This window comes from Leptinotarsa decemlineata, unplaced genomic scaffold, assembly GCF_025532065.1.
Source record: "Leptinotarsa decemlineata unplaced genomic scaffold, Ldec_3_MD MMD2_tig00005002_RagTag_RagTag, whole genome shotgun sequence".
In the NCBI taxonomy this organism is placed as follows: Eukaryota; Metazoa; Arthropoda; class Insecta; order Coleoptera; family Chrysomelidae; genus Leptinotarsa; species Leptinotarsa decemlineata.
Window position 1 is genome coordinate 1,736,249 of NW_027412614.1, and position 72,089 is coordinate 1,808,337.

The 72,089-nt window shown below is 36.3% G+C and overlaps 3 protein-coding genes and 1 long non-coding RNA gene across 7 annotated transcripts; 1 reads left to right on the plus strand and 3 right to left on the minus strand.

Annotated features, from left to right (window-relative positions):
• Positions 1-668: 668 nt before the first annotated feature.
• Positions 669-33,198, plus strand: LOC141484230 (uncharacterized). 2 transcript variants are annotated; one of them, XR_012466536.1, is made up of 5 exons: positions 669-791; positions 5,348-5,545; positions 17,133-17,315; positions 22,891-23,090; positions 32,927-33,198. It is a non-coding gene; the product is annotated as an uncharacterized lncRNA (long non-coding RNA). The 2 variants fall into 2 exon arrangements; XR_012466537.1 differs by lacking the exon at positions 669-791 and adding an exon at positions 818-1,572.
• LOC111502940 (uncharacterized) lies at positions 20,223-21,933 on the minus strand. Its single transcript, XM_074179262.1, is given in 2 exon segments — positions 20,223-20,976; positions 20,978-21,933. Coding segments are annotated over 2 exon segments (1,710 nt in total).
• Positions 33,199-45,887: 12,689 nt separating the features above from the next.
• LOC141484231 (uncharacterized) lies at positions 45,888-48,663 on the minus strand. Of its 3 annotated transcripts, XM_074179315.1 has the most exons (3): positions 48,151-48,663; positions 47,969-48,070; positions 45,888-47,893 (listed from the first exon to the last, which is right to left on the minus strand). In XM_074179315.1, the coding sequence occupies exon 3, from the start codon at positions 47,865-47,867 to the stop codon at positions 45,972-45,974; it is 1,896 nt and encodes a 631-aa protein (XP_074035416.1). In that variant the 5' UTR covers positions 47,868-47,893; positions 47,969-48,070; positions 48,151-48,663; the 3' UTR covers positions 45,888-45,971. The 3 variants fall into 3 exon arrangements, with proteins under 3 accessions (XP_074035416.1, XP_074035415.1, XP_074035414.1); XM_074179314.1 differs by having other exon boundaries at positions 47,969-48,663; XM_074179313.1 differs by having other exon boundaries at positions 45,888-47,911; positions 47,969-48,663.
• A 15,338-nt stretch (positions 48,664-64,001) lies between these two features.
• Positions 64,002-67,115, minus strand: LOC141484183 (uncharacterized). Its single transcript, XM_074179276.1, has one exon. The coding sequence runs from the start codon at positions 67,113-67,115 to the stop codon at positions 64,002-64,004; it is 3,114 nt and encodes a 1,037-aa protein (XP_074035377.1).
• Between the last annotated feature and the right edge of the window lie 4,974 nt (positions 67,116-72,089).

Sequence of the window (72,089 nt, forward strand, 5' to 3'; positions counted from 1 at the left end):
TTTTGTTCTTTCCTTTAGTGTCCATGTATGTTCCCACGAGTAGCAAGGGAAGGGTTGGTCACCTCTAGCAGAGCCCCGCATTACCAGAGGAAGGCTAGTTACAATGAGGTTTCGCCCGGTTCCTCAAGGGGATCGTTCGTAACCGCATATAACCCTGCGGCCATTCAGCTGTCGACACGATTCCTTACATCTTAGCTTGGGTAGGCTGGTCCGCGGTGGCATGTTTTGCAGGGCTTTTGGGGGGTTTCAGTTCCCCTCACCCTACTTATTTCTGCCACTGACCAGGAGTCCGTCAACCCCGTCCGTTAGGCCAAATTGGCTTCCCGGATAGGACCTCCAGTCCCCTGGCCGTTCTCCTATCCGCCACCTGGGGACGCGCCCGATAGGTAGCCCAACCCACGGGAAAATCAGACTATAATTTTTATCCCAAATAATCTATCTCCCATATATAACCTTTATCAAGTAACCTAGAACCTATTGTTTGTATATTTTTGTCAACCTACTAACCTTCAAAGCACATGAAGAAAAAGACACACAATACTGAAAATTGGACAAATTGAATAGAAGAACTGAACAAATTTAATGGGTTGTTCATGGGCTTAGCTCAGATAAAGACAACCCCAGGTATTGAGCTGGGCCCAATTGCGCCTGAATAGGAAGCAGCGGCCATTGAAGAAAGAAGAAGAAGAAGAATATCTGTGTTTGGTCCTTGTAGTGTTTGCAGCTAAGAAAAAATTGAGGCGAATAATACTAAGACGCATTAGCTATCAGTAGAGGCGATAAAAAAACAGGTGTGCTTTTTTTTCAATTAACATTTTCCAGCTTATATAATTAATTTAGGTTATCTCTGATTATAGTATATAAGATAAAAATTTAAGCTTTGAATCATGAGCATGGATACTGGGGGTTACTCTCCACATAAAAAGAAAAAAATGTTTTTCTACACCCGTACTCTAACAATACACTTATATGACCATAATTCGTTTCATAATGATATCCATTATGATACATATTTTTCATAACGATACAGATTATGAACCAATAGAAACCCATAATTTTTCAATCAAGAATCCTGTTCCTTTGTTTGTCCTCGATTCTAACCTAAGTAACTAATTGCTTTATTTGTCAAAATCAGTTTTCATATTACCTACCTATATTATCAAAATGTCTGAAAACAGCGATATAGAAGGAATACCATCGACTCCTCCACACATATCGGAGAAAGCAGAAAATGCAACAAAAAATCTTTTACCCCAAAAATCTAAGAAAGTGTACGAAAAACTATATCAACGGTTTATGGACTGGAGAAATACTAATAATATTTCGACATTCTCGGAAAATGTTTTGATTGCCTATTTTCAAGAATTGATGGAAACTATGAAATCATCTAGTATATGGACACATTACTCAATAATAAAATCGTTGATAAACATCAACCAAAATATAAGAAGCTACAAGCTTTATTAAAGCGAAAGTCCGAAGGATATGTTGGAAAAAAATCAAAAATATTTTCACCTGAACAATTAAAAACGTTTATCGACGAAGCACCCGATGAAATATACTTTTACAAAAGTAAGTACATATCTACCTAACATATTTTTAAATACTTATTTTGTCATAATTACTTTTTCTATTTGACATATGCATGATATATTTTATTAATTTCGCAAAACTTATTCAGGTACCTCGTGGCGTAGCGAGCTAAGGAGTTGCCTTTGATCTTGACGGATTTGCAAGACGCCGTTTCGAATCTTTTTGTCATTTTTTTTCATTTCTTTATTTTATAATTATTTTTATAGTTTTTCATTATTTATCAGGTTTAGAAAAAATAGCGTATGCAACTCTCATGTAATGGTTATTAATACACTCGCATATACCATACGAAACTCGCCTTCGGCTCGTTTCGTATCCCGGTTAATGCTCGTGTCTTAATAACCATCATTTATTTATTTATTTATTTATTCATTTGACACTTTGGTACATTGAGTACATGTGCTAAGTCATAATTAAAAAACAAAATAAAACTATAGAAGTTGAACAATACAAAAAAATAAATATGGTTCACGTCCACAAACTTTCACAACATAGAAGTATTATATAAAAAATCGGAGAAGCTCTAGCAAATACTCTCAAAATGTCATGAAAAAGTGTCGTGCAAGAATTCCACAAGACTGTAGTAACACTTCTTTAAGAGAAGTTTCTTCACCTCAATTTTAAAAAGTTTATCTGACTCGATTTTCCTAATAGATGCCGGCAAGTTATTATAACAGTTTGTTGCATTAAATAGTGGGGAGCATCTAAAGTGAGCCGTTTTGTGTGAGGGGGTTCTTAACAGTTTCCCATGACAGGTGCCTCTACCATGTATATCCGCATTTGTGACAAATTCAGTTATATTGTTACGGGCAAAAGTGGCACACTTCAAGATAAATAAAGAAGGTGCCGTCAATAGGCCTTTCTTAAGAAAATTGGTCTACAACTATCTTGAAAATCTATATTAATAATTAGTCTCAGCAATCTTTTCTGAGCAACAAAAACTCGTGGAAATTCCCTTGCACATCCCCAAGAAATGATATTAAAGCTGATGTGAGTATAAGCCATAGAAAAGTAGACATTCATCAATCCAAAATTATCTAGAGTGTTTTTCAATTGTTTGATTGAGTAATATGCGGAATTGAGTTTGTTGCAGACCTTCTGAATATGACCGCTTCAGGTCAAATTTTCGTCTAAAGACGTTCCTAAAAACAAGACTTTGCTGGAAGATGGAATACCATTTATTGTGGAAGAGTCACTGCTGAAATTTTTCCTAATAAATGATTTCATTGAAACAGATTTAGATATATTCAGAATAAGTTTGTTACGTTGACACCAAGCACTGAATTAATCTATTATTTTATTTATTTTGTCTGACAACTCAACTTCGTTTTTGTCGGCCACAGTAATTGCAGTGTCATCCGCAAACATGGTTATGTGACACTCAGAAAAGAATTCAGACAGGTCATTTATGAAATTGAGGAACAACAATGGTCCCAGGACAGAACCTTGAGGCACTCCTAGTTTTACATCTTTGGGACTTGATAAAATTCCATTGCAGCTAACTATTAGACTACGGTTTTCCATATATGATTTCACCCAGTTCGAAAGATTATTTGGGAAACCTAGGCCTGCAAGTTTAATTATAAGAAATTCGGAAGAAATGGTATCAAATGCTTTTGACAAATCGAAAAAAGTGTTACAACTAGTTTATTCGAGTCAACCTGTGTATAAATGAAATTTAATAAATGGTATGAAGCTGATTCAATTGATTTGTTCTTCCTGAAGCCATATTGGTTATTACTAAAAAGATTATTTTGATCCATGTAATTCAGAATTCTGTTACTAACAACTTTCTCAAACAGTTTAAAGAGGGAGCAAAGTAAAAATATCTGTCTGTAGTTGTCTACCTCAGTTTTGTCGACTTTTTTATATAGAGGAAATATGAGAGCCGTTTTAAATACATTTGGAAAACAACCTACAAAAAATGACTGATGCATCAAAACAATAGTGGCTCGATTATAAGGTCTACAATTTTTTTCACAGTAACTATTGAGATACCATCAGTACCTGCGGAGTTTTTATTTGTCATTGTTTCCAGAGTACCTAGAATTTCTGTCTTTGTGAATGGGGATGTATCGAAGGAATACTGACTGACAGTATTCATGATCATGTATAATATACTATTAAAAGGTTAGATTTTCCTGCTAGAGAAATAACGGACAGCGCTGATGAGGAGGTTGAAAATATATTCAATGAATCACAAAATGAAAGTTATTTTATTTTGATCATGTATAATAATTTGTAGCTAATCTCTGAAGATGATAATAAAAATTATCGATCGGAATATCAAATATATATATATATATATATATATATATATATATATATATATAAATATATATATATATATATATATATATATATATATATATATATATATCTTGTGATATACTGTTTGGAACCTTTGGTGTAGTAATGAAAATTACCGGAGTTTTTTCCCAACACCAAATCGTTATTTTTACACCTCGACACGTGTTTCGATCACCAAGTGATCATCTTCAAGAGGAAGATAAAACTGCTTTATCTTCCTTTTCAAGATGATCACTTGGTGATCGAAACACGTGTCGAGGTGTAAAAATAACGATTTGGATTTGGATAAAACTGCTTTATCTTCCTCTTGAAGATGATCACTTGGTGATCGAAACACGTGTCGAGGTGTAAAAATAACGATTTGGTGTTGGGAAAAAACTCCGGTAATATTCATATATATATCTGTTTAAAATCTGTTTTTCCGTTAATCAGCTGTCGCACCCCTACGAACGACAACCCTCAGAAGTCGAAAATACTATAATTTTGAACCATATAATTGTAAAAGTTCAAATTGGTTTCACCATATGTAATCGTGAATGAGTGAGACATGAATGAATTATTCTATATTTGTATATTTCATATTCGATGCTGCAACTTTGCCTAACCTATCAGATTGCTAAGTGAAAACATTTGCAAATTACAAGTTTAGTTGAAATTTTCAAAATTAGCGCTAGATAAAATTCAAAAAGCAAAAGTAAAAAGAATTTTGCATTTAAATAATGTGAGAAAAATTATGATAAAAATCAGGATTATGTGAAATATAAAGAAATGAAAGTGGAGTAAATTATTTAACCTTAACAATCAATCATATCATAGTTGAATCATCAATATACGAATCAACTGTCTAAGAATTTCACTTGTCAACTGGAGGACTATCTTCATCTTTCCACTGAAAGCCACCATCTGTTGTCCATACAAAAAAGCAGACAAACTTTTAGATTGCAAGTCTTAGGGTCGCAATGTGAAATTGGATGATATCTTCTGTGAAGGTTATTCCAGAACATTTTAGTTTTGTCTTGATTCTAAAGCTTTTTTGTTTCAGTCCCAAATACCTTTTGTTTCATTTTATGTACCTATTTGGAGAACTTCACTAACATAAATCTTTCAATAATGTTGTGATTGAAGGGTTCAAACCTTATTTTCCTGAGAATTATTTTACTCATTGCCAATCGGACATCTGCGTCAGTGCTAACTGAAATTCCAGCAATTAGAATATTATGCTGCTTTACTACTCAAGACATTCCAAAAGATCCTTGATTATATATTTTTTTTGTTCTCTTGAGATATTGTTGAATTTATTATGTTATTAGTAAATCACTTGAAATTTTTTATCTTCTAAATTCTACGATAAAAATGTTTGTATTAAATCCTGACTCATTGAATGAATATCGTCATTTCATTTTTGGAAACAGACAGCTTTTTACTGTTTTCTTTTTTATTTCAGACCAGAAATCAATCTTGCATGGACAGTTGTATGTTTAGGCCAAGCCCATAAGTGCTGGTATTCCAAATGTGTCTGTTATGGATATGGGTTATGTATAAATTTGAGTTGAAACACCCAGGAACACTCGTTGAATGCAGCTTGCGGAATTCAGTTACATACCTATAAGGTGGTTGTTTGGAGTACATTAACAGACAAATGGTAAGATTCCACACATTTTTTTTCCTGTGATTGTACACAATGCTTTTTGATATTATCATTTTCAAACACTTGCATTCAAGAAGATATTACTGAACAATCATTATCTCTTAGTCAAAGTTCCTTGGACTAGTCAAAACTTTGCCAGATCAGATTATAAATCGCATATGATTCATGTGTTGAACTTTACGAGTGCTCTTATATAATTTAGATTTTATAATGTATTAAGGAAAACATTGATTTCCGTTCTGATTTCATATTCATAACCTCACTTTCAGTAAGTACTACTTTTCACTTTTTCTGCAATTGTTGAATTATATCTCATTGTTCTATGCAGTTCTTAAGAGGAGCCAATAAGTTCTCGAAAGCTTGAACAATCTTAAGCATTTTATTTACTTAGACAGTCTATATATTATTGTATAATATGAAAATATAGTACAATTTGATCTTCACAAACTTTATTTAGAGAAATATATCGAGACATGTTTTGCTAACACAGTTACTTTTTTTGTAGTGAATTAAGTTCAATTAAGTACTTAATTCACTACGATGAAGCTACTGTGTTAGAGAGAATTAAATACTCAAATTAAATTAAATTAAGTACTTAATTCACTACGAAAAAGCTTCTGTGTTACAGAAACACGTCGTGATATATTTCTTTAAATAAAGTTTGTGGAGATCAAAGTGAAAGATGTAGTTTATAAAAATATAGTTGCATAAAAAAGGAGTACTTACAAAAGTGAGGATTGACTGAAAATAGTTACAAACTTACAAAAAAAAAACATTAATTGTGAATTGAATTTCAGATACTGCCAGTGACAAAAACAATAATAGTTATTTCAATCAAAGCGGAATATTTTGTTGGTGTATTTATGTAACACACTGTGAAGTTTTCACTGGATTGTTTCACTATACAATAGCTTCCTCAAGCATTTCCATTCTGCCTGAATTCTGCCTAATTAGTGCTCTATATAATAACTATTTGAATCATATAACCTACTTAGTCAATTAAACCCCATATTGCATATTTAAACCCCAAATTGCAAATATTACTTCTAAACCGCTAAAAATGTTGGGTTTCATTCTTAGATCTGGAAATGAATTATCTCTCACTTCAATAAAAATCATATATTGTTCAATTGTTAGATCAATAATCAAATACAATTCCACAATTTGGTGCCCTTCATATCATGTGGATATTGATATGCTTGAAAATGTCCAAATAAGTTTTGAAGGTACGCTGCATGTAAACTGGGATATCATATTGGTGAATATGACTGTAAAATTATATTGGACATTCTTAACTTGAATACTCTGGCTCATAGAAGATTAGAAGCAGATCTTACACTAATTCATAAAATAATCAATGGTAGCATCAATTCCCCGGAACTCTGTCGAACTTATAACTTTAAATGTTAATCCAAGGGGAACAAGAAATTCGGAAATCTTCAAAGTACCCTTTTGTCGCACCAACTATAGCCGGAATTAATCTGTAGGTAGAATTTTGAGACTTGCAAATACATGCAATGTATTTAGAATTTTTTAATTCTTCTTTGGAAACATTTAATAAGACTGAAAAGATTCTAAATCATCATTTTTACGATTTTTTTTAAATTTTATTTTATATACAGGGCTATTCAAATTCGTTTCTGTACATGGGAATATCGTAAACGATAAGAGATAGAGTGTCGGTTAAATTGTGGCAAAGTTTTGTATTTTAGAGACCTATTCAATGATATAAAGAAATCGAATATAGCTCTTTTGGTTCTGGGGATATACAGGAACAACAAAAAAATCCCAAATTATTTTTTTGCCTATATCTTCTTTATTCTCAGACATATTGAAAATCTGTCCACATGTTGCTATTGGCACTTGATGTGGACTCTCAGAATATATCCATGAATCTTTTATACAGGGTGTCATCTGACTTGGGCCACCCCCATCTTTGAATTTTTAAATACGGACCTGTATTTTTTTGTTGTAGTTTTTGGATCGTAGACGTTCACTTCATACTGATAAATATATAGTAAATATAAAGAAAACCTTTTATGAATATTTGAAACATATCTACGTCAAAAATATATTATATGTGTTTTAATAAGCAGAAAAAGAAATGACAGCATTAATAACATTCGAAACGAACACTATATTTGTAATGAAAATTGAAATGAAGTAATTTATATAGGTACCCAAAAAAATAATTGGCGAAATAAATGTTCGAATGTTTCGAGACATTTTTAAACTCTGTTTTTCATATTATTTATTGTCCTTAGTATACTTATTTGCTGCATTGTTGCGAAATCATTCAAAATCCTCAATCTCGAGTCTTCCACATTTTCTATCTCTCTGCCAGCGTAAATCCTATTTTTTAATGTTCCCAAATAGAAAATAGTTCAAAATAGTAAGATGTGATCTTGCAGACCATCTTATTGTCCCATCATTTGTCCCGAAATGGAAGGACTCCAATTCGAACATTTATTGCGCAATTAATTTTTGTGTGTATATAAATTACTTACTTTATATTTACTATATATTTATCAGTATGAAGTGAACGTCTACGATCCTAAAACTACAACAAAGAATACAGGTCCGTATTTAAAAATTCAAAGATGGGGGTGGCCTAAGTCAGATGACACCCTGTTTAAAAGATTCATGGATATATTCTGAGAGCTCATATCAAGTGCCAATAGCAAACTGTGGACAGATTTTCAATATGCCTGTGAATAAAGAAGATATAGGCAAAAAATAATTTTGGATTTTTTGTTTTTTCCTGTATATCTCCAGACCCAAAAGAGCTATATTAGATTTCTTTACATGATTGAATAGGTCTCTAAAATACGCAACTTTGCCATAATTTAACCGATCTCTTATCGGTTACGAGATCCCCATGTACAGAAACGAATTTGAATAACCCTATATATATAAATAAATAATATAATAAGATTTGAGTCTCAAATCTTTTTTTTCGAGGGTTGCCTTTTATGTTTCGGGATTTGGCAATCCTAGTGTTGCAATATGGCAACTGACAGCTCTATCGTAAAGTTGGACATTAATGAGGTTATACGTACTCAGAACGTTTTGACATACGCGCGCTATTTGTGTTGTTTACAGTAACTTAAAAGATTCATCTCCGTCCAAAAATGGAATTAAATCGTCAACATTTTCGCGCGATTATTTTTTACAACTTTTGGCGTGGATTAACTCAGCAGCAGTGCATGGATGAACTTAATTCAATTTTTGGCGATGGTATGGTGAATTCAATCGTAGTCATAGTTCATTCCAAGACGAATTTCGTGAAGGTCGTCCAAAATCAGTTGTTTTCCGAAAACCATTGATGCTGTGCGCGAACTGATATTGCAAGATCGTCATGTGACTTATCGTGAGAATCAGACAAACTTAGGCATTAGTGGGACCAGCATACATTCAATATTGTATAAACATTTGACTGTCAAAAAATGTGTTTGCGTTGGATCCCACACAATTTGTCAATCGCTCAAAAAAAGGCTCGTGTCGATTGGTCGAAGGAAATGCTCAAAAAATACGATCGCGGTGCTTTGAAACACGTCTATTACATCGTGACAGGCGATGAATCGTGGATTTACACGTATAAGCCCGAAAGTAAACAGCAGTCGACTGTATGGGTGTTTCAAGATGAGCCAAATCCAACAAAAATTATTTGCGCACGAAGCACTTCTAAGCAAATAATGGCCTGTTTTTTCGGAAAAACTGGACATATCGTAAACGTACCACTAGAACAACGCAGAATAGTCAATTCTGAGTGGTACACAACCATTTGTTTGCCAGTTGTCTTCCAAGAAATCAGGAAAACCAACCTCCGAAGACGGATCACTCTTCACCACGACAATGCGAGCTCTCACACATCGGCTCCAATAACTGCATTTTGGAGCAACCAAAACATCGATTTGATGACTCATCCGCCGTATAGTCCTGACTTGGCACCGAATGACTTCTTTTTATTCCCGCACGTAAAAAACAAACTGAGAGGTCAACGTTTTTTGATACCCGAAGAAGCGGTTGCTGCATTCGGAATGCATGTTTTGGAGATTCCTCAATCAGTGTGGTATAAGTGCTTCGATAATTGGTTCAAACGCATGCAGAAGTGTATAGATCTTCATGCGGAATATTTTGAAAAACAATAAAGTGATTTTCAATGATTAATATTTGTTTTTGTTTTCCAATCTTGAAATATGAAAGGCAACCCTGGTAGGAATGTATTACTTCATAGTCGTGGTTGAACTCATGCTCCTCTATTAAAAGATGATTTGCAAATGTGAAATTGGTATCCACGTTCAAGAAACTACTTCTATGTTCTTTAAATCTTTTGAAAACGTTTTTTCCCGTTTTGCTAATATCAAGTTTGGGTACGAACTACAACTCAATTTTTATTCTCTTGATATATTGGACACTGAAGTTTTGTCTTTATTGTTTTCAATGAATTAGCCTAAAAACGAGTGATGTAATTGGTGGGATCCCCGAAGTGTGTCAATATCTTAGGACCCTTATCATTTATGATGCACTGTTTGGAACCTTTGGTGTAGTAATGAATATTACTGGAGTTTTTCCCAACACCAAACCGTTATTTTAACACCTCGACATGTGTTTCGACCACCAAGTAATCATCTTCAAGAGGAAGATCGTCCTCTTGAAGATTACCGGAGTTTTTTCCCAACACCAAACCGTTATTTTAACACCTCGGCACGTGTTTCGACCACCAAGTAATCATCTTCAAGAGGAAGATCGTCCTCTTGAAGATTACCGGAGTTTTTTCCCAACACCAAACCGTTATTTTAACACCTCGACACGTGTTGAGATCACCTAGTGACCATCTTCAAGAGGAAGGTCTTTCTCTTGAAAATGAATGAACAGTGATGTCATTGATAGGCTCGTTTTGTCGTACATAAGAAACTCTAGATTTAATAACTGAATTATGTGCTAATAACTTTGTAGATGAATGTCGAAACATTTCAATATTTGGTTTTGCTCTGGCAGGATTTAATTCATGGTACCTTTGTTTTGCTTTGAACGAATTCCTATCTAGTTTTATGTACAGTTCGTACCCCCTTTCCTTCATTTGTGTATTTTACCATATGGAATAAGTTAAATTTAAATTACACAGAAAAGTATTTAACGACAATAAGTTTTTGTGACACAATGAATGAAGTGACAAATAATATGACATTTCTTGTTATGGTCTTTTTTATCTACTACTTGAAAATAATGCATTCAATCAACCTAGAGATGTGTAGATATATACGAAAAAACAAGTCTATCAACAATATCAATGTTCTGACCCAAATCCAGTGAAAAGATCGAGAATTGCGGTCAGTGAATGCAATTTATCAAAAACTGCAATTGATAATATAGTCAAGAGACAGGGATACCATGATTTTAAATTTGAATACCAAGCTTTGCAAAAACGATATCGTGATGATCTTGAAAAAACATTTCGATTCTGTAATTTGTATTAACAGAACTTATGACAAATTCGACAATATTGATTCCTCGCGAGAAGATTGAGAATGCATTGAAAGGTATTCAAGGAGATGAATTAAGCAAATCTATTTGAAGTTTGAATTCCAGAACTGTGAAGTGCGTTTTACAAAATGGTCGACAATTTGAACACTCAACTTCATTAATTTCATTTACTTTCAAACAATCATTTAATTTTTTTTCAGATAATATATTGACTTAGGTTTTTCTCCACTTGAAATATGTAAATAATTATTACTTGTTTCTTGCTTCGATTCTGTATAATCTGGCCAAAAGATTATAAATAACACAACTAGCGTTCAACGTTGGTAGTTTATTGTATAACATAACATTAGATATTGTGATCATGAGCACATGTTTGTAGTCATGCCCTGTCAACATAACCCGCGTTAACCACGATTGTCCCGTGTTGCCAACTTGTAGTATCTCATATGTATTACAAGTTGTCTAACAGTGACAACTGTTTTAACACATTATATTACATCCTCCCCCATTACAAATTAAGCCGACAAGGCGACTTGATTCGACGACCAGACCTAGATGTCTTATGCGTTTCTAATACAGGTTTAGGATTTATTTTATTCTGAATTGAGCCATCAAAACTAGGGGTGATATCTACAAACTCAGGTTTTTGAGAAATGTAGGGCTGGTCGTTTGTATTACAATCTGTTTTACTGGACAAAGGATCTTCTACATGTCCTGATGAAGTGGATTCCTTTGTCGGTACAAATGTATTTAATGATTTTCTCAAATCAACTCGATTTCGTCTTACACAATTTCCAAATTGATCAGTAACAATGTATGATCTCGGAGAGTCGCTAATCTCAACAATCTGACTAGGTTCCCACTTTTTCTGGACATGATTATAAACTGTTACATCACTACCTCTATATAAAGGTCTTAAATCTCTATAATTTTTATTGTACTGGTCTGTATATGTTTGACGTTTAATTAAAAACTTTTCCTTTATGTTTTCACACAGTCTAGGCTTTAATAACTCTGCGCAAATAGGTATTTTGGTTTTACAAATTTTAGTCATCAGAAGTTGAGATGGGGAATAACCTACGAATTTAAGGGGCGAGTTGCAATACTGTAATAATGCAACCTCAATGTCACCACCAGACTCTAATGATTTTTTAACAATATTCTTTCCTATCCCTACCCCTTTTTCGGCAAGGCCATTGGAACGTGGGTAGTATGGGCTTCTGGTAAGTATTTTGAAATTCCATTCCTTCGCAAACTCTCTGAATTCAAAACTGTTAAACGGTATATTATCACAACTCACAAAATCGGGCGAACCAAAAACGGAGTATATATTTTTTAGAGATTTAATTACTGATTTGATTGACTTATCTTTAATGTCACGTAGTTCCAACCAGTTTGAAAATTAATCAAAAACTACTAAATAACTCCTACCAGCATATGTAAAAATGTCGATCCCGAGCCTTTCCCAAGGGCGTTCAGGCATTGGGTACTGCATCAAAGTTTCTTTTTTTTGTTTGTTTGAGTTGGCTTCACACACCTTACACTTTTTTGTATGGTGCTCTATGTCATCATTCATGCCTGGCCAATAAAATATTTGACGGGCTCTGGATTTCGCTTTTTCTATGCCAACATGTCCTTCATGTAACCGTTTTAGCATATCAAACCGAAGGTTATGGGGTACTACAATTTTGTCAGACAAAAGTAATAGTCCATCAACAAAACTTAAACTATCTTTTATTTTGAAATACTGTCTGGCGAAGTCAGGTACATCATGTTTATTCTCAGGCCATCCACTAGAACAGAAGTCAGACACAATTTTCAACTGTAAATCGTTTTCCACCTCTTTTCTAAATTGACTTTTTCGCTCGTCAGCCATGGGAATGTTTTTTATTACCGAATGTACGGCAAAATTAAATTCTCGGTCTGACTTTAGACCTGCTTCACACAAAAATGCCCTGGATAATGTGTCAGCAATAAACAGATATTTTCCTGGCTTGTAGGTCACTAACAAATCATAATTAAGTAATCTCAGCCTCATTCTTTGCAAGCGTGGTGAAATACATGCCAGGTCTTTTTTAAATATACTCTCAAGCGGTTTATGATCTGTGTTAACTTTAACCTTCAACCCATAAATAAAAAAATGAAATTTTTGTATCGCGAACACTATTGCCAGCATTTCTTTTTCGATCTGCGCATACTTTTGTTCAGTTTTACTAAGGCTCCGCGAGGCAAACGCAACAGGATGTCCATCCTGTATGAGGCAAGCACCTAAGCCATCTTTTGAGGCATCTGTTTCAATTTCTATACCTTTTTCAGAGTTAAAAAAGCTCAGAATGGGGGCAGACACAAGTAAATGTTTAAGTTCAGCGAGAGATTGCTGATGGCAATTATTCCACTCCCACTGAACATCTTGCTTAGTTAGATTTCTTAAGGGAGCTGTTACTTTAGACATATTTGGGACAAATCTACTCAAGTATTTAGCCATGCCAAGAATTCCTAGTAAATCACTTTTATTGCTTGGACTGAGTAAATCCAGAATTGCTTTAACATAGGTTTTATTTGGCTCAACTCCATTCTTTGAATATATTTGTCCCATAAACTTAACTGACTTAGACTTGAATTGAATTTTGGAACTGTTAAATTTAATGTTATATTTCAAGGCGCGCTCTAGTACAAGTTGTAAGTTATAAACATGTTCTTGTTCATTTTTACCTGTAATAATTAAGACATCAAAGTACACTCCGACATTTTCCAAATCACCAAATATTTCAAAGTTCTTTTTTTGGAAGACTTCTGGGGCTGAACTGATGCCAAAGGGCAATCTTAGAAACTTATACCGACCAAATGGTGTACCAAAAGCAGTATACGCTGAGCTTTGGTCATCAATTTTTATTTGGAAATAACCATCTTTTATATCAAGAACTGTGAAATATTCTTTATCACATAATTTAACAGCAATCTCCTCTGCTGTAGGAATTAAATAATGTTCTCGTTGTATAGCTTTGTTTAAATGTTTAGGATCTAAACATAACCGTAGGTCACCGTTGGGTTTCTCAACTATGACTAACGGATTCAGCCACTCAGTAGGTTCATCAAGTTTTTTAATTACACCCTGAGTTTCTAACTGCTCTAGTTTTAACTTAAGCTTATCATGCAAAGATCTTGGCACTCTCCTGGGTGGCTGAATATGTGGTATAGCATCACTTTTCAAACAGATTTTATGTTCCTTGGGAAATGAACCCAGGCCATCAAAGGCACGCTTGTACACTTTAGTAACATCATCTAAACAACTGAATACCAAATTTGAGTTTGAACTAATACTTGCTAATCGTTTAATTAACCTTAACGATATACAACCTGGTAGCCCTACTAAGGGTAGTTGTCCTTAAGCATCAACAATAATAAAATGTACAAGAGCTTTATTTCCATTTGCCACACATGACAAACTAACCTCACCAAGGGGCTTAAGTTTAAAACTATTACTTCCATATGAAACTAAAGTGACATTTGTTGGTTTCATCTGTTTATCAAGTTTACACTTTCTCATTACATGCAAAGGTAAAACACTAACCTCAGCACCTGTGTGTAGTTTAAAATTTACCTGTCCTCTGTTCTCTACTGCTACATTTTGACTCCAGACTCTTTCTTCTTCACGATTTTGCTCTATCTTCTTAGTTACAGTGCTAATTAAGCTCACTGAATCAATAAAAAACTCTCCACTGTCACTGACCGAATCTGAATTGTTTTCATTCTTGCTTCTTTTAATCTCACACACTTTTTGTTTTACCACACTATGTCTCTGATTTTCATTCTTCACCTTGAAATTCTTATGACAAACTGCTGCAAAATGGTTTTTACCCTGGCATTTTGCACAAGTTTTGCCTAATGCTGGACACTTGTTACTTCTCAAATGTTTATATCCACAGTACTTACAAGAAATTTTTTCTCTCTCAAGTTCATCACGTTTGTATCTAACTGTATCTACGTGCAATTCACTTTGCAGTACTCTAGCTTGTGATTTACTTACTTCTGTAGCTCGACAAAACTCTATGGCTTTATTCAGGGTTAATCTGTTTTCTCGAAGCAGTCTCTCCTGCGTGGTCTTATCCCAAATACCCATAACTACTCGATCTCTGATCATGTCATCTTGATCTTTATATTCAGTGGTTTTAATTGCTTTTCTGAGTTCAGTTGAAAAACTATCGAAGGGCTGATTTTTTTTCTGCGTAATACTGTTAAATTTGTAGCGCTCAAAGATAACATTAGCAGTCGGGGAACAGTATTCTTCAAATTTCTTCTTTATACCCTCTAGGGTCTCTTTTTCTTGAGTTGTATAGTTGAAACTATTGTGCAGTTCAAGGCCGTCGTCCCCTACAAGATTTAGGAAGACAGCAATTTTGGTTTCTTCAGGCTTCGATACCAAGTTTGAGGCCGTTAACAACAGATCAAATTTTTGCGAAAATTTTCTCCAATTCTCTGCAATGCAGCCATCTAGCACAAGCGGCTCTGGTGGACGAAACAAGTTTTCCATTTTATTCAACTGATTCTAATCTAGCGGGCTCACACTACCAAAAGCACTACCTGACACCATGTATAATCTGGCCAAAAGATTATAAATAACACAACTAGCGTTCAACGTAGGTAGTTTATTGTATAACATATAACATTAGATATTGTGATCATGAGCACATGTTTGTAGTCATGCCCTGTCAACATAACCCGCGTTAACCACGATTGTCCCGTGTTGCCAACTTGTAGTATCTCATATGAATTACAAGTTGCCTAACAGTGACAACTGTTTTAACACATTATATTACAGATTCTGATGAAATCTTTTCAGTTCAAGATGAGTGAGTTAACTTCACCAAAAGTAAATTTTGGAAAAAAATATTTGCCCTAATTTATTTCCAAAGATTCTAGCACATTCTATACAGACACAACTATCAACAGTCATTCCAATTACTCTCATCAACATAAATTAGCAGCTTACCATAGCTTGATCTACAGACTAACCAGCATCCCGATGGTCCACAAAGAATTTTAATAAGTATATAAATTTGATAAAACAAATTGCAGTAAACAACTATTCCAATACAATACAATACAGCCCAATACAATACAATACAATACAGCCCGAACATTGTTATTCACAACCTTGACAAAAAACTTCTCAAACAGGCTATTAACCAAGTATACACCACATTAACACTCACATATACAGGAACATCATTGGATAAAATAAAAGGACTACTAAGAAAAGAAAACATTAATATAGCATATAAGACCTGGTAACTCCTTGGGTAGACATATAAAGAACAAGTCAAAAACGTACAAATTTTACAAATCAGGGGTTTACAAACTAACATGTGGATCATGTCCAAAAGTTAATATAGGAAGGACTTCAAAAAATTTCAAAACGAGAATCGCCGAACATGAAAGAAGTTTTGAGCTAATGAAAACTAATTCCGTCTATGCTTGTCACCTTTTAGAGAAAAACCACGATTTCAACATGGAATACGACATATTACATACAGAAAATAAAGGACAAAAATTAAAGTTGCTAGAATCTCTGGAAATCAATGAACGCAAATATTCAAATGGTCTTCTGAACGACCAACAGGAAGTTATTCATTCAGCACTTCTGAACGTATTCTCATAAAATGTTATTAATTAACATATTTACATATAATTGAATAGAACTGGCCGATACTTGTTTTTTTTTATTTACATGTTAACTATTTTCTTAGAAATAATATGGTATGTAATGGAATCAGCAGATATGTGTCTGTACAAACATGCCTGGAGACACCATCATGGATGAAGTCATGTTTATCTTGAAACATATATAGGCACATACATAGAATGATTATTTTCAAAAAACTTGGAATTGAGGAAATCAAATATAAACTTTGAATGATGAAAAAAGGGCCGAGTTTTAGATTCAGGAGTAGAGTTCCAAACTGAAAATTTGTGAGCTCCTTCTGAATTCTATGATAAAAATGTCCGTAGCGAATCCTGACTCATTGAATGAATTACTTCATTTCATTTTTGAAAATGTGGTCACTTTTTTACTGGTTCTTTCGTTTCATTTCAGACCTGAAATCAGTTTTACATGAACAGTTGTATGTTTAATCCCATAAGAAGTGCTGGCATTTCAGATGTGTCTGATATGAATACGGATTATGGATTAATTTGAGTAAAAATACCTGGAAACATTTGTTGAATGCAGCATACCCATAAGAATAGTGGTTGTTCGGAGTACATGGACAAACAAATGGTAAGATTCCAACTTTTTCTCTCTGTTTTTGTATACAATGCTCTTAGATAATACCATTTTCAAACACATGAATTCAAAGAAAGATTACAAAACACTCATTATCTCGATAAAAAAAAATTTGGGAATCTTCCAAAAAAAGGAATGAACCAATCAATTTTAAAAGTACTAACTCTATACAAAGATGTGTAGATCATGCAAAGAAGTAGCTTTCAGACGTGGGTACCTATTGATCGACTGACACACTTATATTAACATACAGCCGAAGTTACTGAACCTAGAATCTTGAAATATGCAGGTAGGTTCTTTGTATAACATAAATAAACATCAGGAACGGGAATCGGGAATTTCCACCCTCCAAGGGGGAAAAATAAAGGTTTAAAGATTATATTGAATTTCGTCAGTTTTGAAGTTGGAAACCTGAAAAAAAATTTATGTTTAAAGGTGGTTGACAATGTATTGTGGAGCATTTCATTAGCTCGGACTTCCATTGTCTAATATGATATATTAATATTGATAAATTAATTGATAAATTAAATTGATAAATTAAATTTGAAATTAAATTAATTATTAAATTAAATTAATTTGAAATCCCTGAAAGAATCTATAAAAATTAAATAGATTAGATGAAAAATAATAATTATATTAAGCAAAAACACTGAATTTACAATGAAATAAAATACAAGCAATAATTAAGATTTAAACTATTAACAAGAAAAGAAAATTGAAAATTAAAAGATTCCACGCCAAGTTACTTCACGACGTTTCGATTGTTAGTATCCACAATCATCTTTGGATAGATTCTTTCAGGGATTTCAAATCAATTTATATCATATTAGACAATGGAAGACCGAACTAATGAAAAAAATGTATGTTTTGCATTTTTTTCCAAATATCTCGATTCCTATGAGTTTTATGCTATTCGTATTCACTATAAATATTGTAGAGGATTAAATGAATCAAAACTTCTGTTTGAAAAATTTTTCTATATCTTGAACCATTTTCGAGATATAGAGCAGAGAGTGCAGTGTTCAACTATTTTGAGTATCATTTGAGGTCAACCGGTAGTCCCGATTAAAAACACGCTATATAAAGTCTATAAATTATTGACAAACACATACTTCTAAATAACATTAACTATTACATTATATTCAGTTTTTGTGAATTGAGTATCTACTCATTTAATTAAACTTACCTACTCATATAATTAAAAAGTTATTAAAGGAAATACTTTAATTACATGTTATTTCTAATCTAATTCATACTCATTCTTTCCCAACTAAAAAAAAAAGAATTACATTTTTGATTGATGTTTTCCTAAAAAAAAATTACTATTTCATACATTTTTGAACATTGAAATTAAAATAATTGAATAATAATAACTGCATCACTCTGATATAGTGAAGAATTGAGACAATTTTGCTCATTACACTGGCCGCAAGCTAAAGAGCACTGCAACCCTCCTCTCCTGCACCCATATCGCGAGTCACAACCATTCTTGCAGATGCAGAATATTGTGTTGAGCAATTCCTCCGGAGTTGGTGGATTCATTGTCATAACAGGTCCCAGAAATTCATCACCCACTATTCAACCCAACTCTGGGGTTCTAAATCATGCCCTAACCAAGTCTGAACTTGATAATAAACACCGTTGAAATGTTGGTTTGATAACTGCACAGGTTTATTCAGTTTTGTAAACTTGAAGAACTGTGCTTAGCAAAAACAATCAGTACTCAGATTTTGGATCATTACAGATTGCCAACAAGTTTTGCACTCTTTTCTCAAATAATGTTTGAACCGGGCAGTTTTCTTTTTCGAATGCTGCAGAAAGTTTATCCAAACTCGGAAGTCTCTCGAGTGTTCTTAAAAAAAGTTTTCCCCTTTTTCAAAAAGTACAGAAGTGACGTCACAGCCACTTACTGTGTGTAAAAACAAAATGTTTTTTTTATAACGAGGATATTCATGAAATATGTTGGAAGAGTATGTTTAAGTTTTTACACTTCCTTTGCCAACTTTTTAAAAGAAAATTTCTTGTTGACGAGATAGGGTACGCCCAATTGAAATGACAAGTAAAAGAAATGACAAAGAACCTAAAAGTTCACGGATTTTGAAGAAGATATACTGAATTATTTTTTACTTGAAATGTAATTATAGTCCACTCAGAAATGTCTGAGAGTGAAAGAATTTCGAGAATGCAAACATGCTGGATCATCAAAGAAAGCAAGCAAGTGGCAAGTCTCAAGCAAGTGGCACTGCAATTCATTCACAAAATCAATTTGTCAGTAACTTAAATTTATAAAATTTTGCATAGAAAAATAAATATGTATCATCTGGTGACGTTTTAAATACTAATCATTTTCTTTATCTAATCTATTTGAATCAAAACTTATAAATCATCTTTTTATGTAAATTAATTTGATATTATTATTATTGACCCTAATAATATCAAATCGATTGAAGGTTTGATAATGAAAAATAGTCTTCGAAATGTCACTAGATAGATAACTATACAAATGAAGGGTACAGGGGAAAAATCGGCTAAGTCACTTTTTGTTACATTCGATCTTAAGGTTATATTCACTTTTGTGAGGACATGTGCTGGTAGATTGATGGACTATTAAGGTATGTTGACTTGTCAAAAGGTTTTACGTGTGTACGCTCATGCGTAATAAAAAAAATATCCCCAAAGGACTAATTTTTGGAAAATATGATAATGAAACCCTGACTTAGCTTGTTTTCCCCACAATATTACTCGCAGATCGGGCCAATTTCGTCTATATATGCTGATTATCAGGTAAGTTAATTCATAAATAATATTATCACACATTTTGTTACAAAGTATATTTAAAGAAATGTTTAATGTGAACAATGTAATTGAATTTATTTTTTAGCTTGACGGTGTAGAATATTTTCAAAATAGTCTTGCGCTATGGGCCCACAAAACTTTTTTAGGCAATATGAATTCGTTCCCATTCAGACGTCGCTGCACGCGCTTCTGCTTCTTCTCCGTTAATATAGCTGTTTCCCACATTCCATTGAATGAGCATCGATACCTCATAAGTCGTGGATGTTCCTTTGTAATCTCCAGTTCCCTTATTGGCCGAGTGGGGAAAGGGCATTTTTTCTTTTGATAAAGAGCAGTTAATTGCTGGGACCACTGGCGGAAAATTGTTTGATTTTGTTCATTAATTTTTACGACAACGAATGGTGACGACTCGCATCTAGATGACTGCAGTAGTTTACACATTTCTTCAAGTGTCTCTACTCTGGCCTTAGTGTTTATAAGGCCCATGTTTTTGTCATTTTCCATGTACGAATGTCCCCTGATCGGAAAGGTAACTTTTACGTAATCAAGACGTTTCTGATACTGAACGATATGATGTAAAAATCGGAAAACGGTGTAGTTCTTGTTTTGCCCTCCGCACGAATCGCAAAATATTTCTAGTTTCCTAACCTGTGGATCCAGTTGGTTATAGAGGAAGTTGTAGAGTAAAGAACAGATATCATCACTGCCCTTTTTTCCAATACTTTCTGGGTATACGTAAAACACACTTTCGGATGTAGAGAGTGTGTGTATATTAAAAAGATATATCGAAAGTTGGCACTTATAATGAACATCATTTGTTGAAATGTTAGGCAATGGAAAATTTTTTCCAAAGTCCATGCCTTTTGTCTTTACGGCTGGCGAATTTAGACCTCTTCTTACGGTTGTAAAATTCTTGCGCTCTCGCCTTGTGAACCGTATTTTCTGAATTTGAATTACGAATCTCAGTAGTTGTTTTTAAGCGTTTCTGTTCGTCTGCAACATTTGTACTAGACAGTTCATGTTCCAGGCTTTTAATTTTTGATAAGTACTGGTCACAAGTACTACACGTGTCAGTTCGTGGGTAACCGAATGAGATATTGAAGTTGCCATTGAATATAGTACGGTAACTTTCGTAAGATATTGTTGAACAATCTGGGTGAAGCTGCTTGAACATTCCAAACATTTTTTTGAGGTTCAAGTCCTCAGGTAAGTAAGTTTTCCTCGAATCGGCCAAACTGTAGTGACTAGCTCGTCCTTTGAATGATGCAATGTGCTGGTTAACGAGCTCAGTTGTTTTCTGCGATAATTTGTTAGGTCTATTAGTATGGCACCCTCTACGATCTTTGGGAGGCACACTAGTATACTTCAAAGCTTTTACAAGATATTCAACCTTACCTTTCGTAATTCCATGCAAAGCAATAAATTCTTGTCTGCAAATAGTTTGCTCTGTGATAGCATTATCAATGGTGTATCTCACTTTGTACGCAACTGCACAATCTCTCAGAGATGCTTCCTCTTCAGGTTTACGAGGCCGTCTTTGTGCAACTGGTAAAATACTCATCAATCCGCATAGATGAGAATTTTGGACGCTAACAGACTGAAGGCTATTGAAATGCTTTATTATATTTTGTTTGGCTACGACTGGAATTATTTCCGCGCACTTAAATATCTTGCAGTTACATTCTTTCCCGATTTCATGCGTTTGTAAACGTAACTTCTTACTAACCTCTGTCAACCTTCCATGTTTCGGTCTCTTTTTTGAAGTTTTTGGTATATTGGTACTAAATGCAATGTCACTGTTATCAGTATTTTCCATTCTTAAATGAATTCAAGGCACTCAAACTAAAGAAATTCAGAATATTATTGAACCCTTTGTTGTTCGAACAGGTTGGAACTCGACTGCCGATCCTGAGTGTCGTATGGCGATACGTAGACGTGACTTAGCCGATTCGTTTGTCGTTTGTTACAGCAGACTAAACCGCTTTTTCCCCTGTTTGATTTACTGAAACGAAAGATCTTTTGATGGGTTACAATCTGCGCGCTCTATCTCAAAATTCGCAAATGACTGACTTAGCCGGTTTTTCCCCTGTACCCTTCAAATAAAAGTGGTAAAAAACATGAAAGTTTCATTTTTAATTTTTCATAATTTAACCTCACCAATTTATTGTATCATAGTTAATCCATCGATTTATGAATAAACTCTCTGAGAATCGCACTTGTTGACTAAACAATTCTCTTCATCTTTCTACTGAAAGCAACCGTACATGAAAGAGGACAAACTTTTAGATTGCAAGTGTCAGTTGCGGCATAGCGAAATTGGATGAGGTCTTCTGTGGAGGTTATTCTGAAATCTTTTTGTTCCAAAGTCTTTTTTTGTTTCAGTACCGATTACCTTTTGTTTCATTTCATGTATTTGAAATTTCACTGAGATGAATTTTCCAATAACGTTGAGGTTTTTCATGCCTCATTTTCCTGAAAATTATTCTACTTATTGCCAAGTGGACATCTGCATACTGAACCTCCAGTAATTAAATATCATACTGCTCTACTGCTCAAGACTGCCTAAAATATTCTTGATTATGATAGAATTCTTCTTGTTCTTTAAAGGGACTGTCGAATTTAGTATGTGATTAGCAAGATACTAAAGATTTGTGAGCTCTTTCTGAATTCTACGATAAAAATATCTGTAGCGATTCCTGACTCATTGAATGAATAAATTCATTTCAGTTTTGAAAATATGGACCCTTTTTTATTGTTTTTTTTTCCATTCCAGACCAGAAATCAGTCTTGCATGGACAGTTATATGTTTAGGCCAATAAGAAGTGCTGACATTCCACATGTGTCTGCTACGGATATGGATTATGGATAAATTTGAGTGGAAACACCTGGGAACACTCGTTGAATGCAGCTTGAGGGAGTCAGTTACATACCCATAATAATAGAAGTGGTTCGGAGAACATTGACGAACAAATGGTAAGATTCCAACATTTTTCTTTCTGAAAGATTATGAAACAATAATTATTTCTTAGCAAGCAAACATTTTTTGAGTTCAGATTAGAATTCTGCATATGAATCATCCTACTGTATATAAAATCACACACAATTAAAATTGAACCATCATCTCTCGTTTCAACTCGAAATGAAATTGAGTAATTTCTCTGTTTGAACTTTGGTTGTTTCCATGTGTTTAAACTTCATGAGTGTTATATGCTTCAGATTTTATAATGTATCAAGAAAAAATTTAATTTCTTTGCTGATTTCATATTCATAACTTCTACTTTCATAAGTAATACTTTCACTTGTTTTGCAATTGTAATCAAATTATATCTCATTGTACTATGGAGTTCCTGAAGAAGAGCCAATAAAGTCTAGAAAGCATGAACAGAATGGAGTCTCGAAAGTTTGAACAGAAAAAAGAGTTTTCATATTTTTTGTCTCTGACTTCAATACCTGCTTCAATCTTACCCTGTTTCTCAATTCAGCCAGTCGAGCTAACCTCTCCTCTCTCAATATTATTGTGTATTATAAAAATATAGTTGTATAAAAAAGGGGTACTTACTAATGTGAGACTTGAATGAACGTGATTACAAACTAACAGAAAAAACATGAATTTTAGGTGACAGTGAGAAAAACAGTAGAATTTATTTCAATCAAAGCGAAAAATTTTGTTAGGGTATTCTAGTAACACATTGTATTGTTTTCGCTGGATATTTTAACTATATAATAGGTTCTTCAAGCATTTCCATTCTGAATGAATGCTCTATATAATAACTATTTAAACCATATGACCACGTTCCGAAAACCTAAAATTTGTAATAAGTGAAGATGAATGTTATGATCTATCTGTCTAATGTTATGAGGTCAAAAAAATGTGTATTTTATTCATCAATTTCTATTTCGTTTCCTTCAAAGTTGTTCCCCCGATATAATAGTAGTAGTAGTATTTATTAACCATATTGAATACACTCAGTACAAATGGCAGGTCACAGAATAGGTATACTAACATAAATGAGTAAAATATATATGTATATAGAATATAGAGATGTCAGGAATAACAATTACAAACTTATAACAACAAATAGCTTCACAAAAGGAATGTAAATATTAAAATAAACATATATCTGTACCTAAATATTTGCTAACACAAACCACTTGTAAACATTCAGTACTCGAAAAATTCTTCCATAGTATAGAAGCAACGATTTTTTTGCTCAAAAATTGTATGGCATGAGCCAACCGTTATGCTGATATCCTCAGCAAATTCTCTAATAGCGATTCGACAACTTTCCATAACATTTATTTTCACTTTCTCAACATTTTCTTCGGTTTTTGATGTATTCTTCTGTGAAAAGCTTGTACCACTTGTAAAGATTTTTCTGACTCATCGTATGCCACTCAAGTGGCATTTGGTGATTGATTGGTGATGGTGATTGAAAAGTATCTTCTGTATCATTCAGTGTTCATATAGAAGTATTTGTTTCGAATGAATTTTTTTTCTTTCGTGTAATTCAATGTTTATATGAAAGTAGCTGTTTCAGGAGGACCATCTTTCAGTTTGTGTCTGAAAGTTACTTCTTTGCATGATCTACACATCCATGTATAGAGTTACTTATTTTCAAATTGATTACTTCCTTCCTTTCTTTGGAAGATTTCCTCATCCTTTTTTTGTATCAAGATGGAGTAGTAGAAAGTCAAAAACTTTCTTTCCCAAAAATGAATCACTCCTAAAAATATAACTCCTTCAATTCTAGTAACGTTTTCTTTTTCTAAATGTGGAAATGTATTCTGCAAAAGATAGTGTTTCCACAATTTTAATTTGCGCTCAAAGCCTTGAATTTCATCATACACATTGTGAATAAACTGTCCTCTGCCTTGAAGTTCCACATTAAGATTATTGAAATGCTGAGTCACTTCGATAAGAAACCCAAAATCGCACATCCATTCTTCATTACCAAATTTCACTTTTTAAGTTGTATAATGCATTACACTTCTACTAAGCCAAAGTACTTCGGTTTGAAAAACGACGTCGCCATATTCAGTTTCTGAATCTTTCAGGAATTTTTTAAATTAACAGTGATATCTAACGCGCGCGACTCTTCAAAATTAATTAGTTTAATTATTGGTACTGTGACATTTGGCAAACCCAGTCTTTTCGTATACAACGTTGCCTGGTGAAGCAGTCTTTACTGCCGTTTTCAAGTTTCAAATGTCCATACGGTTTCCCTTATTGACTTGTTTTATGAATTTTATGTTCTCTGGTGGGGGACAGTTATGTTTGTTTTGTATGGCGTGTGTTGCTAGGTTTCATTTATATACTATTGGGTTTATGTATGCCTTTTTGTGTTCATCGTACCTTTGGATCAGTTTTTTCTTGGTTTGGCCGATATAGAATTTGTTGCAGTCCGAGCATTGTATCCATCCCGGGATATACAGTATACATAAAACTCACAAAACAAGTCAATAAGGGAAACCGCATGGACATTTGGGAAAACTTGAACATCCATAAATTTAACAGTCAAAAATCACTTATCGAGGAACAAGTACAAATCAAAACAACAAGACCTAACATTCAATATATTAAACAAATCAACATACACGCCTAGAAACAATAAACCTAGAGAAGATTTAACACAAAGAATAGTACTTGATGTAATCCAAATACAGGCAAATTTACCTAAAGTAACAGAAGTGCCTGTACTGAGGCGTTCGGACTGTATAAAAAGACAAACAACAGGATCACACGCTCATATAGAATAGTGCCTAAAGGATGACAGCATGACCAGCTGTCGAAAACGCTCGCAGATAATCAAATAGAAGTCATAGAGCTTCAAATCCTTTTTTGTAACTTACCTTAATAGTAATATATATATATTTTATTTATTTATTTATTTATTTATTCATTTGCCACTGAGGTACAGTATGTACATATGGTATGTCAATAACTTAAGATTAATATATATATGTAGAACATAATAACAGTGTGATACGAATAAAATAGGTAGGTATTTCATTTATCATATATGTGTATATACATATATGCATATATACACACATACACACACCCACATATATAAACATACACACATACATACACATATATAGACAAGACACGTATATAAATTCCTTAGTAAAAATATGGAACAGGCGTCGAAAATAACACTAAATAATAGTAAGAGGAAAAAAAAAATTAGTAAAATCATTGCTCAACAGAAATCATCTTCCAGGAATTCATCACAACTATAGTAACATTTTTGCAGCAGCAATTGCTTTACTCTACCATGAAACACTTTATCAGAGGTAATTTGTTTGATCTGCTCTGGTAATTTATTATACAGATTTATGGCATTATACAAAGGGGACTTTTTATATTTCGTTGACTTATGACTTGGAATACGCAAAACATCACCATGACGTGTGTTGTAACTGTGCACCGTTGCGTTTGTTTCTAGTTCATGGATGTTAGATCTAGCAAATCCTATACATTTAAGAATGTATATGGAGGGAGCCGGTAATAATTTTTCCCTAACGAATACTGGTTTACAGCTGTCTCGGTGTTCAATGCTGAAAATTAGTCTAACAATGCGCTTTTGTGCTACGAATACTCTGATGAATTCATTACTGCAACCCCATGCTATGATATTGAGGGATATATGTGAATATGCCATAGCAAAATAGATTTCTAGTAGACCTGCTGTGTCCATGCATGATTTCATTTGCCTTAAAGCAAAGAATGTCTTGTTTAATTTGTTGCAGACATCTTTTATTTGCAGATCCCATGATAAGCTTTCATCCAAGTAAGTTCCTAAAAATTTTATTTCGCTACTAATCTTTATTTCGTCAATAGTTTGTAGGTCATCTGGAACATTATTTTTCCTATTATAGAAATTTACTATTACAGTTTTTGTGGAGTTTAATATTAATCTGTTTCGCTGACACCAGGAGCTAAAACTATCGATTATGCATTTTACCTTACTAAGCAGTACATCAATATTTCCCCCTGTAACTGTGATAGTGGTATCATCCGCAAACATGGTAAGGTGGCAATCTTTCAGATATTCTGACAAATCATTTGCATACAACAAAAAAAGCAATGGTCCAAGCACTGACCCCTGTGGCACTCCAAGCTTAACGTCGTTGCACCTTGATCTAACATTTTCACATTTTACAGTCATGGTACGCCCTTTGAGGTAAGATTCAATCCATTGTAACAAGTTATTCGGGAACCTAAGTTGGGTCAGTTTTGCAACTAGAAATTCAGGAGACACTGTGTCAAACGCTTTTGTTAGATCAAAAAATAAAGACATTACAAAATTATTCGAATCCACTTCTTTGTAGATATAATTCAGTAAGTGATATGTTGCAGTTTCAATTGATTTACTCTTTCTGAATCCATGTTGATCTTTGCACAGTATATTATTTTCTGCCAAATAATGCGTAATCCTATTTGCGACTATTTTTTCAAATAATTTAGACAGTGAGCAGAGCAAAGAGATTTGCCTATAATTTTCTACTACCGAGCGATCGCCTTTTTTGAAAAGAGGTATTACTAATGCCTTTTTGAATTCTTCGGGAAAGTATCCTTGCAAAAAAGACTGATTAAATAAATAAGTCAAAGGGGTAATCACCACATCGATTATTTTTTTTATTGTTTCTATTGACAACTCATCCAATCCAGTAGACTTTTTATTTTTTAATATTTTCAGTGTGCTTAGCACCTCAGATTCGCTTATAGGATCATTTTGGAAAGGATGAATTATATGGTGATTCCTTGAGACTGTACAAGGCAGTGCCATATTTTGACCAAAGTTTTTTTCAGTTGCAAATTTGGCAGCATTTGAGAAATTGTAAGCAAACAATTCTGTTATTTCATTTAGGTCTGTAATTTCTTGATCATTTTTTAAAATACTGATAATTTTGTTCGATGATCTACTCTTCCTTCCTAGTTCATTATTTATAATGTTCCATGTTGCTTTGGTCTTATTGTCTGCATTCAGAATTTTGTTGTTGAAATAATTGATTTTAGCCTCTTTCAAGTTTTTTTTATGTTCTTTTAAACTGTTTTGATATAAAGTTAAACTTCTGGCATCTGCTTCCTTAGAAGCTTTGATATTTCTAAACATTTCTCTCAATTGTTTTCCCTTCTGGATAATATCATTTGTAACCCAGGTTTTAGAATGATTTTTTACAGTGAGACATCTTTCTGGGCATGAGACATTAAAACACCAGGAAACAGATTCCAAGAAATATGAAAAGCTGACATCAATCTTCATATCATATAGTTGAGGAAACCAGATTATACTATTTAGCCTTATTTTGAATTCATTTATATTTTCAGGATTTAACTGACGCTTATAAACTATTTGTTTTTTATTTTCTTCCTTAACGTGATTTTTACTTATCTGAAATGTAAGAATATGTGACAGATGGTCTGCTATATTTGGTTGTTTTAACTTGCATTCATAGTAATGATCTGAATAGGTAGATGTCATGTAGTCAATGCATGTTCGGCTTGTGTGTCCATTTATATTTGTAAAAATCCTAGTGGGGCCTATAAAGTTTATATTAAGTTGGTAAGACTTGAAAAGGTCACTGAGCAGTTTAGTGTTACTATCTTCTGGTGCTAGGTAATTTATGTTGAAATCTCCACACAATATAGTAAAGTTAGATCTGCACTCCGCTATTGCTAATGCCTGCGATAGACAATTTAAAAAAACTCGAGGGTCCCCACTTGGTGGTCTGTATGCGGTTATGATAGTGACTTTAGTTGTATTTTTACGATAGAAAATTGCACAGATCTCTACATGACACTCTACAGATAACTTTTTTATAGACTCTAGTTCATTACAATTTGTGTTTTCTTTTACTAAAATCAGTACACCCCCTCGTTCATGATTTTCCCGACAATAAATTGCTCCTACTTTATAGCCTCTCAAATAAACTAACCCATAATCTTTTGTTATCCAGTGTTCAGAAAAACATAAAAAATCCAATTTATTTTCATCAGCAAAAACCTCGATAGAGCTATAGTTGTTAAAAAATCCCTGGACATTCACATGACACACACTATCTTTACTAACGTTTATGTTATTTAGTAGAACCTTTCTTACATTTGTTGCAGATTGAGCTGTGATAGTCTGGGGTATATATATATATATATATATATATACCGGGTGTCCCACATTTTATGTGACAGGCAATATCTGGTTTGTTGAAGGAGATACACAAAAATGTTTCATACAAAAGTTTTAGGAGTTCATGAGAGCTATATTTTGATATAATTTTTAAATATACAGGGTGTTTGGTGTAGGTGCTACAGAACAAAATTCCATTTTCTAAAATAGAACGCCCTGTATATCATTACATATTCAGATGCTACGTTAAATTCTGATATCATTTCATGTTTGGTTTTTGAAATTCGGTTACGGCGTTGTTGAGTTATTGCTTGTAAAGTCTTGAGAACGACTATTATTTTTAAAAATATCTCATACAATTATTCTCTCTGCATCAGATCACATGAAAATTAGTCAAAATTTTGGGTGTTCGAAGTAATGGTTTCAATTTTGAATTGTGGAATTCAATCAGGAATCATTTTGAATATGAAACAATTGCGAAATTGAAAGAGGTGTATTCGAAAACAAATCTTTAATTAATAACAATGTAAATAATATAACTTGATAAATCATTTCATAAGAATGGTAGGTATCTAGAAATAAGTCATAAAAATTGTTCAAAGTGATGCCCATTAGATATTATACAGGCTTCGAAACGTCGAATCACTTCTCTCGTACAAGTCGCTCTTATAATATCAGGCGTAATATCACTGCACGCTAGTCGAATTTTCATGTTCAGATCATCCACATTCAAAGGGGGAGTAGTGAAAACAATATCTTTTAAATAACCCCATAGGAAAAAATCAAACGGTGATAAATCTGGGGAACGAGCCGGCCACCGAATTGGACCCTTATTACCAATCCATCTATTTGGGTACGTTCTATCCAGATATTCAGTAACAACCTGTGAATTCTATTTTAAAAAATGGAATTTTGGTCTGTAGCACCTACACCAAACACCCTGAATATTTAAGAATTATATCAAAATATAGCTCTCATGAACTCCTAAAACTTTTGTATGAAACATTTTTGTGTATCTCCTTCAACAAACCAGATATTGCCTGTCACATAAAATGTGGGACACCCGGTATATATTAACCAAAATAAACCTGAAATGAAATAATGGTGAAATAAATTACAATTAAAAATAGAACAATTGAATAGATAAAAATAAAGAAATGAAAAAAAGAAAGAAAATAAAAATAAAAAAGTGAAGAGATTCCAAGTCACGTTAGTTCACGACGTTTCGATTGTTAGCATCTACAATCGTCTTCGGGTGATGACTGGACTGATTCCTCCGAGAGATGACTATTTATAGGTCGTTCGAGTACTTTCACTTATCTCCGCTTTCCATTTTCCGCTTCACTGGTTCCGTGGGAGATTACCGTTTTGGCGGGAGTTGGCCATTTTTCGCTTGATGATGGGTTTCCATATATATATATATATATATATATATATATATATATATATATATATATATATATATATATATATATATATATATATATATATATATATATACATATATATTCAGTATCATTCAAATCTAAATACCAGTTACAAGACATCAGCTCAAGCTTGATTCTATCCATATCTTCTTCGTTAAGATTCCTGTATTTTTTCACTAGTGTAGTTTTGCTATCACTTTTAAATATGTTAAGGGTAATCAGAGAGTGATCACTTATTTTAGGTGTGAAATGAACTTGAGCAATATATATTTTTTGATTAACTAGAACATAGTCTATCAGAGTTTCACTATCATTTGTTATTCTAGTAGGTTCAGAAATTAACTGATCAATTCCATATTGTAACAACAGATTTTTAAATTTCACTCTATAAAAATCATCATTCAACAGATTAAAATTGCAATCTCCAACCACTATATAGAGCCATTTAGAGTTAAAAAGAGAATCACATAAATTATTTTAAAAATTTTCTAAAAAATTTACCTCAGAACTTAAGGACGAACGGTAGAAACATCCTACCAACCACTGACTAGACCCAATATCTACTTTAATAGTTTTACACCAATATGTATTATCTAGTATAATGGTTTTATATACCGAAAAATTAACATTAGAATTAACATATATGATGACACCTCCTGTATACTGACTATTAGAATCACATCTGATTAAACTGTAACCTAATATTTCAATTTCCCAATTATCGATTTCTGGAGTTATTCTTGCTTCACTGATTAAAATCAATTCAGGATTGAGCTGCAATACTGTATCCCTGATCTGATCAATTTTATTGAGTAAACTTTGAGCATTTAAGTAAATAATATCTACATTGAATTGCATATAGGGGCGATGAGTTAGTTTTTTTTAAGCTGATGCCCAACTTTATCAACAATAGTAGGTTTATTATTTATATATTTGATCGTTTTTGACAAATCTCAATTTCTGTTATGCTCATTTAATTGATTTTTTATGTATTTATAATGTGCTTGCTGCAATCTTGTTTGGTCAGATGTACTTTTAATATTAGGCATATTAGAAGGCTTATCTACAGCTACAGCCACATACCATATAAGGCGGTCAAATGAACTGAGTCTACCAATTCCAAAAACATGTTTGGTTCAAAACTCGTTGATATATAATGGAATCAGGATATACAATAAACCTCCCAATGAAATCAAAGAGACTCCTTTCATCATATTCAGAAAGAAATGTACAAAACTATTAAGTGATAAAGCCTATTATGACCTACAAGAATATTTTGACGATGCGCTGTAATTTCGAATGTGATGAAACTGCGATTGTACTGTGTGAAACACATATTTTTATTCGTTGCCCTAGTTCTTGTGATGTAACCTTTGCATATGTATGTATATATAGTTTATATTTTATTTTAATCATTTATATTTTATACACTTATACTTCACATCTTATACTTCATGTTTATATTGATATTTATTTATGACATTGTGTTTGTAACAAGAATTTTTTATTCTTAAGTACATACATCACATCCTTCGGTGAATTCAATTTTACTTTCATTGGTCTACTTTTGGCTACATTGAATTTGCCTAATCTAAATTATTTCAGACCCTGTTTGTTTATATTATAGTCTTTTAAAATTTTATTCCCAGTGACCCATATCCTCAGCATTACGCTCTGCTTGTATTTGTTGGGTAGATTTATTCACATTAAAAATTATAATATTACTTGCCCTTTGTTGTCTATCCATCACCTCGGCTATCGTGTTCTCCATTTCACACGGCTGGGATAGTCCTGTCTTTGCTGCATTATTTTGTTTGATGGTGGTCTTGAAGACCACTAAACAACTTTCAAAATTACATTTCAATTGATCCATTTCCATTTTGATATTCATTATATCCTTTTTTATTCCTTCAACTGTTTCTTCCATAACCTTGATATTTTTGAGAATAGCTGGAGCTCTTTTGAATGCTTCTTTGCGGTCAGGCAAAAGTACATAATATCACGTTTAACAAGTATTATAGCTCTGTATTCAGTAGGTGTTGAATTTGCAGTTTTTCGTAGCCTTGGGATTATAGTGAAAAATATCTTTGCAGCTATCACACATTACAGGGTCTTCATCATAAAAATAATAATTTTTAATAATAGTATATTCATTCCACAGAAAAATATAGAACATAGTGAAAACAATATGTTTAGTTTGATTGTATTGATAACTAAAATTGGTGTCTAAGGTCTTATATATTTTTTTCAGAGTCCTGCTCTATGATAAAGACAGCTGAAACACTACCAAAGCCATCTCAAGGGCAAGTCAACCTGGGAAGCTGAAAAGAAGAAAAATGAAGTTTGTGAAATATTGTGGAATAGTAGTAGTATTTCTCAATTTATCATCAAATAATTTTGGTTGAATGGCTTACAGGGCTTACATTAGCTTTTAATGTTTTCATTCACAAAATTATTTCAATACATTATGTTCACATTTTGAAGAAGGTAATATAGCTGGGAAGTGTTTTGATTTTCATTTTACTAGCTCAGCATTGGAAAAAATACTTTCTTACAGGTGTATTGCAGGAAACAGGAATATTTGTTTTATTGTAACAGGAATATTGTTTTATTGTTGTATTTTATTCTCTTTCAGGAAAATCTTACACTTGAACAAATTTGATCATAATGGTGTTTTCTTTCTTGAATGTCAAGGCATACTTGAGGAAGCGATAAGTGATATGGCACTTGTTCCTTTTTCACAGTTGATTTTCATTATCTTTTGGTGATGCAAATTTTCGAAAATGAGTTGCGTGTAGTTGAATACTCCGACATTGTACAAGTTTTTCAATAAATAACAACTCCAAGGGGGTCAATATATGGAAGTCAGGGCTTCCATTTTTTTTAACTGGAACTTCAATAATTCCTTACTTCAGTAACTTCTTTGAAATTTTCTATGTAGTTAGGACTGGATGTCAATCTCAAGATTAGTCACCTCGTCGAATATGTTGCTCTCGGTCAGGGACATTATCAAGGTATTGGAAGTTTTGAAATCAATTTATTATTGCTCCTCTTTGGTGCGATCTTCGAAATAGTTCAGATATAGGAAAAAATCTGATGGATGAAATTCTTTCATTATTTTTTAAATGAAGTGGACGTCTTGGTTGAATTATTTTTTGCTGTATGTTCTGTTATTTTGATTCACAAAAAATTTTGCTAGCACGACTTATTTATATTCCCAGAATTTTGGTTAAAGGTGCTTTCTTTCTTTCTTAAATGTTTATGCAGAGTTGATTTTCATCATCTCTTGAGCCTCACATTGCAGTTGATTTTGATTATCTTCAGTTAGTTCTAATTCATTCCTGAAGCATTTATTTTAATAGGTGAGCAATTTATGTTTCTGACATAGTTTGGAGATGAAAATGTTGGTTCTTTGTAATCAAATACTTTTGGTTGAATTATTTTTTATTACTTGTTATTATGTAATTTAGATGCATTTTCAACCATGTTACAGAAAAACCATAATCATAAAAACGACAAAAACCAATCAGGGCTAAGATGAGGTTTTTGATGTTTTCAGAATAATATCTCAATATCCACCACAATATCAATATATTGATCGAATCTCTGCCTAAAGACAAGCCTCAATCGAATCTAGAATGAGACTGAAAGGTACACTGTGCAAAAAACAGTTTACGTGAATATTCTTTCCTTATTACGAAAATGACCCTAATGTCAATGTTCATAAAGATGTAGTGTATATGATATGTGGCGTTTCGCAGCTAGAATTTAAAGAACATCATATGAAATATACATTTGAAAAGGGCGGATCAGATTTGATATAACAAGCGATCTAGGGTTAAACTTGAACAATTTTGGTCATTGGTGCTTTCTTGAATGTTTATACATGATTTCTTGATCCTCACATTGCAGTTAATTTGGACTATATTCAGTAATCTCAGAATAATCGCTATTTTAAAGCATTTCTTTTGATAAATGAGACAGTTATCCTCATGAAATAGTTTGAAGATATGAAAGTGTTTGATAATTTTGGTTGATCTTTTATCAGTTGATATTATGTAATATACATGCAAATATACATTTTCGACCTTGTTCAATAGAAACCAAAACCATAAAAACGACAAAAACCAATCAAGGCTAAGGTTAACTGATGTTTTTATTCACACATTTTTTTCCTATATTTTCTGTTCACATTCTTACGAAGGTAATATAGCTGGGAAGTGTTTTGATTTTAATTTTACCAGCCAGGAAAATACTCACAGGTGTATTTGAGGATACAGGAATATTTGTTGTATTACATGAGTATTGTTTTATTGTTGTTTTTTTCTCTTTCAGGAAAACCTTATACTTGAACAGTTTTGGTCAATGCTGCTTTCTTTCTCACATGTTTATGCAGAGTTGATCATAGCAATTTTTCAAAAATGAATACATGTAGTTGAATTATCCGACATTTTTATAATTACTGCTGTATGTACTCTATAGTACGGTGTAATTAGACCTAAACCTCAACATCCAAAGTAAAAGTTTTCCTCCAACACCAAATTGCTCTACATAGTCCCCTTATTCTATGGTAAAAAGTTACACCATTTTGAGCGTCGGGTTTGGGGGCGAGGGGGGGGGGGAATTTGAAAAATCACTAGTTTTTTTAGTTTTTCGTAAATATTTCAAAAACTAAGCGGTTTATCCTAAACATTGTTATAAACAAAAATGTTCTACGTTAAATTTTAAATAAGAATGGTACTTTTCATAATCACTCTAAATTGTACGGTTCAAGAGTTACAGACGGTGTAAATGTTAACTTTTTCGTAATTTTGATAATTTTTAAAAAAAATAAGCTTCGTAAAAGAATGTTGCTATTTCAGTGGCCGGTGGTATGTTAGTGATGAGCCCTTGAAGGAACGACAACCTCACCACCTTATCAAGGGGCACTCTTTTTTAAGGGAAAAGAGGCTTCCACAGGCCTAGGCCATATAAACCTGTGGTACGGAGAAACCCACCCTGAACTTTCTACGAACATTGCAACATAAATTCACTTCTTAAGCATAAATATCTTTCAAATTTGGAATGTTCAATGTCTTTATTAACTTCACTCATCCTCCAGCACATTATCCTCCTCCTCTAGCTCGTCGTCTAAGATGTTATTATTGTCCATGTTATCACATGCTTGGCCTGAGCAATTGCTGCATATGCTAGTGCAGTTTAGACCACTCCTTCTGCATTCACAATTACGAACGCATTCATCTTTGCAAGTACACATTACAAGGGACAGTAATTCCTGGGGGGCTGCAGGACGTGATGTTACAACATCACCAATTACCACCTGACACCAATTACAATTGGTGTCAGGTGGTCGCCAATCTTCTTCCAACCCCACTCGAGTGGATCCTTATCTTCATTCAGCCACTGTTGTACCTGGTGGTAGGTCCTAAATGAATGCTGTCTGGACGCTCCTGAAGTGGGGGGTAGTGCATCCAACTTCAGTAATGCATGTATAGGCTGCTTTGCAATCGCTTTCAAGTAGGACTGGTAGCGGAGACAATCTAGACCTTCAGTGTTCTTGGCTCCAAACATTGCAAGTAGGAAGTAATTTCCTGCATCAGCCACTGCACTGGGGTCGGCTTTGGGGTTGTTGAAGACCAGAAGTTTTTCACGAAGAACGTTGTTGGCTTGAACTTTCCTATAAGGTGCAATTTTTCCCTTCTTATAGACAGCAGACACAGTGTCACATCCTGTGAAGGCGTATGTAACCAGAAGTACATCTTTCATATCCCCAATGCCTTGCTGAATGTCAGAAATAATGTACACTTTTTCCTGGTGATTTCCTTTTTTAGGTACGACCATTTTCAGTTTATTCCCTGAAGGTGCGTGGACAGTCAACAGTACTAATAAGTCCGTGTCATCACCAATAACACACGTTTGAACATCTTTCTTCGCTTCATCAATAGCTGTTAAGACTACTAATAGGTCAGCATCACCCGATGCTTGAAGAACTGTGCAACCACATTGTTGCAAGTGCGATGAAAGGAGGGTTATTAGACCCATCTTGTTTTTAGCACTAGCTAAAAATTCATTTTGATTTATGTTGACATGGATTGAGTCTTCTACTTTGACCACAATGTTGGAACGTGATCTTCGTAGGAGTTCTTGATCCTTTGTGTTACTTCGTTCGTAACCATAAAAAACAACAGTGGCTTTTCCATAATGAGTACATACGTAATCACTATATTGCTCGCAAATCTGTTTAAATGTAGCAGGCTGTTGCCAGACAACACGATGTAGGAGGTGGCCTCCGTCAATTATATAGGACACTTTCACTGGGTCATCGATGTTTGATGATTCTTTTGAATCTGAAACCAAAACCGTCACCATTGATGATTTTTTCCCCTTCCTCATCAAGCCAGATTCGTCAAACAGTGATGGAGGATATGCACAGAGTTCAAACTGAAAAATTTCCTCTAATCTCTCATCACTCCTTACTGTACACACCATCCGATGTAAGAGAGTGTTAGGATTTACACATACCATGTCGTGTTAATTTTCACCGACTTCGTTATAGAGGCTAGAGACTTGACAGCAAACTTTCTTTTCAGGTGTATTTCTTTAAATGTTTTGTTTTCAATAGCTTTGATTGATATAGCTCCTATTTCAAATGCTTTATAGCAGTTTACAGTTTCATCACCTATAACCCCTGTTGACAAGGAAGAGAGTTCAGGTGATTTAGAGAACGGATTATGTTCTTCAATCCAAGAAATGAAGGTTTGCAAGTCCTTACTGTTTCTTTTTTGCCTTGCATCTCGTAGCTCCACGTGCTGCTCTGAAGAGAGGCTGCGAACACCTGCCAACTCTTCCATTGCTTCGCACACCCGAGAACAAGTCGGCATGGAATTGATCCAAGTGGCAATAGTTGTCGCTGTGATTCCTCTACCTCCAGTCAATCCACCAATGCTTTTTAAGGACCTCATCAAAACCTGTTCTATGGTCATATCACTCCAGACCAAAACTTTTCAGTTCGTCGGATGGTGAAATAACCACAATTAACAAATAAATCGTTTTCTTGGTGCAATGTGTTGAGAAGTTCCAGCGAGTCTTGTAGGTAAACGTGTGCAGATTTAGCGTAGTTAAAGTGACCAGATGCATGGAAAATGGGAAGCATTTGATGGACACAATGAAGGTGAAGGAGAAAGTCCCCACTCCTCTCTGCTCTTATAAACATTCGAACGATTTCAACCATTTCTATGAACTGAATCCACAGTTTTTGTGTTCGTCCAGATTCATTTGAACGCCTAAGCTGGTTTTCTAAATTGTCTACAAAGCTCTTTACCACGGTTGACTGTGCAATCTCTTCAGGAGAGGCATTTCCAAGCTTGAAATTGGAATAGACATTATTAAGCTCATCTTTATTCACACTTATAGTTTCATTATTTTTCAAAAATACAGTCATCAGTGCTTCTTCGACTAGGCAGAGAGTAAGCTTTCCCGTTCATCATTTGTTGAACACTGTTTTTAGCATACACAGTACTATACAGCTCCTCCAAACCACTACCTGCCATGATGAATCCAATCGCTGACAAAAAGGACATCAACAAATGAAATCCTCCTAGTCTAATGAAGAGCGACTTCAACAGGCTGTCATGAGATGCTGCGGCTACTATTTCACGAGCTTTAGCATACAATGGCTGATCAAAAGTCACCATTGTTATCGTTTGACCATTGCTAGCCCCTGTGGTGGGCCCCTATGGTTTGATGTTTTGGGACACTTACCATAGGTGAAGAATGAACCACGTCGCCAACCTGATTTTATACCGTGGCCCAAACCGGCCGACTTTCATACTCAGAGATCGTTCAAATTCACCCTCTCAACGACAAGGGAGCTGTGTTGCCAGAGAAAGATGTTTTGGGAAAATTCAAAAACGACTTGAGTATGCCACAATAATAACTTCCTGTTTGGAATCGAGCGGCTGTTCCCAAACAGGTAGGAGGTTGCTTTGGTTAACTAGATGTTTGTTATAAACCTACTGAATGACAAACCAACGTACATTTTAAACATTTATTGAATAAGAATTAAACTGATATTATAATAGTACACACAAAAACAAAGAACATCAGGTGCATGTAATTATCTAAACGTATAATATCGGAAAATTATCAATTAAAAAATAGAAAGTGTGTTCGCTAACAATACCTTCTACCAGTCTTACTTTAAGTAGCAGATACGCCGTCTTACTCGATTCTGATAACTCATAGCAGAAACGATACCAATATATAATCATTACTTTTCTCGCCAGTTCATGTACAAGAGACAGTGAGACATGTTTACCAATCATTTACAAGGATTCATTTTTCTGTAATTCTACAATGTCAAATTCAACAACAGGGAACATAATATCAATAGATCTTTAACATTCGAGTATAACAGTATTAATAAACAAATACACAACTTCAACACAATAAAAATCATGGCACATTAAATATTGAAATTCGCTATCATACCGGGGACTCTGTTCACCTGTACTATATTCCCAAATATACAAAACCAAAATGGAAATAACTCATAGCACAATTATCTCAAAAGGTATTTAAATAAATATCGTCTCGTAACGATGACATGACATAATATCTATGGATAACAAGGTAGAAACATTACACACAATTCATAGTACATATTAGGTAGAAACATATATGACAATTAAAATATCATTACATGTAAAGTTTTGCTATGACCAGACAACCATGGATTCAATAACTCTTCGAATCGCAATCATTTAAACACAGATATTTACGTAAAATAGAGTTTAGAGGAGGCTGTGACAACACCTTTTTATAAATCTTCGGAGATTGTTATTCTCGATATAAAGTCTACACTTTAATTACCAATGAAAATTCGGTCTTTCTTTTTGAATGATACTCACGTAAAAATGAGCTGTAATACATCATTTTTTCGTAATAATTTGCTGTTACTTTTCCTTGGGCCGGTTTATTCTAAGCTCGAAGAAATTTTCGGTCTTTTTTATTTCGGCAATAATATCGGGGGTTATGAAACTTTGTTTCCAACTGATTAAACTTTTTGTTACACGTAAATTCACTGACAAAGATTATTTTTCTATTTAAACCGAAACTAACATTTCGCGTGACATTTTACTGACGGAGTTCACTTCAATTTCGCTGATTCAAACTAGACTGATTATCACTTCGCGTAAACTTATTACTAACGGAGATAGTTTCATCTTGACTGGTCAAACTAGACTGATTAACACTTCGCGTAAACTTATTACTGACGTAGATAGTTTCATCTTGACTGGTCAAACTAGACTGATTTAATGCCCCCCATGCCCCTCCCGGGTTGTGTGCCCAGGTCGCAAGCTCCCTCCTTACGGAAATGCTTCCGCAGGTTTGGACCTGGCGACCCTTTCCTTCCACCCCCGTTTCTTAAGGAAACGGTCCTCAATCCAGCTGCTGGCACTTCAGCAAGATTGATATCTAACCTCTTTTGGTTGGAAACCAGCCTTTAGGTGCTTTTATTTCCCTATCTAACTTCTCGATTTAAATTTTTTTTTTTTGGCTCTTATTTGTCGCGGTATTCCTAATTGAATTTTTGCATGGGGGCCCCCAAAGCTAACGGCGGCCAGAGTTGTGATAGTCGGGCTTTTCCCAGTGAAGCTGAGAAATGTGATTTTGAAATTGAATCGCGGTTTTCCTGTAAGAGAGTATGTGGTTAATACATTTAAGATTTTTATACTTGCCTGAGCCGCCTGACGGCGACTCGTGGGGGCGGTCTCTGATTTTGTCTGGTCGGCCTTGGATGTTTGTCCCTTTCTCGGAACCTGGGGTCATCCATGTTCAACGTATCGTGTAGATCGCGAAACGCTGGATTTAAGTGCGATCTGATTCTATCGAACGTGCTTTCTGCATGTTCTCTCATATACACGTCCACATACTGCGTGTCCAGTCCTAGATCTCTGTATATGAATCTGTTTGGGATGTAATACGGTGCATTTACGGCGGCCCTTACGCTCGTGTTCATAAATGCTTGGATCTTCTTTCTGTATGTCTGCGCGCACTGGCCCCAGGCAGTGCATGCATACAGAATTATCGGCATTAGGATCGTTCTGATCATCAGTAGCTTGACTTTCAGTGCCATGTTACTACTTCTTCTTATGATCGGCGCCAGGCGTCTTCTGGCCTGTTTGGCCATTCCAATTCTCTGTTGTACGTGTTCCTGGAATGTTAACTTCTTGTCTAGGATGACCCCGAGATATGTTGCTTTGTTTGTCCACGGAATCTCTTGTCCGTTGAAGATGACGTTGCCTTCCGGTTGTACGAACCTGCAGGTGAACAGTATCGCCTGACTCTTGTCAGGGTTGATACTGATCTTCCACAGGTTAGCCCACTCCTCTAATCTGTCTGCCTGTTGTTGCAGGTATCTTGTAACGAGTGCTTGACTCCTAGATCTCGCCAGCAGGGCCGTGTCGTCCGCGTAGAGAGCCAACTTGTTAAAGTTGTTCTCTGGCTTGGGCACGTCTGCCGTGTATACGGAGTAGAGGTGTGGCGAAAGGACTGCACCTTGCGGGACTCCTGCCTCCAGTAGTCGAACTGTTGATAATTCGTCTCCTACTCTGCAGCGGCATCGCCTGTCAGCTAGAAAAGACTGGATTAATCTTACCATTGGTTTGGAGTATCCGAAATCGCTCATCTTGGCTAGTAGCCCGTCGTGCCAAACTCTGTCGAACGCCTTGGAGACGTCTAGGAAGATAGCTCCGGTGTTGTGTCCTTTGCCAAGGTTGAAGCCTTCTGTCGCAAATTCCACTACCCTCAGGACTTGTAGCTCTGTTGAGTGTTCTGATCTAAAACCAAATTGTTCGTCGGGGAGGATCCCTAACTCTCTGGTTTGTTCTTCCAGTCTCTTCAGGATGACGCGTTCCGCCACTTTGCTCATGGATGGCAGTAAGCTTATTGGCCGGTGGTTCGCTGGAAACAGGTGGTTCTTCCTGGGCTTTGGTATGTGGATTACCGTTGCCTCTTTGAACTGGTACGGGAAGTGTTGCAGTCTGAGTATAGCATTTATGATGTTGGTTATGGCTGCTATACCCTTTCGTGGCAGCACTTTCAGTGCTCTATTTGTTATATTATCTGGGCCTGGTGCTTTCCGAGTGATAAGGTGCCTCAGAATGTCCTTCACTTTTTCAGGCGATGTCGGGGCCAGGGGTTGCGCATTATCTGTTCGTCGGTTGAGCCTCCGTACCGTTCTTTCCACCTGGTTTTCTATTTCCTCTACCTCGTCTGTGAACGGGACGTCATTCTCTTTGCACTGCCTTTCGAAGTTGTCCGCGAATGCTTCCGCCTTCTCCTGGTCAGTGTAGACAATTCCTTGCTCGCCGTGTATTGGTGGGCAGGGTTGTCGCGGTCCGTTCCTAAGTTTCTTCTGCATTTGCCACGCAGATCTATCTTCTGTGGCCAATTCTTCCAGACGGGTGGTCCATTGTCTTTCTCGGATCGCTTTCAGCTCTTCTTTCAGTATCCTGTTTGCTCTATTCATGCACCTTTTGTCCATCGGTGCACGTGTTCTTTGGTACTGTCTTTTCAGGCGTCTTCTTATTCTGATTAGTTCCATCGTTTCTGGTGGAAGGTGCTCTTGGAAGTTAAAGCGCGTGGCTGGGACTTCCCTCGCGCTTCTTTCCGTTGTTTGTGTGATCGCCTGCTGAAGCTGGTCCGTGGCGTTCTCCAGATCTGTTTTTGTTTCGATGCGTGGTATCTCACCCAGCGCGTCGTGTATGGTTCGCTGGAATCTTGTCCAGTCTATGATTCGCTTCGTTGGGTTGTCTGTTTCCACTTCTCCCCTTCCTATTGTGAATAGGATGGGGTTGTGGTCTGACGACCCTTCCTCTAGTACTTCCATCTCCGTAGTGTCGATGTTTTGTACTAGCGCGATGTCAAGAGTGCTTGGGACTGCGTCTGCTTGCGGGTAGTACGTTGGGCTGATTGATGCTACTACCTCGATGTCCTCAAATTCGTCTAGTAATCTTACTATATCTCTGCCTCTTGTGTTTGCGAACCTACAGTTCCAGTCTGGCGACTTTGCGTTGAAGTCGCCGATGGCCACTGTGGGATGGTGATCTGGGAATAATTCTGCCATGTCGGTTCTTTCTATTCTTCTACCTTGCGGGGGTAGGTATACCGACGATATTTTCAGCTGCTCGTAGCGTCTCACGTTGACTCTGACCGCTACTGCTTCGCCGATTTGGGTTTCCGGTCTTCTTTCTTCGTTTTGCGCTAGGTCTGTTTTAACTAGTAGCGCAACGCCTCCCGCGGCGTTGCGCCCCCCTGGCCTGTCTGTCCTGTACATGTTGTATCCTGGGATGCGGTAGCTATTTTCGCTTCTTATCCGTGTCTCCTGGAGCGCCATGACGTCTATTTCTAGGCGCGACAGTAGCTCCAGTAGCTCGTTTCTTCTTTCTGTGAAACCGTTGATGTTCCACGATCCTACGACTAGTCTTCCAGGCACTCGTGCTGGCATTACTGTCGTCCGGGTGCTTGCGTTAGTGCAGCTAAGACCGCTTGCGCGATCTTCTGCTGCTCGGTCGTTAGACTGCCTAGTATTTTCACTAGGTCATTTCCGCTGTCTGCTGGGGCTTTTTTAGCCGGCTGCGGCTTCGGCGTCGGTCTTCCCGCTTCTTTGGGCTTGTTCCAGGCTGACGTTCTCTGTTTCGGGAACATCTTGCAGCCTCTGTAGCTTGCCGGGTGCGCCTCCTTACAGTTTGCGCATTTGGCCGGCGTTTCCATCGTTTTCTTGCACTCTCTGGTATCGTGGTTTTCACCACACTTGACGCAGCGTGCCGTCGAGTGGCAACATCTCTGTGAGTGACCAAAGAACTGGCATCTATGGCATTGGGATACCAGTCCCCTGTTTATTCTCTGGGGCTCTGCCCGTACAATTAGATTCACTCAGGTTCTGAGCGTAAATATCCTTTCTTCGTTCTTCGGTACTTTTACTAGGAATAGTGGCAGTACCTTTTTATATCTCCTGGAGGTCATCCTGTGACACTCTATTATCGTAAATCCTTGTTTCGCCAAGTCGTTGTCGACGTCCGCTGGCTCTACATTCTCTGGGATGCCTCGGATGACCGCGTGCAGCGGGATTTCTTTTTTAATTGAATATGTGTGGAAGTCCAGGTTTCCTGCTTCCAGAAATTTGGTGGCTTTTCGCCACTCAGTTTCACTATTGGTGTATAGATAGATGCCATCTCTCGTTAATCTGGCTTTGTTATAGCCGATTTTTTTGTCCGCCAGGTTTTGGGAGATCATACTCCATTTTTTGGAATCGTGAATAACGATCGGTGGTGGCTTTGTTGGGTCTTCGCCCGTTGGCGTATTCGAATCCGTATTCGAATTTGTGTTGGGTTGTCTAGTTGTGTCCTCACTTGGTCTGTGGGTTGGCCAGACTGGGACCTCAGTTGTTTCTCTTTCACTGGTTGGTACGACTGTTGGTACGTTCCCAGTAATGGACGTCGCTTCCATGTTCACTGTTTCTTCAGTCTCCATTTCCTCCGTTTTCTTTTCCAATACAACAAGCCGCGAGGTTCTCTTCCTGGCTTTTCTTGCTTTTCTTGTTTCCGCCTTTTCGAAGCCGTCTTCTGTTTCAGTGTCGGTAGTGTTCTCCGGTTTTCTTTGCCTTTTCTGGGAGGCTTCTCTTTCCGCTTCCTTGTTGGCGGCGGTTTCTATTTTCCTGTCTTTTTCTTCTTGTTGGTTCTTCTTGTCGTTTTTCTCTGGTTTCACTGGGGCTTTGCCTTTAGTTCCCTCCTTGTTTTTCTCCTGCAACTTTTCGGCGGGTTTTGTCTTTTCTTCTTGCCTTCTCCTGCAACTTTTCGGCGGGTTTTGTCTTTTCTTCTTGCCTTCTCCTGAGGGCTGCGTTTTCGGCCAATATTTGGTCAAACTTCTTGTTCATATCAGCCATTTGGCTGACCAGTTTGTCCAGTGTTTCGCGGAGTTTTGAATTATCTTCTTTCAGCGCTCTGTTTTCCGCTTCCATTTTCTCTAGTTTCTCGTGCTCCATTTTTCAATGGGCTGGGTCCCAAAAGTCCGTAAAAGAAAAAAAAAAAAAAGAAAAGAGAGTTTAATCTCTTTCGCTTTTATCGTGTGCTTTCGCACTCACAGTTCTGAAAAGAACTAGTCTCTTTGTGTTTAGTTTTCACGCAACACAGAACGTATTCACTTTATCTCACTTCACTTCTCACTACACTTCTTACTTCACTTCACTTTCAGTAGGTGTTACCTCTACGAGGGGTTTAATGCAAATTTTGCTTCGAATTTATACTCAGAATAATAGGCGATAACAGAACACGTGCAATTTGCAGCTGTTAGATTCCCTTTGTTTTAGTGACCACCTGGCCTCATTAATTTTCTATAATAAATTACTGATTACAGTTTTATGATTATTAGAGGGATGCCGCCAACTCTTTATCTTTCGCGATGGACTGAACGCATCGGGATTTTCGCTTAATTGATATTAATTGTTCTCGCGAGTCGTCTGGCGTTAATTGATCAATTTAACAGTTCTTCGTGTCTACGTATTTTTAATTACCGACGCACGGTCATTCGGTTCGTCACATTCCTCCCTTCTTAATAAAAAGATGATGACATCTAATATGTCGTCATCGCAACTAGATTTAATGCCATGTTTCTCGATGTATTTCAAGTCTGTCTTAATTCACAATAGTAATAATATCATATCGTGGGGTCAATACTACAACTAGGTAACTACAATTCAGCTGTTTCGAGAAAAACGCAAATTAAAGTTTTAGTAAGGTTTTGGAAGACTGTGGAGACTAAACTAAAAGTTATCTTACTACCATTTCTGGATTATATTTTATTAGAAGTATTTATGTCTCGTTTTGACCACAATTTTCTAAGAATTGACGAGAAAAATTCCTTGAAATATAATGTATCCTAAAAAAAAATCAGTTACCTAGTTTTAGCAATAAGGATATTTTTGATGTTGAGTTAGAAGTACTTACATTCCAAATGATCAATGTTGTATTTAATAAATGATTTTTCATATCCAATTTAGGAAGCCTCCATAGCACAATGTTAAAGTCAAACTAAATAATTCAATCACATTCAACAAGCAGGGTAGTAAATGAATAGTTTATTTAGTATTAAGTATTAAGTTTTTATTGAAAATAATATTAATACTATTTTTTTACAAGCGAAAAATCAAAATCGATAAAATCTAACGATGTTATTTAGTTAAATTTACAAAGTTAACAATAAAAATTGAGCAAAAACAAAACAATAATAAAAAATTATAGATTTTCGTTGTCAGAATCGTCAAAATCGCATTCGGGCTCGCCGACATCTCCATCATGAGGCAGATCAAGATAAAATTGTTTGTACCTATCTCCGAGTGCTGGGGGCTTTAGTGTGAACAAAGAAACCAGATCCCTGTATTTCAAGGAGGTAATGGGGATTGGTTGATCATACCGCTGCTTTAGCTGCAAGAATGTGTGCCGACGGCTTCTTTTATTAAAGTCTAAGATTTTGAAGGGTTCATCAAAATTCTCCCTGAATTTCATCTTATACGGTTCGGATTTTTCGAAACGCATCCAGCTCATTTTTTGCCACCGCACTTCCTCTGAGTCTTCACCCTTCTTCCGGTTCGTAAGATTTTCCTTCATAAAAAGCTTGTAATCATTTATATTTTCGATAAGAAGATCGAACACTTGGTAGGGTTTGTCCCCTTTTCTTCTTGCGCTTCTTGCGATCTGCTTCAAGTCTTCCGGCCACGACGCTTTGCCTACTCTTTGCAGCTCGGTGGCTACAGCTGAATGCATAGAGTCACACTCCATCTGTGTATGGCCCGGGACTAGAAATTTCATGTCAATGACTGGTATATTATCTAGCTCCTGCACAGCAATCATGAACATTGTTGCGATGAACTGATTAAGATTTTGCCCACCACATCTGTCACTGTAAAATACTACGTTTTTTACGTTACTAGGGAGGCCTTTTAAAAACAAGTGAACGCAACTTGCTATTTCACAGCTTCCTCTACCTCCTTGGGTCTGGTCCCACATGTAGCAGAAACCTTGCTGTGAGTTCAGTGTATATATCGTAAAATTGTACGTAGCGAGTCTTCGTTTATAAAATAGAGCATTGTTAGCTGGATCAGATGGTACGAGAAGAACTTGCTGCAAATCGAAATTAGCACATACAGATTCACCATTTGAATTTTGTGCTTCTTCTTTGTCTTTCATTTTTTCGGTACGAGCTCTATCTTTCAGCTGTAAGTGCTTTGTATAGTCTTCCTTTAAGGTGTCTTTCTCGTTTGATGAAGCATTGGTGTAATGAGAGCAAACTCGGCACTGATCCTTTTTTGGATGATGGAATCCTAAATTGTAGCACTCGTTGAAAATTTTTCGATAAAAAGGTAAAGTTGCCTTAGGTTCATCATTTTCACTACAAACTTGAATGTACATGTTGTACATTCGGTTAACGTTCAGACTCTGATCCAGGTAAAGGCGCTTGGTGGTTGCACGACAGTAATGAGACGGCATGACAGGAAAACTTTCGATGTGTGCTTTTACATTTTGAACAATGTCTGGTGGAGTTTGCTTCTTGATGTGTCTTCCTCTCTTATCTTCTTGGTTAGTATTTTCGGTGGTTCGCTTTTTCATCGCTATGTCTACAACACCTTTTTTAATGCCCAAGGTATTGAGGAACATTGTCTTGCACACTTTAACTTTTTTTCCCTGGCTGGGAAGATAAAATGTGACAGTAAAATTCCGTTTTGAATTATCGGCTGTTATGCGCTTTTTAGTCAATTTTTCAGTATTGGCATGAATAAAATCCCTCTGCCTGCTATATTCACCTAATGCATAATAGGCTGAAAAAATCCTATTTCGCTCCTCTTCCGAAATTTTTGAGTTGCATTGGCTCCTGCAATTTTGGCACGGGGGTTTCATTTGGATCGCAGGTATAACTTTCTTCCGTGAAGAGACATACGATTCGCCCCTAGCCCTCTTTTCCTTGCTTAAAGTCCTTGCCCATTTGCTTGGACATCTAAACCGTTTTCGTGGTTCCACCGTCGGCTCTGGAAACACCTCCATTCCGTCGAGACGTCCAGTGCTGTTCTTCTTTTTTCGGATCCGATGTGTATGGACGTAGTCAGTGTCACTTTCAGAGGTTTCGTCTGCAGACATTTCCTCTGGGCAAAATTCGGAGTGTTCTGATGAGAACAAAGGCTCTTCATCAACTTCCTCATCTGTATCATAATTGAAGTTAAGAGTGTCGAGTTTCTCACCTGGTCTCCTAGTGTTGGTTTCAGCAGAATGACTGGGCCCAGGGATGGAATCGCTGTTGTAGGATGTACCATTTAAATTCCCCACTTCTTCTGGTTGTGCCGCTAGTAACGAGAAATATAAAATTAGAATAGTTGATTGTAAGCCACTCCATAAGTAAAGTGTTTGATGAATGGTTACTCACAAGTCTCTCCAGTAAAGTCATTTGCTCTGTGAGCTTCAGGTATAGCGTGATGTCGAGAGGATGGACTACATGGTCTAGCTTCTGATTTCAATCTGCAGTCGTTACCTACATCAATATAAATGAATGTAAATTATGAAATTATGATATATTTTCCTAATGTAATTTTAAACCGGTACGGGGACCCTTGCAAAAGTTACATGAATATACTATCGAACAGAACTATTAGAAACATTAGAAAAAAAAAAATGTTAAATTCTTGCATGACGAAAACTCGAATGAAAAAATGTATAGAACGTAAATTGAAGGAAAAAAAATTAAACTGTGAATCGAATCCGATTTGAAATCAAATATAAAACAAAATACTTAGAGGTACTTCAACCCGGCACCTGCCTCACGCATTTTCTGATATAACTAAGCGAGCGGTGATCAGATATCAACCAAAGTCAAAAGGTCTCAACTGAAAATCAAACTTTTCTAAGGTGTGGGAAGAAAACAAAAGTTTCAATTACTTTATTGAATTGTAACAACATTACAATTAAATTTTAATACGGCGTCCTTGATTGCTTTCCGTGCTTACTGTGCCGCCAAAGATCACATCAAAGGAATTGCCGCCATGAACCCGGTAGAATTCATTGCTCGGCATAACCTACTGGCCGCGCTGTATGACTATTCCGATAATTTTAATGTCGGCATTCTATTTCATTGCTCTGTAAGTTCTAGTTTAAAAATACTTTTTGATATTGACAAAAGGAGTTGGTATCCTCAATTACCTAAGTAAGTTATTTAGCCGGTAACGGTATTTTAATGAATTGATTAATAAAATTATACTTACTAATGTTGATGTCGCATAATTGCAATATACGTCTTGTTCTTGAATACATCTTGGAGTTTTAGAAGAATAAAGCACTCAATATCACACACTGTTTACATCCAACCTTACCAAGACAACTAGAGCCACCTGTTGATTTTAAACATGAAGCCCCAGACTTGTAGTGCTACAACTAGACATGTTGAGTTGCCTAATTGTTGCTTCAATCTTGCAGTTCTGCTAAGTTGAACAACTAGATAAGTGAACTTATCTAGTTGTAGATTGAACTTTTTTTCTGATCATCAACTTATCTAGTTTTGAAAACTCTAAATAACTCCTGTAAAATGTCTACAACAGATATCTAGTTGTAGTATGGTGTGGGCCTCACCTAATGGAATTTATATGTGCACTTATCCAGATTTCGCCAAATTTGTAGTTACCTAGTTGTAGTTCTCACCCCACGATATTACGCTGGCGTACCTGGTTTTCTTAACTTACTTACTAAATTTTATAGAATTGGGAGTTGTTGACTATGTACTAAATTCTTGTTTAAACTATTAATTGATATTGTACCAACACCCAATCACTATATAACAGCTAATTCCTACATATTTATATTCCTTAACAAAACTTACACAACTTCCGTGACTTGCTAGCTATTCGCTGTCGCTACCAGAGGTATTCTTACGTAACACCAGCAATTTGTCCCATGGTCCATTTAACACACGGCGATATGCCGTGCTCGGTCCGGGTATGTCCTGTCCTGCGGAAGGCGGTGCTGCTTCAGAACGCAATTGGCATCTCGGAAATCTTATTGGTGATACGGTCGGGGAGGCCGTAGGTGTGATCATTGGCGATGCGGTGGCCTCAGGAGGTGGGACTCTGCTTACTTCACAAGTGAACCTGCTCCTGGTCATGGGCGATGCGGTAGCCTCAGGGGGTGGGACTCGGCTTCCTCCACAAGTGAACCTGATTCTGGTCATGGGCGGGGGTACATCTGGCCATTGACATTGTCAACTGTTTCGCTGTATCTGGGTGAGGGTGGCGCCTCTCGAGGTAGGTCTCTCATCCACTGACGATACGGTCGGCTATATGGGACAAATCTGTCTTCTCTCGGCGGAGGCAATACCTGGAGTGGTCTCATGGCTTCCGGGCACCACAAGCAATCACAGTAATCAATTCCCATTTCCAGTAATGTTCTGGTATACATTACATGGCATACCACAATATGGGAAAGTACGGTACTGCGTCTTTCCATTAAGTCCGGTCTGTCCAATATTAACGGAAGCTGGTCCACGTCAAGCACTAGGAATTTCAATAGTACTCGGAGTATTTCGCGTCTACACTCCGGTCTGATCAGGTACCTCAACGAATCTAATAGGGCTTCCATACTAATATAACTGTCTTTCTTCAAAATGATGTGTTCGGCAGGTTATTGTTAGTTACCCGATTTTCACTTTTTACGAGCTTTAAGTTTTGATTAACTATTTAATCGCACTTTAATTCGAAACTCACACGAACTTTTCGGCGTAGCGGAACTTTCTTGAGCAGTGTTTAGAACCTCAGGCACTCGCGTCGCAACTAATACTGAGCTTGATCTTGCTTCAGATTATTAAATAGGGATGAAAACACATTCGTCTTTCGCGATAAACCTAATTTGAGATACACTCTGTTATGGAAATTATCATATCCATATCTTAAGTCGTAATTCCTTATATCTATTACATAAATTCACAATATAATGTGACTCTTGGCCCATAACATATCTTAAGTTTTCTTTGCAAAACACAATTTTGGTGCTTTATCGCGTAATTAATAAACTATATCTTCATATTTCCAGTAACTCCTGGAAAAAGGATTAGTCGACACTAATTTATCGTGTCTCTCTTCGATAGGGGCTGTCATCAATGGTTCGGTTTTTAAGGGTGTCACATTCCTATGTGACCCGGTGGGGTTATCGCCTCTCCCAGGGCAGCATTCAACGTTTCCATCTTCTTTATCTTTACGATGTTGGTGCATTACGAAAACAGTTAATGTATCCCAGATGGCAAAGAATAGATATAACGAGCATCCTTCTAGTCGATGCAGCGCTATCATATTCACAAGTGTCTCAATTAGGAATTTAACTATCCTTACACAAAAATATATTCCCAACACTCCGCTGGTCCATTCTCCTATAACGGTGAACCATCCATAAAGTTTCTTCATTGTTGATTTGGCTAATTTTTCTATTTCTCTCTCAGAGAACATATTCGTAGAATCTAACCCTTGACTGGTTACCGACCTTCCAGCTATCCTATTTATTAAAATATTATTTATGGCTTGTCTCTCTGCTACAAACATTAAGTTGTCTTGCGCTCGTCTCATTTCAGTATCTGTATATATTCCACTTCGAGCAATGTTTCGTATTTTCTGGAATTTCACTTCATCTTGGCTATACAGACTTATTTCTTCCGGGTTATCTGCGGGACTAGGATACGGACTAAAAGCTATCCACTTTCCATCTAGATGAAACACAGGGGGTAAGACAGGAGAACAATCTGTCTGTTGAGCAAACTTCTGTAATATTCTAGATACAGGTGCCATAAACAGGCTACGGTTGTTATACATAACAGGTAACTCTTGGTAACAAAATTTATCACGCCTAATTTCTACTATGACTGGTAAACATTTTAAAAGATAAATTATTTCTCCGGCAATTTTCACAACATAACCAGGCTGAGTTTTCAAAATTAAAGCGGCCTCGTCCTTAGATTGACGAGCTATAGCCAAACGATTTACAAGTATCTCTCGCTTAAGCAAACACCTTCTGTTTATTGCTTCTGATAACATATAGTTAACACTACGCTTAAAAGATTGTTCAATATAGAGAAATTTCGAGTTTACATAAGTGATTAAATCAGAATTTGGATTTCCATTCGCTATTTCCCACTCCATACGTGCATAAGATAAATTTCCTCTTAATTCTATTACTAATATACGAGGGTGTTCAGTAACCCATGCTTGATAATTACATTCTGTTAATTCTATTAATTGTTATACGGAAAATAGAGTTTACTTATTAATAAACAAGAACGTTTGTATTGTCCGTGTAGTCACTTTTGCAAAATTTATAATTGCTCTTTCTTTCTCGCTAACTTCATGACTGTGAACGTTATCTAATTCAAAACGTCTCGTTTCCCTACTCGTCTTAACAATTCTTTCTACCTTAATCATACTGTGTGGTAAATGTCTTTCCTTTATCCTAATTATCCTATCAAACATCTTGACTATCCAATTACTCGCGTCTTTTCAATTTACAATTCAAACTATCTTTTCATGGAATGTTTAAGTATTCAACTTTTATAATTACACTGATAATGCTCTTCTAACCTTTTCTTACTTATCATTATATTTTATTTACTTCACAATTTATCCTTGTCTCTTTATAGATTTGATTTTTCCTTGAATAATCCGTTCGTCTACTAACTACTTCTAATTTACTAATCTCTTTGGATTAATTTAATTGTGTATTTTCTTTACATCTCTCCTTTCGTCTATCTTTCTTTTTACATATAAAATATCCTTGTACAAGTAACAATTCGAATCGTTGTTTTCTTCTGTTAATTTTTTCTTTATTCTATTTACTTTAGGATCCTCCATCTGCAATTTCTTAACCTCTTGCAAGTCATAAATAGTTTCGGGGACTATAACGGGATTCTCTTGAGGAATTCGGGTTATCTGTCTTACATTCCGCGTAAACGACTTCGGATTTGTGGGTTCATTGACCCTACTGTTATCTCTGTAGTCCGTACCTTATTTCTCTCCAGTGACACTTGATCGGTGATAGCAACGGGTAGGTGCCACGCTATCTGGCTTACACCCTCCAGGGTCGTACGTATGATTTTCAAAATTCGTGCACATTTTGAAATCCAATTTCTCGCTGCTTTCTCTTCTATCCCCATAATTTTCTGCATTGCTCATCCCTAATTTTCTCTTCGACTTAGTTTCATTTGCGATTTTCAAAATGCCATTTTTGTCATTATCTATATTGCTCATATTGTTTTCTATATCTCTGCAACTTGAGTTCATTTTTACATTTTCTTCTCTGCCATTGCAAGGGTTTTCTCTTCTTAATACTGATGCATTTTCTGCTTTCTCATTGAGTCCTTTCATGTTCCATAAACTTGTTTCTTTCTTCATTTTATTATCTTCGTAGTCGCGTCCTACCGAGATTTCTTCCGGGTTCTCAAATGGGCTAATTGTAGGTCCGGGCCTTGCATACAAGGAAATACCGCGTTTACTCTCATTCCCATTTGTTCCGAATTCCTCTCGTTTGATGACAGGCAAAGCTCTTGCCTCGTCACATTCACATTGTTCCTTCAATTCATATACATTTTCATTTCCGTACTGAGGTTCTTCTTGACCGATAGTAGAAACGGAATTTCGGTTAGCTCCAGCATACTGGAAAATTCTAAGCTCATTCTCCCGTTCCACCATGTCCGAGTTAGTTTCCTCATCATTTAACTTATTTCTTTTCACCTTACAATTTCCTCTTGTACATTCTTTCTTCGGGCACGGCCTGTTACTAAAAGTCGTTGGCTCTCTGTAACCTTTCTCTGAGCATGGCTTGCTACTGGAAGTCGTTAGCTCTCTGTAACCTTTTTTCACATAATCTTTACATCCAGATTCCTTACTTTCATAAACTTCATTTCCACAGGCAAAATACATAGAGAAATTTCCATTTTCCTGGGGTCGAGAGAGGCCGCTACTCCTCTCTAGGCCTAGGGAACTCAGTGGTAGCGACGCCGAATTCACCTGGGAAGTTTCTCTCATATTTTCCATACTTGCAATTAAATATTCCTCTATACGATCAATTTTCTTTTCTAACTCACTCAATTTCTCCTGTAACATGTCGGAATCTCTGGCTACACAAACTCTTGCAGATTCGCTTTCCAATTTAACTTCTTGGTTCAATAAAAACATCACGTTCGTATTCCAACACATTTTAACCCTATATTCTTGCAGAAAATCCATACCTAATAAAATGTTTGTAGTGAACTCATCTACTTGTATAACTAAAAACTCATGTTCAATTTCTTGACTTTTTCCAAACCTTAATTTCATCCTTGTATACCCTTTGTATGGGATCAAATTTCCTTGTACGTCTCGTAAATCACATCTTTTTCCTCGATAAATATTTCTATTATCTATTAAATTTGCTGAAACTAAGCTGCACTGGGCTCCAGTATCTATTAATACTTTCCTACTTATACCATCAACTTCTATCGTTACGGTATTCTTCTGGACGCCAACATTTGTGCACGCAAATATAGACGTCCAACTACTTCCCATTTTATTGACTAATCCATATCGACTCCGGCCGCTGGGATACGGGGAGCCGTTTTTCCGTTTAACCCTTCTCTGCTGGGTTCATTCAATCTCTGCTTTAACGGGCATTCAGCTGCCCTATGTCCTGCTTCCTTGCATACATAACATAATCCCTGTCTTTTACAACAATCTTTTTCTGTGTGTCCCAACTTGTCACAAAACTCACATCTCGCAAGATTACTCCTCTCTTGTCTATCTTGAATATGTGTTCCATATTTTCTTTCATCTCGCATATTCCTACTATTTCGCGTTGCATTACTATTAACCTGTCGAAATTTGTGATTCCCTCCTTCTTGCCTATATGCTCCGCTCATGTCTCCATGCCTGCGTCTCTTATCGTTCTGATATGACGACCGTATTTGTCTCGCGTTCGAGTTCGTTAAACTTTCTATGATTTCGCCTTTTTCGGCGATCTCTAGGGCTTGTTGCAGACTAGTTGGGCCGGCAAATAACACTTTTCTTCGTAAGGGGTCTGTTAAACCCATCGTGAATTGCGTGACCATTTCTGTTTCTTGTGTGACTTTCAGAACGTTGTCTACTGCTTGATTTCCAGTTAAAACGGTTAATTTCGCCGCTAGTATTTTCAAACGCGCTAAAAAGTTTCTGCAAGTCTCGCCTCGATATTGTTTGCAATCCGTAAATTTTTGTCTGTCCTGACCTGGAATTTTCAATATTCCGAATTGGTCTATCAATCCTTTTCTTAAGGTTACCCAATCAGTTGTTGTTCTCAACACATCGTCAGCTTCTATGATTTGTTTCGCGATTCCTCTCAATCTTAATTTTGCTAAAGCCGTAGTCTTTTCTGGACTCCATTTAGTAAATGCCACTGTGTCTTCTATAATCTTTACAAATTCCGCAACGTTCGAGTTACCGCTGAAAATAGGTATATTTTCTAAACTTAAAGTAATAGGGGCGCTGTTATCCATTTCTGTGTTCTGCGCTGTCTGCGTTTCGTTACTTCCTGGCATAATTTTCGAAATCTAACCCTTTTTTTTAATTCAATATCCGGCGCAGGTACTAATCAGGGGAATACTACTAAAACCTACAATATATACTGAATATCATTCGCTACACGGTCCGCAGGTTACTGGCATTAAATATCATTTCAGGGGTTTATTTTGTTAAACAAGGGAATAATCTCGAAAAAAAACAACCTCACATTAACTGACAACCATTTGTAATTGGAGTTAAAACCCTTTCACACCTGACACCATTTTGTGGTGGGCCCCTATGGTTTGATGTTTTGGGACACTTACCATAGGTGAAGAATGAACCACGTCGCCAACCTGATTTTATACCGTGGCCCAAACCGGCCGACTTTCATACTCAGAGATCGTTCAAATTCACCCTCTCAACGACAAGGGAGCTGTGTTGCCAGAGAAAGATGTTTTGGGAAAATTCAAAAACGACTTGAGTATGCCACAATAATAACTTCCTGTTTGGAATCGAGCGGCTGTTCCCAAACAGGTAGGAGGTTGCTTTGGTTAACTAGATGTTTGTTATAAACCTACTGAATGACAAACCAACGTACATTTTAAACATTTATTGAATAAGAATTAAACTGATATTATAATAGTACACACAAAAACAAAGAACATCAGGTGCATGTAATTATCTAAACGTATAATATCGGAAAATTATCAATTAAAAAATGGAAAGTGTGTTCGCTAACAATACCTTCTACCAGTCTTACTTTAAGTAGCAGATACGCCGTCTTACTCGATTCTGATAACTCATAGCAGAAACGTACAAGTACAGTTCATGTACAAGAGACAGTGAGACATGTTTACCAATCATTTACAAGGATTCATTTTTCTGTAATTCTACAATGTCAAATTCAACAACAGGGAACATAATATCAATAGATCTTTAACATTCGAGTATAACAGTATTAATAAACAAATACACAACTTCAACACAATAAAAATCATGGCACATTAAATATTGAAATTCGCTATCATACCGGGGACTCTGTTCACCTGTACTATATTCCCAAATATACAAAACCAAAATGGAAATAACTCATAGCACAATTATCTCAAAAGGTATTTAAATAAATATCGTTTCGTAACGATGACATGACATAATATCTATGGACAACAAGGTATAAACATTACACACAATTCATAGTACATATTAGGTAGAAACATATATGACAATTAAAATATCATTACATGTAAAGTTTTGCTATGACCAGACAACCATGGATTCAATAACTCTTCGAATCGCAATCATTTAAACACAGATATTTACGTAAAATAGAGTTTAGAGGAGGCTGTGACAACACCTTTTTATAAATCTTCGGAGATTGTTATTCTCGATATAAAGTCTACACTTTAATTACCAATGAAAATTCGGTCTTTCTTTTTGAATGATACTCACGTAAAAATGAGCTGTAATACATCATTTTTTCGTAATAATTTGCTGTTACTTTTCCTTGGGCCGGTTTATTCTAAGCTCGAAGAAATTTTCGGTCTTTTTTATTTCGGCAATAATATCGGGGGTTATGAAACTTTGTTTCCAACTGATTAAACTTTTTGTTACACGTAAATTCACTGACAAAGATTATTTTCCTATTTAAACCGAAACTAACATTTCGCGTGACATTTTACTGACGGAGTTCACTTCAATTTCGCTGATTCAAACTAGACTGATTATCACTTCGCGTAAACTTATTACTGACGGAGATAGTTTCATCTTGACTGGTCAAACTAGACTGATTAACACTTCGCGTAAACTTATTACTGACGTAGATAGTTTCATCTTGACTGGTCAAACTAGACTGATTATCACTTCGCGTAAACTTATTACTGACGGAGGTAGTTTCATCTTGACTGGTCAAACTAGACTGATTTAATGCAAATTTCGCTTCGAATTTATACTCAGAATAATAGGCGATAACAGAACACGTGCAATTTGCAGCTGTTAGATTCCCTTTGTTTTAGTGACCACCTGGCCTCATTAATTTTCTATAATAAATTACTGATGACAGTTTTATGATTATTAGAGGGATGCCGCCAACTCTTTATCTTTCGCTATGGACTGAACGCATCGGGATTTTCGCTTAATTGATATTAATTGTTCTCGCGAGTCGTCTGGCGTTAATTGATCAATTTAACAGTTCTTCGTGTCTACGTATTTTTAATTACCGACGCACGGTCATTCGGTTCGTCACACCCCTTGTTTGGCAGCTTGAAGAAGAGCTGTATAAATTGTTGATGGATTTGAAGGAGCTAAGTTGATAAATGGAAGAGGGACTACAGCCGAAGTTTGGAACTGTTCCTTCGCATAAAGCTTTTCCATGCAGCCACTCCAACCAGGTTTACATTCTTCTGGACCTTCTAACCAGGTGCCACTCAACCAAAACATATTGAGTGTTCGTCCATTTTTGTATGAAAGTGATGGTTTGTCTTCTAGGGAAGCAAGGTTTGTAGCGACTATTTTAGAATATCCAGATGTAGTCGGGGCTTTGTAAGTTTGCAAGTCAAACAGGCCTTTGTTTTCAACAGCTTGAGCAGCAACATTCTTTCGAGGTACATTTTCCTGAACCTGAAGAGCTGTTTTAGGTGTAATGCAAGCAATTCCACCCATGACGTGGAAGGTGTTATGACCATCTAGTGTGTGAACATTGTAGTCTGCATTATCGAACACGAATTGCACATAACCGTTCTCTATTCTTGTGTTCTCTTGGCAAGTGACGGATCTCTCATATCTCAACACTTCCTGGTAAGGTACACAAACACCCATATTGCACAGGGTGTCAATCAATACCTTCGAACCAAATTTTCTGTGTAACAAAACACCCGTTCCAAGTTGGGCTGGGGATAAAAACGATCTTGGACGAGCAGCGCGTATTATACTGTGACATATTGCTGTTTTTTTCCTTTCCATAATTTGTTTTGCCCTCTGGATTTTCTCGAATGTTTGTCTTGTACAAGTAGGCTGAATGATTTCAGTTATCAAGACATTGAGCAACTCAGGTACCAGTTCAGATCCCCCTTTACAAATATCTTCAATTGTTGGAAACTGGGAATAGTCGTAACTTTTGGACTTTATCTCACGTCGAATAATTGCTGCTGCAGTTTTGATCAATCTCAGTTCCTCTTCAGCTTCATTATCACAGTTCCGATTTTTATACCAGTTGTCTGATAAAATATTAGTTGATGCCCCAGAAAAACAAATCAAACTTCTTTTTCCTGGTAAAACTGCAAAATTTAAACTATTACCATAACGCTGGATAAGTTTTCTTTTGAAATGTGTGACAGTATATGGCTCAACTTCAGGGCTCAGACGAAGGAATATATTTTGTAGTTCTTCAAAGTCGTATTGACATTCATTGTTTTCCTCCAAATAATCACATAGCTTTTCAAAAGCGTCTTCTCTTTTGGCATCAGCACTAGACCCACCTTTACTGGTTGCTACTCCTTTTTCGGGCCGTGACGATCCTGGCTTTTGAAATGTCTGGTAACAATGCCAGTGGTACCTCCCATCAGAACGAGATCTATGACCTGAGAGAGCCTCACACTTACCTCATCTCCCCACTTGTCATGCCTGTTATTTGCTTCCGTTCTGATGCTTTCAATCAGTTCAAGTTTCTGCACTAAACTCCACTTTTCTTGAGCAGGATTCCTGCATTTAGATACATCTACACACTTGCGACCACAAAGAAAACATAAGGCTTTAAAATCAAATGATTCACGTGGTATCTTTGTTGGAGGTTCTTTTTCCATTTCAGGTGGTTTTGGACGTAATATATAGGTTTGTCGACACTTACTATGTACTTGAAGCGAATCATTCTGCAGGAACTTGGCTTTGACGCCATCTTTACGTATTTCACTGCACTGAATTATTTTGTCCACCGCCTTTCTAGTCAGAGTAATTAGTTCACCACCCTTGTCCTTACAAGGTTTTAACACACACTCCGCCATAACTAACACACTATCTCAAGTGATTTTCACATAATTCGCACGTTACTATAAACACCAACCATAAAAAATTTACAGCAAAACTGCACTAGAAGTACCACGCACAAACGTACTCAACTTGTCTCCTAAGACGACTGAAGAAGAATATCGATCGATCTGTGACAGTGCGTGAGGGAGGGGTGGAATGGAGGGGGCAGACAACAGGTGCAGAAGACAGAACCGCCATTGGTTGCGGCCCGCGGTCCAAGGTCACTATGATGGCGGCCACGCCTGCTTGTACTACCACGTTTCTCCTAACAATTATTTTTACTTTTTCAACCTTCTATGGTGCCTCTTAGCCTCTTTTTGACTATAATACTGTAGTATATTATTAATCTTCAATTAAATCATTTACTTATTTCTATATAGCTTTATTTGGAAAAAAAAACCTTAAAAATTATATCATTTTTATTTTTACACCGTCTGCAACTCATGAACCGTAAATTTTACAGGGAATATGCATAGGGCATTTTTTTGTTTAAAATTTCATGTAGAATATTTTTGTAAATAACACTCTTTGTGCTAAACAGCTTAGTTTTCAACCAATTTCCAAAAAACTAAAAAAATTACTAAATTTTCTACTTTTTCTCCCCCTCCCCCCCAAACCCGACGCTCAAAATGGTGTAACTTTTTACCAAATAATAAGAGGGTTATATAGAACAATTTGGAGTTGGAATAAAACTTTTACTTTGGATGTCAAGGTTAGGCCTTTTTTTAGGTTAATAACACCGTACTATCTAATATTTATCATGTAATTAGGACTAGATGTCGGAAATTATTTTGATATTTCATGTTCACATTTTTACGAAGGTAATATAGCTGAGAAGTGTTTTGATTTTCATTACTGGTCCAACTTAGGAGGAAAATATTTTCTTGCAGTTGTATTCGAGGATAAAAGAATATTTGTTTTATTTAGATGGGTATATTGTTTTATTGTTACTGATTTTTATTGTTTTTCAGGAAAACATTACACTTAACAAATTTGGTCACTGGTGTTTTCTTTCTTGAATATTTATGCAGAGTTGATTTTCATTATCACTTGATTATAGCAAATATTCGAAAATGAGTTGCTTGGAGTTGAATTCTCCGACATTATATTTTCTGTGAGAAAATATATGGAATTCAGCTTCAATGATTTTGTTGAACTGGAATTTCAATACTTTGTTACTTAGTTTCTTCTCCAATATTTACAGTCCACCTGAATTCACTGACGTTTTTCGCTTTTTTATTTGCATTATCACAATGCTGATGTGCAAACTAATTTGTGGAAATATATAAATAATAATTATTATTATTATTATTACCGTGTATCAATTGAAGCCTTGGTGCAAGAAGGTGTTAACTCAATATAGGAATTATAGAAAAATCGATTTGATTAATAAAAACTGGAACTTTTTATCAACACATATGAGATGTGCATTACACCTGAGATTTTTTGCATTACATGGCAATGAAGTGCTTTCGAAAATCTTGTGGTGGGTATAGTTGCTTGAATTAATGTCCACGGTTCCAGAAAAATTCGAAATACTGAAAAAAATGAGTTGACACCTTTTTCCGAATTCCTCATGACCAGTAAAGTGATTTTAAATAAAACAAGAAAGTCGTAAGTGAATAATTTTATTGTCGAAAGCATTTTTCAAAATAACTTGCAGATGTAGCACATTAACAATAATAGTTCTTTCAGTTTTCTCCTCTTGTTAGATTATGATAGAATCCTCTGATGTTTTCGGGAATAAATGGTAGCTGTTCCTGAATGTTATCGAATTTTTTGGTGCAATAGTCTTACTTTTATCAATCGTTAACCCAGATATGCCCAAATAATTTTGGGACCAATCACGAGGCAATTCTATATTATTTCTGATTCAGAATAAAAAACTGTATATAAATTTTGGTTTTTCAAAAAAAAAGAAAAAATCCAAAAAAGTTTTACAAGGTGTACTATATATAGGACAATGAGCAGAAGTTATACTACAAATGTTTAGGACAATAGAAATTTATTTAGTATGGTAGGCTACAAAACATTTAACATGCAAACCAATGTCACACTTTCGACACCTAGTGATAGTTTTTTGGAGGCAAGAACCACATCGTGTTTGCTTTTCTTGGGGTATAACCAAATGGTCCATTCGATCAAAGCGCAACTCCAAACACATATTTTTTGAACAATGTCCTCTCTGGTAGGTGGATTCCTTTTTATTTTGGGTGAGTAGGGTATTGGCAATACTCCTTCTGAAGAACAGCTGATCCATAACTCCTCCAGAGTTTTTGTGTAATTGCCACGCATTGTGTACTGCCATGTCTACGCAATGGGTTACTAAAGGAAAGTACCATTTTTTGCCTCTCACAGATGTCCGATATAAACTTATGTTTTGATCAGAACGATCAACTCCGCCCATACTTTTATTATACATTTGGACGACATGAGGTTGATCAACTTGAATAAACTTTTTTTCTTTTTGGGAGTATCGTCTAGCGGTGTGTAAAGGGTTCACTCCAACCGCATTGGAAGCAAATGTAACAATGTTATTGTCATTCCACTTGACAAATATTATATTTTGATCAGTAATTTTATTGTTATCATAAGTTCCTCGTGGAGTTTTTTTTAGCACTTTGGAGCTACCCAAAGTACTACTTGGAATACGATTTTCACGTATTGTTCCACTACCATATAGTTTCTTCAAAGTAAGATGCTCTAACAAAGGTATAGACGTGAAAAAATTATCGAAAAATATATGAAATTTCAAATCTTTCCATTTTGATTGTATAGTATCAGCATATTCGAGTACCACTGAAGTTCCAACACCCAACTCGTTATATATTTTGCTGATATTTATAGCAGCACCTTGATAGGGCTCGAACCAATTTATGTATCCCCGACGAGTGGTTCCGACCCATAACTTATAACCATATCGAATTGGCTTTCCATGGATATACTGTTTACAGCCATGTCTGCCAGTATAGGGAACCATAGCTTCATCAACGCTATGGTCCTGTTCAATGTAAGCATTTTCTAGAAACTTTCCTTTCAGATACGTAAAGAGAGGTCTGATTTTGGCAAACTTGTCTGATTGATCCAAAATATTGTTATCCTGAAAATGAATATTTGAGAGAATGTATTCAAATTTGTTCCTAGATATTGCTTGGGAAACTAAAGTACTATTAGTATCTTGTGCTCGTTCCCAAAACATTCTCCTTCTGGGAAGTGGAACATAGCCACTCAGAATAAGGACTCCAATGAAACTTTTCATTTCGCTAATATCTACCCGAATGGACCTATTTTTCTGAGATGCATACCTATTTGTTTCTTCAGTGATGTCTCGAAGAATCGTTTCATCAAAGAAGAGCGAAAATAACTGAAAAGGGGTATGTTCGCTTGCATTCTCACTTTGAGACTTTTCAAATAAATCATTATTATTCTGAATATCTTCTCTCACATAATTGTAAACTTTTTACTTTTTCTTCTTATTGTTCGATGTTTTCTTTCCCTGACTGGTGTCAATTCCACTCAAATTATCTGCTCATTTACTAAAATATTAACAAGATCACAAGTATTACGAATGTTTACATTTACCTGGGAAAGTTGTGACGCTGTGCTAGGTCCCGCTAAATCCATTTTTCGGTAATAAGTAATGTTGTAATTAGTGTCCGACCGAAACTGGTTTTTACGACCGAAACCGAATTTCGGCAACGGTCTCAGTTTCGCCCGAAACCGAAACCGAAACTTTCTTACAAGGATTATGTTTTGAGGGAAAATAAAGGAAATGTCATTATAATCAGTTAGTCTTTATATATTTTATCTTCAAATCACAACGTTATGCCGTCTTCGACATTTTCACCTATTGATCATCAACAAATCACTCAAATCAGTATAACAACCCCTTATTTGAGAAAAAATTAATTGCACCTCAAAAAATGAAAAATACTTAAAATAGGTGAAGTGTTTATTTGAGTAGGTGTAGATTCTTCTTTTGGCTGTAATATCACAACAAGTACTTAAAATTTATGTAATAAAAATAAACGAAATAAAATAAATCACTTTTATCTTAAGAACAAATTAACTTCTTTTAAACTTAATTCGTCATTTTGTATGACACTTCAGTAATAAAAGTAGGTATCTCTAATCGCTATTTCTTATTAGTACTCATAATTGAACAATCTTATATTATAGGTAAGAAACAATAGTTTATCAACATTTTCGCCTCGCAGATTGCTCCTTCTGTCTGAATAAATTTGTCCAGCAGCACTAAATAATTGTTCACTGGAAACACTCGTCGGAGGAGCTGATAAAAATTTCAGTGCCACCTTTCTCAAAGACAGAAATGGACTTGAATCCCAGTAAGAATAAATATCTGCACTTCTCTGTAGCCTAGACTCTGACAAGTATGCTTGAATAGTTTGCTTAATTTCCGATAAACTATCACTGTTCTTCACACCAGTTAAGTGACAAGTAGATTTATCATGGGCGTCCCAAAGCCCTTCTCCTTCTTCTGAAGGCGCTTTTTTAGATGAACAAGATGGCTGTGGATCTTCAGAATGACTTATATGTGGTTTTGAGTTTTTGTGGACTGTATTTGAATAAAATGGCACCACATTCACTACTAACGCTTTATTGCGAAAACTAACAAAATGATAAAAATGAAATGTGTTCACTGTAAAGAGTGTCTATTGCAAGTGTCTTTGTCTTGGGATGTTAGGATGGAAAAAACCCTTCAGCAGGTAGCTGTGCATGGAGGGGTAGACGCTGGGTGTTTAGCGCCCGGTTCTTCGGTGTTGCCAATATTCGACATAGCCCCCGCCTTGAAAGAACCACCTTCTTTCAATAAAAAACTATCTGCTTTGGGTAGAACACAGATTTTGGAGAAGGCTCGTCGCAAGAGGCCTGCCTTGGTCTGGATCGTGGCCACTCTAGAAATACCATCTTTTCCAGGATGTACTGATACGATTCGTCCGAGGGCCCATTTGAATGGGGGGAGGTTGTCATCCTTGATTATGACTAGGTCGTCCTTCCTTAGTGCCTCTTGGTTGGTTCTCCACTTGGTACGCACTTGGAGCTCGCATACATACTCTGAGGACCAGCGTTTCCAGAAATGCTGTTGGATCTGCTGAATTCGCTCGTAGTGTTTCAACCGGTTGTCAGGAACTGCTAGCAGATTAGTGTCTGCGATGGAGATCATGGGACGGCCGATGATAAAGTGAGAGGGCGTGAGGGGATTGAGGTCTGATGGGTCAGAAGATAGTGGGTGCATGGGTCTCGAGTTGAGGATTGCTTCGATTTGCACTAGCAGTGTGTAGAACTGCTCGAAGGTGAGTAATGCATTTCCCGCTACGCGTATCAAATGGTGTTTCATCGATTTCACGCTAGCCTCCCAGAGACCACCAAAGTGCGGAGAAGCCGCTGGAATAAAGGACCATGAAATACCTTCATTTTCTACTGTTTCGGCTATGTTTTTCGAATTTGTTTTGAGGAAAACGCCGAGATCATGAAGCTCATTGAAAGCTCCAACAAAGTTGGTTCCGTTATCAGAATACATTCGAGACGGTTTTCCTCGCCTTGCTATGAAACGCCTAAAGGCTGCGATAAATGAATCTTTAGTTAGGTCAGGCACTAACTCTATATGAACTGCGCGAGTGGTGAAATAGACGAAAACGCTAGCGTAGGCCTTGCTTATCTTACAACCACGACCTTGTCGATCCTTGACCTTGAAAGGTCCAGCGTAATCTACCGATGAGATGAAAAACGGAGGAGAAGGATTCACCCTAGTGGCCGGAAGATTTCCCATGAGAGGGTTGGTTGTGGTGGGTTTCGTTCTGAAGCACGTTACACATTCATGCACTATCCGTCGAGCTAGGCTGCGACCAGCAATTGGCCAGTATGTTTGTCGAATATGTGCTAATAATAACTGAGGTCCAGCATGCATCAATCGTGTATGCTCCAATGAGAACAGCAACACAGTGAACTGACATTTATTATTCAATAAAATCGGGTGTCTCTGACTGAAAGAAAAGTTCGAATTGGCCAGCCTTCCTCCAACCCTCAAAATTTCTTGCTCGTCAAGAAAAGGGTTTAGTTTCAGTATTTTACTGTATCGATCTAAACCTTTCCCTTCGCGAATGGAGCGAATTTCATTACGAAAGAACGTATTTTGCGTTAAACGAACTAAACGTGAATTTGCGCTATCGATATCATCACATGTGAGCGGCCCTAAATTTCGATCATCTTTATGACACGAAGAGTTTTTTCGAAATCTCAAGCAATAGGCTACTATTCTACGAATTTTTGCTAAGTTTGAATATCTTTCGAGTATATCGAGAGTCTCAATGGTAGCCTTGTGAACAAACACAACTTTCTTGAGTTCGGGTAGTGTCGAAGTTTTTGTTGGCATGAAGGGCCAAGCTCCTTCGCTCTCTTGCAGCCAACTCGGTCCACACCAATAAATTTTCAATGAACCGAGCATACCGGGTACGATGCCTCGCGACACGTGGTCAGCAGGGTTGTCCTCAGTGGGCACGTGATGCCAATTCGCTGAGTCACTTAGCTCTTGGATGGCGGCAACACGATTGGCTACGAAAACTTGCAATAAGTTGACCGGCGTTGCTATCCAACCTAAGACTACAGTTGAATCTGTCCAGTACGTGATAAGATCTACCTTCAACTTTAGCGAGTTTTTAACCTTATCAACCATTCGACACATTAGCAAGGAAGCGATGAGCTCTAGACGTGGTATAGTTTGAATCTTCAGAGGCGCTACTTTAGATTTTGCGCAAGCTAAATTCACGAAAGCCTCACCGCGAGAGTTGCATGATTTTATGTAGACGCACGCTCCATACGCATGCGCAGACGAGTCCGAGAATCCGTGGATTTCTAGCGATACGAATTCGGGACAAATAACTCTTCTAGGTATAGAAAGTTCATTGAAATCCTTCAGTTCATCCCGAAACCGCAACCAACGAGTGTGTAAGTTTGATGGCAAGGATTCATCCCAATCAATTTTTTCCATCCATATGTCACGCATGATGAGTTTGGCTAGTAGAATCGACGGGCTTAGTAGTCCCAAAGGATCAAAGATTTGAGAAGTTTCGGAGAGAACCGTACGTTTTGTAACCCTGTTGGAAGTTCCTACTGATATTTTGTATAAAAAACGATCTGTTAAGGCGTTCCATATCATACCAAGGGGTTTCGCGTTTTCATTTACGCCGAGATCTACTAATTGACTGTCATTTTTCGATACCAAGCGTTGTAAAATTTCCGAACTGTTTGAAATGAATTTACGTAAATGAAAACCTCCCGATTCAAGGACCTTGATAACTTTGTTGACAGTTTCAACAGTTTCTGTTACTGTAGCACCCCCCGTTAGCATATCATCAACATAAAAATGGTGCTTAATCACCTCAGCCGCCGCGGCATCCTCACATTCAACCCCTAACTGATAGAGACAGCGTATGGCTAAGAAGGCAGCAGAGGAAGTGCCGTAAGTGACTGTCGTTAATTCGTAGGTATCTACTGGATTCTCGGGATTATCACGCCAAAGAATCCTTTGCAGAGATCTCTGAGTAGGGTCGACTAGGCACATGCGATACATTTTCTCAATGTCACCCGCAATCACGAAATTGTGTTTTCTATAGAGAAGTAGAATCGAGAACAAATCCGACTGAATAGTCGGCCCGACTAGTTGCAGGTCATTTAATGAATACCCGCTTGTGGTTGAACAAGATGAATCGAAAACCACCCTGAGTTTAGTTGAAAGGCTAGCTTCTTTGATGACTCCGTGATGTGGCATATAGTAGACATTTTTTGCGTTATCAGGTTCAGTGACCTTCACCATATGTCCAAGTGCACGATATTCATCAATAAATTTCCTATACTGATCGCCAAAGGTTTGAAAATTTTGCAATTTCCGCTCTAGCCTCAGAAATCGTTTTTTCGCGACTTCCTGAGAATCTCCGAGCAGTTCGGGGTCGAGTTTGAGTGGAATGCTAACAACAAAACGCCCTTTTTCGTCTCGCTTGGTGTTTTCAACAAAATGCGTTTCAGCTAAAATCTCTTCATGAGATAGTGCCTTCGTGTACGGAAATTCCTCTATCGACCAGAAGCGCTCTAATTGTTTGTCTATCTGTATGTTTTTCGAGAAATTACACTGTACTACGGAAAAGCTACTAGCTTGGATAGGACCCGCGACTATCCAACCGAATCTGCTCTTCTGCAAAATAGGTCCGTGAAAACCTAAATTGATTTTTCCCACACAAATAATTTCCCAAAAATGATCTGCTCCTATTAAGATGTCAATTCTGTTCGGAATGTGGAAATTGGGATCGGCTAACTGGATGTTTTGGGGTATATCAAGTTTTCCCAAATCAATTTTGAAGTTAGGCAAATCCCCCGTTATTTGTGGAACTACTAGACACGAAACGTTTAGTGAGAAATCATTCGTGTTTGATTGAATGTTCAAGTTGCAACGATGTTTCACTTGAGAATACGTCTCATTGAGACCCACCTACCACGAGCTGAGTATGAACGGTTTCCAATTTGAGATGTTCACAGAGTTCAGAAGTGATGAAGCTACTTTGAGACCCTGGATCTAGTAGTGCACGGGCAAAGTGCACCTTGTTCGAACTGTCGCGAACTCGAACTGTGACTGTCGAGAGAATGACTTGGCTATCACAGGCGCTATAAGCTGAGAATGCTGTGATAGTTTCGTTAGTTTGTCGAAAGGGTTCGGCTTCGCAATTCAGATTTGTAGCCTTGTCTATGTGGAGCAGCGTATGGTGTCTAGACTTACAAATTTTACAAGAACTAGACCTGCATTGACGTACCAAGTGACCAGGTTTCAAGCAGTTAATACAAAGTCCCCTTTGTTTCGCGCGTTCTAGTCTGTTTTTAATCGACAATTTTTTAAAATCTGAACATTCACTGATGAAATGTGGATTTTTGCAATTAGGGCATCTAATGATCGGAGCTTCATTCGATTCGTTTGAACAAATGAATGATTTAATTCTACCATGTTTGTCGTCGCGTCTTGTATTCACATTTTGATGTGCTGAAGGAAAATCTTTGGTTGTCGAGTTTGATACGGACTTAGCGGATTTACCTTTCTCGATATTAGAAAGTAAAATTGCACGTTTTTCCAGGAAGTCCGAGAAGTTTTGCCAACTTGGGCGCTCATACTTTTGTTTTACTTCTTGCCATCTCGCGGACGTGTCGTCGTCTAATTTCGATAGTGTCATGAAAATGATAAACGTACCCCAGTGTTCAGTATGTTCCCCTAACGTACTCAAAGCCTTCAATCTGTTGTTAGTGGCATCCACAACCTTGCGGATTCCCGTTGAGGTAGCGATCTCAATTTTTTCTAACTCAAAAAGTCGTTCTAAATGATGTTGCGTCAAATCGGTAGATTCGTTATATCTTTTACATATCGCTTGCCACGCGTATTTATAATTTTCACTACTATAGTCTAAGCTACCGATATGCTCGTACACTTCTTCGGTCAGGTGTCGTCTAAGGTGATGAAATTTCTCAATATCCGATATGTTTGTTCGCGAATGAATAATAGATTCGAAAGTGTCTCTGAATTCGGGCCACGAATCTAAAGAGCCGTCGAAAATCTTAAGTGTAATTTCAGGTAAACGCGTTTCCCTGATCTCTAGTTTATTTATGCCATCTGGCAACGGTGCATGACCCGATGCATAAGATTTCCTACTGTGCGTTTCGTCTTGTTCCTCACCGCCCGCACTTACAGACACCAAATATCGTTTAGCTTTACCGACGCATGCAAAGAAATTTGTCTCGAACGATTCCCGCTCGTTTTCTTCGACTATTGTATCGTATGTATGAGTCGATTTCGCTTTGAACCTTGTCGTAGTCCTCAATTAATCTACTAATTCTCTCTAGTCTCGCCTGGAGATCAAAGAGAACATCCGAGTCCGTAATACATTTATCTGGATATTTGTTTTCTAAGTGAATAATGAATTTATTGAAAATTGTCAGTTTTGATTTACAAACACTACGTTTCTTACGCAATTTTTCTAAGAGTTGAATTTCAGACTCGGCCATTCTGGACTATATGAAATCGACAAAACACCTTGAGAATAACAACAGAATGCGAGCTGAGTCTATAATGAATTGACAAGCAGTCTAATGAAATGAAGTAATCTACTTGCGAGTCAAAGCAAAGGAATGTGTCAAGGAAAGAAATAATATGGAACGGACTCACTTTCTTTTTCTTCTCCTCGTCTGTGAAGATGAATATCGTTCGCTGCACTAAGATCAAAAATAGTATATCCAATCCGTCTCGAATGGACCAAAATGTTATATGTGGTTTTGAGTTTTTGTGGACTGTATTTGAATAAAATGGCACCACATTCACTACAAACGCTTTATTGCGAAAACTAACAAAATGTTAAAAATGAAATGTGTTCACTGTAAAGAGTGTCTATTGCAAGTGTCTTTGTCTTGGGATGTTAGGATGGAAAAAACCGTTCAGCAGATAGCTGTGCATGGAGGGGTAGACGCTGGGTGTTTAGCGCCCGGTTCTTCGGTGTTGCCAATATTCGACAATGACAGTTTTCACTTAATGTATCGCTAGCGTCGTGCGTGCACATCTTTAAATGGTTTTCTATTTCCATAGTGGCAATGTCAACTTCATCAGAATTCAGATATGTACTTTTAAATCTAAGATCCAGTAATGTTGAAGTTACTAGAGCAGGATGTCCTTTGACGTATGCAAATCGCCGATTCATTGATTCATACAACCGTGTTTTCATGTTTCTCATCATTTCGCTTTCATTTTCGTTTTTAGTTCGCAGCTTTCTATTCAACAGTGATATCAAAGGAATTGTAAGGGATATGCATGCGTTATCATATGACAGATCAAGTGTAGCTTCATGAAAAAACTTCAGTACCTCAGTAAGATTCTTTATAATTTCCCAATCCGAAGGCGAAAGAATGTCAATACGCCCATGTTCCAAGCTATATAAATTTATGGCATTTTTTTGTTCAAACAATCTTGCTAACATATTGTAAGTACTGTTCCATCTAATTTCAATATCCTGAATTAAAGAATGTACTGGTAATCCGCATTGATATTGGCATTCAGTCAATTTTCGAGAAGCCTGCTCGCTTCGTTTGAAGTGCCCTACTATATGTCTGCAAGTTTTAATGACTTGTTCATGTTCTTGCTCCGAAAACAATGCATCTTTCACTACCAATTGTAACGTGTGTGACATGCAGCCTAAAGATTCAAATTGACCCCGCATAGCGCTCACCATATGTTTTGCATTGTCACGCAAAAGTAGAAATAGTTTATTACCAATATTCCATTTGTCTATCATTTCTCGTAATTTTTCTTCAATGTACAATCCGGTGTGGTCATTTTCGAGTACTTGAGCACCTAGTATAACTTTAAGGCGTTTTGGTCCAACAATAAAATGGCCAGTAAGACTTAAGAGTGAGCATGTTTTAGGAGGATTTGTCCATATATCACAAGTTCCACTGATCCACTCGCATTTAGCAATCAAATCCTTTACTTTTTCAGTAACTTTTTCGTAAGTTTGTGGCATTAAAGTTGTTCTAAAATATTTTTCTGATTTTAAATTGTACTTTTGGGGACCATGAGGATCTGTAAAATTAAGTCTTTTGAATGCCTCACTATCGACTAAAGAGTATGGAAGCATATCGACAATTATTAAATCCATGATACCTTTATCAATTCTGCGTGATATTTCATGATTATCTGGCCATTTTGATGATTTTGAAGCCAGTGTCTGGGCCATGTTAAGGATTGTGGTCTGTACCAGTTTGCTACCACTGCTACTGTCACTGTCAATGGTGGTTACTGAGGTTTGTGATTCACAACGCTTCAATTTAGCTTTAGATTTGTGCTCGTCAATTTCCAACTGACGTTTTAGATGTTCCTTATGTTCTGTTCCATGGAATTTAAACAAGTGTAGCTTCAAACCGGAAATAGTTTGCCTTCTAGGCTCGGAGCTTCCTAGTGAATATAATTTATTGCACTGTTTGCACCTAGCTTTAGATAAATCAGATGCACTTTTTTCGAAAAATTGCCAAATGGTGTTTTTTGTCGACATTGTCCTTTCGTCACCAATGATTGAAGAATACTACAACAAAAAAAATTGTTCATTAGGTTTAATCAGTACTCGATTCATTAAATTTAAGTATAATATATTCGTCGACTATTATGAATTTTCACGAAATAGATAAAAGATAAAAAAGATTGGCGGCGTGTCGGCAACGTCCACATTTCCATTCCAACCTCTTTTATCTAATCCGTGTGAATTGTATTACTCTAGATTTTAGTTTGGGGTAGGTAATAAGGTTCAAAATCCATAAACAGAAATGAAATATTAATTTTATCACAGGTATACTTAGGAGGTAGGTACCTATGTAAGTTAAGTACCTACTCAAATCATTGTAAGTGTGTTATTCTATAATAAGAAACAATTGAATTAGGTATGTACGTAGGTACTTGGATACCTTGGGCTTGGGAATAACCACTAATTATAGGAAGTACCAAGTACCTAACTAATGTTTGTTTAGGTATAGCATCAGCGAGAGAAATTAACCAAAAAAATATTTAGATAGATAGGTTAAACTTGATTTTACTATAATCTATATTAGTTCATTCATTATTTTTTGATGTTTACTACCTACTCTTATGCTATATAACGTGATAAAACTTACCGAATTCACAATAAATCGCACGAAAATTCACAACAAACAAAATGAACTGCAAACACAAAAGAAATCAGTCACGATATGATTAGGCACGTGGACGCGGCAAAAT

What these genes read in the sequence shown, in the direction of transcription:
- LOC141484183 (XM_074179276.1), bottom strand. Translation starts at nt 67,115, where the DNA reads ATGGTGAAGGTCACTGAACCTGATAACGCAAAAAATGTCTACTATATG.
- LOC141484231 (XM_074179315.1), bottom strand. Translation starts at nt 47,867, where the DNA reads ATGTCTGCAGACGAAACCTCTGAAAGTGACACTGACTACGTCCATACA.